The sequence below is a fragment of the Lepidochelys kempii genome, chromosome 1, assembly GCF_965140285.1.
Source record: "Lepidochelys kempii isolate rLepKem1 chromosome 1, rLepKem1.hap1, whole genome shotgun sequence".
Lineage (NCBI taxonomy): Eukaryota > Metazoa > Chordata > Testudines > Cheloniidae > Lepidochelys > Lepidochelys kempii.
The window spans coordinates 6,148,859-6,220,734 of NC_136380.1; the positions used below are offsets into that span (position 1 = coordinate 6,148,859).

Genomic DNA, 71,876 nt, shown 5'->3' on the forward strand with positions numbered 1-71,876 from the left:
GGAGGTTAAGTCTATTAATGGCTATTAGCCAGTATGGGTAAGGAATGGTGTCCCTAGCCTCTGTTTGTCAGAGGGTGGAGATGGATGGCAGGAGAGAGACAACTAGATCATTACCTGTTTGGTTCAGTCCCTCTGGGGCAGCTGGCATTGGCCACTGTTAGAAGACAGGTATTGGGCTACATGGACCTTTGGTCCGACCCAGTATGGCCATTCTTATGTTCTCCAATCAGTGCCCCAAATCGTCCTTATGAGAAATACAGAGTTGAAATCTCTCTAAGGCACTTAGCTGTGGCCCCAATTATTGCATCATCCCAGCGCCTCACAATCTCTAACATATTTAACAGTACAACACCCTGTGTGGTAGGGCAGTGCTACTAACACCACTGGGCATATCCGAAGGCACCATTGTGATCACCTAGTCTGACCCGCTGCATAGCACAGGCCAGAGACCTCCCCCACAATAAATCCTAGGGCAGAGCTGTTAGAAGTACATCCTGCTTCCATTTAACAATTGTTAGTGATGGAGAATCTACCATGGCCCTTGGTAAATTGTTCCAATGGTCAATTAACATCATAGTTAAAACATGACGCCCTAGTTTCAGTCTGAATTTGTCTAGCTTCAGCTTCCAGCCATTGGAGCGTGTTGTAACTTTCTCTACTAGATTGAAGGGCCCATTGTTAAACGTTGTTCCTCATGGAGGTTACTTACAGGTTGTGATCAAATCACCCCTTCACCTTCTCTTTTTTAAGATACATAGGTTGAGCTCCTTGAGTCTATCACTATAAGGCAGATTTTCTAATAATTTAGTCATTCTCTGGGCTCTTCTTTGAACCCCTCTCCAATTTTCAACATCATTCTTGAACTGTAGACACCAGAACTGGACAGAGGATCCGAGCAGTGGTTGCACTGAACCATACTTCCTCTCTGGGGCTAGTGACCGTGTGTGTGTGTGGGGGAGACAGCTGAACTAGACCCCAATGGCTCCGTCACCTTAAATTCTATGACTCTATGAATCATTATTTTGAGACAATCATTGTCTTGGATTCAAATCCTCTCGTTTTAGAGGAGAGGAAAGTGATCAGGAACAGTCAGCATGGATTCACCAAGGGCAAGTCATGCCTGACTAATCTAATTGCCTTCTATGACAAGATAACTGGTTCTGTGGATGAAGGCAAAGCAGTGGACGTGTTGTTCCTTGACTTTAGGAAAGCTTTTGACACTGTCTCCCACAGTATTCTTGCCAGCAACTTAAAGAAGTATGGGCTGGATGAATGGACTATAAGGTGGATAGAAAGTTGGCTAGATTGTTGGGCTCAATGGGTAGTGATCAATGGCTCCATGTCTACTTGGCAGCCGGTATCAAGTGGAGTGCCCAAGGGTTGGTCCTGGGGCCGGTTTTGTTCAATATCTTCATAAACGATCTGGAGGATGGTGTGGATTGCACTCTCAGCAAATTTGCAGATGACACTAAACTGGGAGGAGAGGTGATACACTGGAGGGTAGGGATAGGATACAGAGGGACCTAGACAAATTGGAGGATTGGGCCAAAAGAAATCTGATGAGGTTCACCAAGGACAAGTGCAGAGTCTTGCACTTAGGATGGAAGAATCCCATGCACCACTACAGACTAGGGACCGAATGGCTAGGCAGCAGTTCTGCAGAAAAGGACCTAGGGGTGACAGTGGACGAGAAGCTGGATATGAGTCAACAGTGTGTCCTTGTTGCCAAGAAGGCCAATGGCATTTTGGGATCTATAAGTAGGGGGACTGCCAGCAGATTGACGGACGTGATCATTCCCCTTTATTTGACATTGGTGAGGCCTCATCTGGAGTACTGTTGTCCAGTTTTGGGCCCCACACTGCAAGAAGGATGTGGACAAATTGGAAAGAGTCCAGCGGAGGGCAACAAAATGATTAGGGGACTGGAACACATGACTTATGAGGAGAGGCTGAGGGAACTGGGGATGTTTAGTCTGTGGAAGAGAAGAATGAGGGGGGATTTGATAGCTGCTTTCAACTACCTGAAAGGGGGTTCCAAAAAGGATGGATCTAGACTGTTCTCAGTGGTAGCAGATGACAGAACGAGGAGAAATGGTCTCAAGTTGCAGTGGGGGAGATTTAGGTTGGATATTAGGAAAAACTTTTTCACTAGGAGGGTGGTGAAACACTGGAATGCGTTACCTAGGGAGGTGGTGGAATCTCCTTCCTTAGAAGTTTTTAAGGTCAGGCTTGACAAAGCCCTGGCTGGGATGATTTAATTGGGGATTGGTCCTGCTTTGAGCAGGGGGTTGGACTAGATGACCTCCTGAGGTCCCTTGCAACCCTGATAGTCTATGATTCTATGATTCTATGAACATAAAGAAGTCACTACTCTGAATGCTGATAGGCACTAAACAATTATATATGCTGCCAAGAAGAATGGGGATTATCACAGTAAATCCAGGATATATGGTGTCTTCTGCCTCTAAACCAGGTTCTTTCTTGTCTTGGGGGGAATCTCACAGTTGTCCCACTCTTTGACCAGGGAACAACACCACATCTATTCTAAATGCTTATCAGCAAATAGGTCCAACTGGACACCTCACTCTCTTTCCTTTGGGTGCTTGTGACCAGGGCTGTATAGTCACCACCAGCCTCCTAAAAACTAGTAGGTTTATTGGCAATGCATTGTTTAAAAATAACAGGCAACTGTCACACGTCTATACTTCTCTATCTCACGTATCACTACAAGCTAAGTTAGACAGGCTTTACTGTGAAGATAGAGAAACAGAATTGGCCCAACATTCATTCTTTTGCGTAGCTAAGGATCTCTTGGGACCCAGCCTAGATTCCCTGTGTCTCTGAGAGCATCTTCCCATCTGTTTGCCCTTCTCTTTTGGAAGCAGCCTTTGCTGAAACCTGTGTGAGCCTGGGCCCAGTCACCATAATCTGTGTCTGAGTTAAAGCACCAAGGTGTGAAGCTGACCTTTGCCCACAGACTTCTCCCAGCCTGACGTCTAAGATGAGGCCCCTGTATCTGTTGCTCCCTTGTTTGACAGTTAGACCCACTCTACCTCAATGGCTTGCAAACACGGGTCCAGCGACTGTGCTGAGCCGCTCGGCATTCCCGTAATGGTCCAACACTCCTCTCGGGAATCCAATTCTTACCCTTCACTGTCACCCCCGAGCACTCCCACATCTGTCACAGACAGCAACGTGCTGGACTCATGGGGTTTTCCAGAAGCCAGCTGTCACAGGAGGCTGTGGTAAGAGGACTTTTATAGACAAATGTCAGAGGCGTTACTCTATGGAACCCTGACACCGCCCTGATCTTAGGGTCTCAGAGTATCTGAGCACCTTGAATGTATTTATCTTCTCACCATAACTGTGAGGCAGGGCAGGGCTATTGTCCACCTGTGCAGAGGCTCAGAGAGAGCCAAGGGCTTGCCCACAGTCACATGTTGGAAAGGAATCAAACCCAGATGTCTTGAGTCACAGAGCAGTGCCCAGGCCACAGGGCCAGCCTTCCAGCCATCTGAGCGGTGACAGGCCCAGCTGGATTCTCTGCTGTACCAGCATCGCTCCCCATTTTGCTGTAGAGAGCAGGCATAGCAAGGAGCCAGTTACAGGGGGTTTGTTTGCTGGCCTGTTCTCTCCATGCCTCAGTGGAGTTGAGAACAGCCTGGGGGCTGAGCTAAACTCCGCCCAGTGGTAATAGCTTTCGAGTGCACAGCTCACTCTGGCCAAGTCCTTGTGGACGGGGGTCACCCCAGTGTTCCCCCTTGTGGCCTGAGGTAGCCCTGAAGGTACCCTGCCCTTCCCTCTAAGGTCCTTGCGATGACTTTCTCTCGGCCTGGAGTACTTAAAACAAGAGCCCCCTTTGATGGTTCGTATTAATTGAGTCTTCTCTAAAACACAAGGTCTCCTCCCCGCCGCCCCATCCTTCTCCTTTCCTCAGGAGCCCCCGACCAAACTCCTTTTTGGGGTGAGTATTGGTGCAGTCTTGCCGCAACGCCTGTTCTTTTTCCCCAAAGCCCCGCCCTCTGTCCCATTTCTTCCCACTAGGCCCTTCCCCTACTCCTCCACTTCCCCTGAGGCTCCGCTACACCAGGACCCCAGGCTACTGTGGGGAGCCCCAGGCTTTCCACCTACCCTGAGGTGCATCCTGGGGGGCAGGGACACAGGCCGGGGGCTTCTTTTGAGCCCCCCAACCCTCTGTCCCAGGCAGGTGGAAGATGTGGGGCTCCTCACAGTGGCTCGAGCTCAGTGGGCACTTTTTACCATGGCCTGGCTTTAGCATCTGGCCTGGAGAGGGGGTGGAGGTTTGGGAGAAGAGGAGGAGCAGAGGGTGGGGCCTCATGGGGAAGAAGAGGGGCAGGGGCAGCATCACAGAGGGGGTGGGACTCCTGCCTCTGTCCCTCTTTTGATTTTGAAAACGCAGTCACACTACAGTGAATGGCCTGGGCTGGGATAGGAGACAGCTGTGTCTCTGTTGGGGAGATGAGGACCGTTTCCACTCCTTTTCATTGCTGGGACAACACAAATGGAGGGGAGGAAGCGTGAACCTGGTTCTGTGTCTCTTGCCAGGACTCCTGTGTATCAGGACCTCACTCACACATGCAGCTCTGTCCTGGCTCAGAGGTGTGCTGTGTGCAGAGCCATGAATAGGGGTAGGGGGTTTGCATGAATGGCTTCTCCTGGGGCTCCAGTGTTAATCATGTCTCTGACATGACCCAGTCAGAAACACCTGGTTGAGGGCATAGGGGAATGGTGGGTGTCCGTGCCCATGGAATAACCCATGTTCACAGCTGGTACAGCGGCCAGGGATCACACAGCACCCAGTGTGCTCAAGAAGGGCCAGGACTGAAACACCAGAAGAGCTCTGCACTGTTTTTCATGGCCTGTGAATGTTTAACCAGAGACGGGACAGTGACAGGCCAAGTGTAATGGGAAACAACCTCCACATCTCTTCTCTTTACTGTCTGTATCAAGAGGAATTCTGAGGTCGGAGCAGCCATAGATACGGCTCTTTGTGGGCCAACATCCCACCATTCTCCAGGCTCTCCACGAACAAAGTCACTTTTTAAATGCTGCTTCCTGTCTTGGTCTCCTTCCCCCAGTGCACTGTCCTCCCTCACCAGCCACTCTCCAATTGCTCCAGGCCTTAGACCCTGTCTGAACATGTCTCTACATAGTGGAGATCAGTAGCTCATTTCATTTTAGATTTAATGGTCCAAGATGAAGTAGGTGGCCCGTGTTTTTCATCTCCCATGTCACCAACGCTGGAGCCAGATGATGAACTGACACTTCACTTGACGAACACCATGATTATCCTCGCACGAAGGTGTTTGCTTTTCACGCTGTACACAATTGGGTTCATCAGGGGTGGGACAAGGAGGGAGATGTAGCCCAGGAGAACCTGAAGCAAGGGAGAAGAGCCCTCCCCGAATCTGTGTATCACAGACAGGCCAATCATTGGCGTGTAGAAGAGTAGGACGGCACAGAGGTGTGAGATGCAAGTGTTCAGGGCCCTAAGACATTCCGCGTGGGATGTGATGCTCAGCACTGTTGTGAGGATCATCACATAAGAGAGAAAGATGAGCAGCGAGTCCAGCCCCTCTGTCAAGAGTGCAACAGACAAGCCATAGATGCTGTTCACTCTGATATCCGAACAAGCAATCTTCATAACATCCTGGTTTATGCAGTAGCAATGGGAGAGGACATTGGGTCGACAATATTGGAACTGTTGAAGGAAAATAGGGAGTGGGAGCATTACAGCCATCCCTCTTAGCACACACACCAGTCCCATCTTGCCTATTCTTGGCAGGGTTAAGATGGAGACATATCTCAGCGGGTCACGGATAGCGATGAAGCGGTCAAAGGCCATCAACAGGAGCACGGAGGATTCAATGCATTCAAATAAGTGGATGAAGAACAGCTGGGCAAAACAGGCATCGAGGCTGATCTCTCTAGAGTTAAACAAGTACATACCCAGTGTTGTCGGCATGGTGGATATCGATAAGGCAAGGTCTGTGATGGCCAATATGGAAAGGAAAATGTACATGGGCTCGTGGAGGCTTGGATCTGTTTTTATAATGAACAGAATGAGTGAATTTCCTACTATGGAAATAACATACATTAAGCAGAAGGGGATAGAGATCCAGAGATGGATGGCTTCCTGCCCAGGTATCCCGCTGAGAAGGAACACTGCAGAGTTGAATTTGGTTTCATTGACAGCTGACATAATGTCCTGGGCAGGTCTGAGGAGTTCTGATCTTTCCTTCCTAAAAGGGAAAAGGACAGGAGACTAGATGATATTTAATGAGACATCTTTCTGCTCTGAGTGCAAGTTTAGAGACTCCAAGAACCTCAAGGAAGATCAGAAAAAACATAGTTTTGGATTTACAAATCAAATAGAAAGAAAGGCATTTCCAGAGTGGATCAGACCCACAGTCCATCTAGCGTAGTATCCAGTGGCCAATTCCAGATACTTCAGAGGAAGTGGAAGACGCCCTAAATAGGCAGCTTTGAAATAACCTGCACCCATTAATTAGACAAATTTTGCAGTGCAAATCAGGAAGGTTTAGAGTCCATCCAAGAGTTTTTGAAACAATTCTCACTACTCTAATTGGATTTTCTGAGTAACCATGTAAACATCCAGTCCCTCTTTGAATCCTGCAAAACTCTTGGCGCCATTGATATATTGTAGCTGGGAGTTCCGCGCCCTACTTGAGCGCTTTGTACTTTTACCATTGTGGCTTTCCCACAGACACTCTTTCTGGCCCTCCACTTTTGAGTGTGGCTCATTGTATCATGAGATGTGTGTAAACATATTGCAAGTGCATGGGAAAAACTGTCATTGTATTTATCTGTCCTGCACTGAAGCTATTTATAAACGTGTTTCACTGCCTCATTGTATATACTTTTTTTTATTTTATGCACTCCTGAGAGTCCAAATTAAGCCACAGCCTCTTTGCAGTACATGAGATCCATTCTTAGGCACAAGTTCTTAATTCAATAACATTGCCTTGAATGTCATCACTCCATATTTACAATTACAATCACCCCAGATTTCCCTGTATAAATTCAATCAGAACAAGGCTCTGTTAACTTTCCCTTACCAAATGCTCCTGATGATACACTCTTACCCCAAGAATCCCTCCAAGAGGAGCTGAAGTGCTTTGCCTGGCCTATGTTGACTGAATCCAGAGATTTCAATCATCCTAAGGCCTTCTCTTCATCCTCACAGGACCTGCATCCTCTCCCTGTGCAACGGTCTGTAGATATTTGGCAAGTTACAAGCTAACGCAGATAGTTACTTCAGTTGGACAGGTGTGGGGTTAGCATCATATGTCGATGACTAACGAAAACACTAGGTTTGTGCTAATATCCAGTTGAGTGTGCCAGTTACTTCAGCCATGCTCATGTAACAGGTGATGTGCATAAATTTAATAAATCACTATTACACTCCGCTTTCCTGCACCTCAGCTCTACTCTGCTGAAACACAGATCAGTGGTTCTGTTGTCTCATGACTTTTTGGAAAGTCTTGCACAGGTATTGCAGAGGGATTGTGTTCTTGTCCCAGAATGTAAGTGTTACAAGCAGCTACTGGTTAGTTACCAGGTGACGGAATCATACAACTGTTCAATGAACAAAAGGATTCTAGCACAAACCCACTGGAAACAGTATGTGGAGCACTTCTGAAATACTTTCTAAAGCAAAAGCCATTAAGCAGTAAAGTTACCACTGCTCCTTCCTGTAGAGAGATTCCAACAACTCTGCTGCTGGCTTTCGATACACATGCATGTCATGGAAGTTTGGTTTCTAATACTTGTATTACAATGAAAAGTTTTGGCATAACATTTACACCTCTGTACTTTGGTACACTCATGTCAACCCATTCTTTCCCCTCTCATCTTTTCTCAGAGATGATTTCTCAGGTTTTAGTGGGACTTAAATATAGCATCTCTCTTCCGGATTTCTTCACAACCTGAAAAGATTGCAGTGTCTCAGCCCTCATTCAGTCACTTGTCAGCAAACAAAAGCCTAGTAGCTGCTCTGTCCCTGGCTTAATAGCTGTTTGGTTGTCCCCAGGTTCTGTTCTGTCAGTCTGAAGGCTGTACCTGGAGTAATAACAAGCCCTGGCTGGGATGATTTAATTGGGGATCGGTCCTGCTTTGAGCAGGGGGTTGGACTAGATGACCTCCTGAGGTCCCTTCCAACCCTGATATTCTATGATTCGGATCCCTATACGCATATATATCACTCTCTAGTACACAGTAACTCCAGCACCTGTTATTTAGGCACGAGGAGGGTTTTCAGGAAATGTATTTCAGAGTCAAAAGCATGAGTATTCATGGAAATGGAACTTCATTTCCCACAGGAAAGTAGTCTATTGCTCTCTCTCTCTCTCTCTTACTGTCTCTGTCCGGTATTCATTAAAACCGTAGTGCCCAGGAACCGCATTGGGTCAGACATGGAGCAGAGCTGCCATAAAGAATGTGCATATTGAGGCCAATTCTGGGGATGTTTGCTGTATAACTATGTTGGGTTAACTATTGATATGTTTACATTATGGCTAGATTGGGTGAAACCAGTATAGCTCTTTCTAGTTTAATAGCACGCTACTTGAAAACAAGCAGGAGGCAAAGAAACAGCTCAAGAAAAGCCATCTCTCAGTCAGCACTTCAGGGAAGTTGAGACACAACAGTGGAGCTAAAAGCTGGGAAGAGCCTATTTCCAGGTTCCAGCCACATTACACTGTGTCTATTGCCAGCACTAGGAGCCTGTCCAGAGTTGAGGCAGCTGTTGCTGAGAGGCTGTTCAGACTGACAGGGACAGACACTGCTGGGGAAATATGAAGGCTCTCAGCCTGCCTGTGCCCCCATCAGAGTGGGAGGGCTTGGGGTCACAGAAACGTACTGACTGTTGTTTGAAAACCCTCTTATCCTCCCATGTTATGCTTTATTCCTACTGTTCAGATTAAACAGTATTTTGCTTCATGGCTGGCTGGTCACTCATCTCGCCACTGCTCACAGAGTCCCAGAGGGAAGAGCCACAGATGCCGAACCCACTCGGACCTGCTGGACAAGCACAGCTGACCTGCAGTGAGCTGTAGCCCAGAGCTCAGTCTGAGGGTGGGAGAATGGCGAGATTCCACCCCATAAAAGGCAGGGTACGAGGCCTGACATCTTTCACTCAGAGCTCAAAGAGGGGGCAGAGATGCAGGTAGGCCTGTAACTGTGAAGGGTATGTTCCGTGCAGAAGTGCTGGAGCCCTCAGCCAGTCAGGAAATAGAAATATGCCGCAATTGACCTCTTACCACAGAGCAATGCAGCTCTGAATTCCTGCCTTCACAATCAAGCCAGAGAATAAAACTTCTGAAAATTCATTTGCTGATTAAATTTCCAGGAGCAAATACACCTGAGGCAATTTGTGAACTAGTCACTGATATTCTGTGGCGTCTCCTCGTGCTTAGCCCCTGACAGGATTGGGCGCAGAGCACACGGCTCCTCTAGAAATGGGACCCCTAGAGAAATCCTGACTTGGGGCATCAGGGCTTTAACACTCTGAATTTGTTTGGAAACTCAGATTTCTGTGTAGCTTGAATAACCCTCAGAGGAACATGGGCAGATGTGGGGGAGGGGTTCCCAAGCTCCCTACTTCTGCTTGCCCTCTAGCCCCTGTCAGTGAGTCACCCCGACAGCCCCGCTGCCTCCTCTGCCACTGCACAGAACATGTCCAAAACGGAAACAGCTTCCAGCCTTTCCCCTCTCACATTTTAAAGATAGTGAAACCTGCCAACGTACCCAGTTCCTGCTAGAAGGGAGCCACTGACACCAGAGGTTTTCACCCTAAAGGACAAGGAGTCATCGGAGAGGTGACACGGGCAGCAGGCAGTCTCTGTTCAGATAGGGAGGCAGGTGTCTTTATGAAGCATGCCGGCACATTCCCTTGAGGGCCACTTGGCCATCAGGGAGCCTCAGCTCCTTGGCTTAGAGTGCACCAGCTGTAACCCCCATCACGGCCAAAGGCAAACTACAGGAGGTGAAATCACAGGGGACGTGTGGTGATCCTACCCAGCTGCATTGCAGCCCAAGCCCTGCTGCAGGCTCTGCTCCTGGAATCTCGGCTTGTCATCACTAAGGCTCCGTTTTTGTCGTGGATGACATGGAAGTCACAGATTCATAACTTTCTGTGACCTCTGTGACTTCTGAAGCAGCCCCATATGGCTGGCCCAGGAGCCACCTGAGCAGCTCGGGCAGCCCCCAGGTCTGTTGCACTAGCTGCTGCTGGGGCAGTCTCAGGCCCCCCTGTGCCCAAGCAGCAGGAGTTTGGGTGTAGGGGGGCTCAGGGATTGGGATGGATGCTGCTGCTTACCTGGGCCATCTCTTGTTCCTCAGCTCCCCTAGCTCCTCATGCTGCCTCTTCTGGCAGCTGGGCACCACCCTTTCAGCTGCCATTAGTTATCACTGGTCCTATGATTCTGATTAGTCACATGGCTACCTCGTGGGCAGCCAAGGGGTAATGATGATGCTGTCACAGCTGTGATCTTGCTGAAATAAAAGAAAATAGAACAGTAATAATATAGGCCCAGATTTCTCCCCGGCAGCCCCTTTCCTGCATTACAAACCCAGGGTGCACGCCAGGGAAGGGAGATTCTGCAAGGCTATATACCAGAAGGGGGGTTCCAAAGAGGATGGAGCTTGGCTGTTCTCCGTGGTGGCCGATGATAGAACAAGGAACAATGGTCTCAAGTTGCAGTGGGGGAGGTCTAGGTTGTATATTTGGAAACACTACTTCACTAGGAGGGTGGTGAAGCAGTGGAATGGGTTACCTAGGGATGTGGTGGAATCTCCTTATTCAGAGGTTTTTAAGGCCCGGTTGGGATGATTTAGTTGGTGTTGGTACTGCTTTGAAGCAGGGGGTTGGACTAGATGACCTCCTGAGGTCTATTCCTACCCTAATCTTCTATGATTCTATGATTATATATCATCTAGTCTCCTGTACATTTTCTTTTAGGAAGGAAAGTTCAAAACCCTGTGGACCTGCCCAGTACATTATGTCAGCTGTCAATGACACTAAACACAACTCTGCAGTGTTCCTTCTCAGCGGGATACCTGGGCAGGAAGCCATCCATCTCTGGATCTCTATCCCCTTCTGCTTAATGTGTGTTATTTCAATAGTAGGAAATTCAGTCATTCTGTTCATTATAAAAACAGATCCATGTTGGCCATCCCAGACCCTGGCTTATCGATAGTCATCATAGCCACAATATAGGGGGATGGATAGCTCGGTGGTTTGAGCATTGTTCTACTAAACACAGGATTGTGAGTTCAATCCTTGAGGGGGGCCATTCAGGGATCTAGGGCAAAAATATTGGATTGGTCCTGCTTTGAGCAGGGGGTTGGACTAGATGACCTCATGAAGTCCCTTCCAACCCTGATAGTCTATGACACTGGGCATATTCTGGTTCAACTCTAAGAAGATCAGCCTCAATACCTGATTTGCCCAGCTGTTCTTCATCCACTCACTTTCATTCATTGAATTCTCTGTCCTCCCGTCAATGGCCTTTGACCGCTTTGTTGTGATCCATGAACCACTGAGATATGCTTCTAACTTAACCCTGCTGAGAATAGCCAAGATGGGACTGGTGTCTGTGCTAAGAGGGGTGGCCTTAATATTCCCACTCCCCTTTCTCCTGAAATGGTTCTGATACTGTTGAGCCAAGGCCAATGGCATTTTGGGATGTATAAGTAGGGGCATAGTGAGCAGATCGAGGGACGTGATCCTTCCCCTCTATTCGACATTGGTGAGGCCTCATCTGGAGTACTGTGTCCAGTTTTGGGCCCCACACTACAAGAAGGAGGTGGAAAAATTGGAAAACGTCCAGCGGAGGGCAACAAAAATGATTAGGGGACTGGAACACATGACTTCTGAGGAGAGGCTGAGGGAACTGGGATTGTTTAGTCTGCGGAAGAGAAGAATGAGGCGGGGTTTGATAGCTGCTTTCAACTACCTGAAAGGGGGTTCCAAAGAGGATGGCTCTAGACTGTTCTCAATGGTAGCAGATGACAGAACGAGGAGTAATGGCCTCAAGTTGAAGTGGCGGAGGTTTAGGTTGGATATTAGGAAAAACGTTTTCACTAGGAGGATGGTGAAACACTGGAATGCGTTACCTAGGGAAGTGGTGGAATCTCCTTCCTTAGAAGTTTTAAAGGTCAGGTTTGACAAAGCCCTGGCTGGGATGATTTCATTGGGGATTGGTCCTGCTTTGAGCAGGGGTTGGACTAGATGACCCCCTGAGGTACCTTCCAACCCTGATAGTCTATGATTCCTACTGCCTGCAGCAAGAGGTCATGAAGATGGCTTGTTCAGACATCACAATCAACAGAATCTGTGGCTTGTTCAGAATAGTCTCCATGGTGGGGTTGGACTCGCTGCTGATCCTCCTCTCTTACGTGATGATCCTCAAAAGAGTGCTGAGCATTGCGTCTCACGTGGAGTGTGTCAGAGCCCTGAACACCCGTGTCTACCACCTCTGCACTGTCCTGCTCTTCTACGCACCAGAGATTGGTTTGTCTGTAATAGGCAGATTAGGGAATAGCTCTCCTCCCTTACTTCAGATTCTCCTGGGCTATGTCTGCCTGCTCATCATAGAATCATAGAATATCAGGGTTGGAAGGGACCCCAGAAGGTCATCTAGTCCAACCCCCTGCTCAAAGCAGGACCAATTCCCAGTTAAATCATCCCAGCCAGGGCTTTGTCAAGCCTGACCTTAAAAACCTCTAAGGAAGGAGATTCTACCACCTCCCTAGGTAACGCATTCCAGTGTTTCACCACCCTCTTAGTGAAAAAGTTTTTCCTAATATCCAATCTAAACCTCCCCCACTGCAACTTGAGACCATTACTCCTCGTTCTGTCATCTGCTACCATTGAGAACAGTCTAGAGCCATCCTCTTTGGAACCCCCTTTCAGGTAGTTGAAAGCAGCTATCAAATCCCCCCTCATTCTTCTCTTCTGCAGGCTAAACAATCCCAGCTCCCTCAGCCTCTCCTCATAAGTCATGTGTTCCAGACCCCTAATCATTTTTGTTGCCCTTCGCTGGACTCTCTCCAATTTATCCACATCCTTCTTGTAGTGTGGGGCCCAAAACTGGACACAGTACTCCAGATGAGGCCTCACCAATGTCGAATAGAGGGGGACGATCACGTCCCTCGATCTGCTCGCTATGCCCCTACTTATACATCCCAAAATGCCATTGTCCTTCTTGGCAACAAGGGCACACTGCTGACTCATATCCAGCTTCTCGTCCACTCTCACCCCTAGGTCCTTTTCCGCAGAACTGCTGCCTAGCCATTCGGTCCCTAGTCTGTAGCGGTGCATTGGGTTCTTCCGTCCTAAGTGCAGGACCCTGCACTTATCCTTATTGAACCTCATCAGATTTCTTTTGGCCCAATCCTCCAATTTGTCTAGGTCCTTCTGTATCCTATCCCTCCCCTCCAGCGTATCTACCACTCCTCCCAGTTTAGTATCATCCACAAATTTGCTGAGAGTGCAATCCACACCATCCTCCAGATCATTTATGAAGATATTGAACAAAACCGGCCCCAGGACCGACCCTTGGGGGACTCCACTTGATACCGGCTGCCAACTAGACATGGAGCCATTGATCACTACCCATTGAGCCCGACAATCTAGCCAGCTTTCTACCCACCTTATAGTGCATTCATCCAGCCCATACTTCCTTAACTTGCTGACAAGAATACTGTGGGAGACCGTGTCAAAAGCTTTGCTAAAGTCAAGAAACAATACATCCACTGCTTTCCCTTCATCCACAGAACCAGTAATCTCATCATAAAAGGCGATTAGATTAGTCAGGCATGACCTTCCCTTGGTGAATCCATGCTGGCTGTTCCTGATCACTTTCCTCTCATGTAAGTGCTTCAGGATTGATTCTTTGAGGACCTGCTCCATGATTTTTCCAGGGACTGAGGTGAGGCTGACTGGCCTGTAGTTCCCAGGATCCTCCTTCTTCCCTTTTTTAAAGATTGGCACTACATTAGCCTTTTTCCAGTCATCCGGGACTTCCCCCGTTCGCCACGAGTTTTCAAAGATAATGGCCAATGGCTCTGCAATCACAGCCGCCAATTCCTTCAGCACTCTCGGATGCAACTCATCCGGCCCCATGGACTTGTGCACGTCCAGCTTTTCTAAATAGTCCCTAACTACCTCTATCTCCACAGAGGCCTGGCCATCTCTTCCCCATTTTGTGATGCCCAGCGCAGCAGTCTGGGAGCTGACCTTGTTAGTGAAAACAGAGGCAAAAAAAGCATTGAGTACATTAGCTTTTTCCACATCCTCTGTCATCCTTCCCCAATCATGTACAGTGTGAAACACTAACACTTTTGCGCGAGGATAATCAGGGTGTTCATGAAGTGAAGGGTAACTACATCACCCGGCTCTAGAACTGTTGACACGGGAGATGAAACCACAGGCCACCTATTCCATCCCAGATGCTTACATCTGAGAAGACATGAGCTACTGATTTCCATTCTGTAGAAAGAGGTTCAGAAGGGTTCTAAAGCCTGGAGCAATGGGAAAGGGGCTGGTGAGTGAGGACAGTGCATTGGGGGAAGGAGACCAAGGCAGGCAGCATTTACAGATTGACTGTGTTCATGGAGAGCCAGGAGACCAGTGGGATTCTGGCCCATAATGATCTGTATTGGTGGCTGCTCCCTGTGCTCTTGGAAGCCGTTACCACTGGGCAGAGGTCAGCCCAGCCCCAAAGATGCTCCAAACTCTTCTGTGGCAGGGGGAGAACAGACCAGAGAATGAAACTACTGCAACACAGCACACGGTGAGGGAGAGCTATGCTGCCACTGCAGTGAATCCAGCCAGGCCTGTCACTGCTCAGATGACTGGAAGACTGGTCCTGTGGACTGGGCACTGCTCTGCGACCCAAGAGAGCTGGGTGTGATTCCATTGCTGTGTAAAACCATGGGCAAGCCATTGGCTGTCTCTAAGCCTCTGCACGGGTGTATAATCACCCTGCCCTGCCTCACAGAGGTGGGAAAAGAATAAATACAATGGCCATGGGGGCCTCATCTTGACCATCTGTCTGGGAGAAAGCAGTCTGAGGGCAAAGGTCAGCTTCACACCTTGATCCTGTAACACAGAAATAGCTGAGCACTACAGTGAGTGAGCCCAGGCTCACACAGGTTTCAACAAAGGCTGCTTCCACAAGAAAGGGGCAAACAGATGGGAAGATGGTCTCAGAGACACAGGGAAACTAGGCTGTGTCCCAAGAGGTCCTTGGCCTCCCAAAATAATGTAAGTTGGTCCAGTTCTGTTTCTCTATCTTCAGAGCAAAGCCTGTCGAACTTAGCTTGTAGTGATACTTGAAATAGATTAGTATAGACGTGTGACAGCTGCCTTTTTTTAAGCATTTAGCAGAGTTGGGGGTTTTGTTCCCAGCTCAAAGAGAGGGACAATTGTGAGATTCCCCCCCAAGACAGGAAAGGACCTGGTTTATAGGGTAAAGAGATCATATATCCCAGTTTTACTTGACGGCTAGAACCCTGTACTGCACAGCATGCAGAAGAATCAGAGAGGGCAGTGCAGAACGGGGAAGAAAATTGGTAGCATGTGACGTCCAGAAGAAAAAGGAGAACCCATGTACCCCCATTGCAGATAGAGGCAAGACACCATTTTCAGGGTCTTTGCACAGGTACTACATTGGAGAGTGGTTTGGAAGAGTCATTGGAAGGAAGAGAACAAAAGGAGACCCCATCAACCAGAAGGCATGGGTTATATTGTCCTAGGGATGGGGGTTCCATGACCACCACTCCCAAGAGGAGGAGATGGGTGGTGGTGGTCGGGGACTCCCTTCTAGTTGAGCAGCCGGTATCAAGTGGAGTGCCCCAAGGGTCGGTCCTGGGGCCGGTTTTATTCAATATCTTCATAAATGATCTGGAGGATGGTGTGGATTGCACTCTCAGCAAATTTGCAGATGATACTAAACTGGGAGGAGTGGTAGATACGCTGGAGGGGAGAGATAGGATACAGAAGGACCTAGACCAATTGGAAGATTGGGCCAAAAGGAATCTGATGAGGTTCAATAAGGATAAGTGCAGGGTCCTGCACTTAGGACGGAAGAACCCAATGCACAGCTACAGACTAGGGACCGAATGGCTAGGCAGCAGTTCTGCGGAAAAGGACCTAGGGGTGACAGTGGACGAGAAGCTGGATATGAGTCAGCAGTGTGCCCTTGTTGCCAAGAAGGCCAATGGCATTTTGGGATGTATAAGTAGGGGCATAGCAAGCAGATCGAGGGACGTGATCGTTCCCCTCTATTCGACATTGGTGAGGCCTCATCTGGAGTACTGTGTCCAGTTTTGGGCCCCACACTTCAAGAAGGATGTGGATAAATTGGAGAGAGTCCAGCGAAGGGCAACAAAAATGATTAGGGGACTGGAACACATGAGTTATGAGGAGAGGCTGAGGGAGCTGGGATTGTTTAGCCTGCAGAAGAGAAGAATGAGGGGGGATTTGATAGCTGCTTTCAACTACCTGAAAGGGGGTTCCAAAGAGGATGGCTCTAGACTGTTCTCAATGGTAGCAGATGACAGAACGAGGAGTAATGGTCTCAAGTTGCAGTGGGGGAGGTTTAGATTGGATATTAGGAAAAACTTTTTCACTAAGAGGGTGGTGAAACACTGGAATGCGTTACCTAGGGAGGTGGTAGAATCTCCTTCCTTAGAGGTTTTTAAGGTCAGGCTTGACAAAGCCCTGGCTGGGATGATTTAACTGGGAATTGGTCCTGCTTTGAGCAGGGGGTTGGACTAGATGACCTTCTGGGGTCCCTTCCAACCCTGATATTCTATGATTCTATGATTCTAGGGAGGACGTAGTCACCCATCTGCCATCCAGACCAGGAAACAAGAGTAGTGTGATGCTTTCCTGGATGTTGTTACAAATTACACCTGAGAGGACACTCACACAACTACTGCGAATTATACCTGGTAGGACACGCACACAAGTGCTACGAATTACACCTGGTAGGACACGCACACAAATGCTACGAATTACACCTGGTAGGACACGCACACCAATGCTGCGAATTATACCTGATAAGTCACGCACAGTTCGAATCTAGGCTGAGGCACATAAACAAAGTCCACAACTGCAGAGTTCCCAAAGACACTAAGTTTATTACGCTCGAGCGTGGTGCCCCCCTGCTAGCCAGGAGGGGACCCTGAATACAGATTATACAAAGGTTATATACTTTTTAGCAAAGCATGTTGCTCTTGTGCATCGGAAACCTTAGCCAATAAACAAACCCTTTTCTTATCTACCACCTATTCCTGCTTGGTGCATTCCTCGTGCTATACCAGTATGTTAATTACACAGCATGGTCCTAAAGCCATGCATCAGTAACCTTTATTATCAGGATGGGAGGCCTTACATCAAGGCCAAGAGACAAGGAATTAGAGTCTGACAAAAAACAGATACTGGGAGTCAAGGCAGGCTGGAGACAAGGAGGAGGATTTTCACAGGGATTCAGTATCTAAGGATCACTCCTCCTGCTGTATGATGCGCTGGCATTTAAACATTGGTGGGCCCCAAACCAAAATGGAGTCACATGTGCTAACTTTTCCTTAACAACGTAGAATTCAGGATGTGATGGAGTGTCTGCCAAGACTGATCAAGCCCTCAGATTGCTACCCCTTCCTACTTCTCCACGTGGGCACCAATGATACTGTCAAGAATGACCTTGAGCAGGTCACTCCAGAGTATATGGCTCTAGGAAGAAGGATAAAGGAGTTTGCGGTGCAAAGTGGTGTTTTCATCCATCCTCCCTATTGAAGGAAAAGGGCAGGTAGGGACTATTGAACTGTGGAAATAAATGTGTGGTCACACATGTGGTGCCAGAGAGAGGGCTTTGGATCCTTCGATTATGGGATGTTGTTCCAGGAAGAAGCATTGCCAGGAAGAGATGGGATCCACCTACCAGAGAGAGGGAAGGGTGGCTAACATAGTGAGGACAGCTTTAAATTAGGTTCACATGGGGATGGAGACCTAAGCCCTGAGGTAAGTGGGGAAGTGGGTTGTATTTTAAAGAAGCGTTAATGAGGGCGTAGAAATAAACCATCCTGATGTGCAGAAAGAATAGCAAAGATGGCAGGCGACCAGCTTGGCTTAATAGCACAATCTTTGGTGAGCTTAAACACAAAAAGGAAGCTTACAAGAAGTGGAAATTTGGACAGATGAATAAGGAGGAGTATAAAAATATTGCTCGAGCATGCAGAGGTGTAATCAGGAAGGCCAAAGCACAATTGGAGTTGCAGCTAGCAAGGGATGTGAAGGATAGTAAGAAGGGCTCTACAGGTATGTTAGCAACAAAAAGAAGATCAGGGAAAGTGTGGGACCCTTACTGAATGGGGGAGGCAATCTAATGACAAATGATGTGGAAAAAGCTAAAGTACTTAATGTTTTTTTTGCCTTCGTCTTCACAGACAAGGTCAGCTCCCAGACTGCTGCACTGGGCAGCAGAGTATGTGGAGGAGGTGAGCAGCCCTCACTGGTGAAAGAACAGGTTAAGGACTATTTAGAAAAGCTGGACATGCAGAAGTCCATGGGGCTGGATCTAATGCATCTGAGGGTGCTAAGACAGTTGGCTGATGTGATTGCAGAGCCATCGGTTATTATTAAGACATTTATGTCAGGGAGGTGCTAGAAGTCACGGAATCCATGACTTTCAGAGATCTCCATGACATTCTTCTCTTCAACCCCAGGGGCCAAGGCACTAGAGCTGGCAACCAGCAGGGCCCCAAGACGGCTCCAGCGACAGGCAAGAGCCTCCTCATGAGGCCCCCTGCAAGGTTACACCAACAGGTGACAGCCTCCTGAGAAGGCTCTCCTCAGGGTTCCAGTGATGGGTGACAGCCTCGTGCAGGGATGTGTGTGGGGGGTATTTAACCATTGGAAAAATTTACCAAGGGCCATGGCAGATTCTCCATCACTGACAATTGTCAAATCAAGGCAGGATGTTGTTGTAACAGGATTTATTGTGGGGGAGGTCTCTGGCCTGTGCTCTATAGGTCGTCAGACTTGGAGATCCCAGTTGTGCCTTCTAGCCTTTGGATCTGCCCAGTGGTGTTAGAAGCACTGTCCTATCGCACAGGGTGTTGTACTGATAAATATGTTAGAGATTGTGAGGCGCTTGGAAGCTACAATAATTGGGGACAGAGCTAAGTGCCTTAGAGAGATTTCAGCTCTGTGTGCCTCATACGGGCGATTTGGGGCATTGAGTGGAGAACCTGAACCCTTCCCAACACCCCTAGGTGATGAGGCCTGTCATTAGCACAGCCCCTTTGATGAGGGAGTTCTGTGCCCCTCATGAAGCTCAGCAGTAAGAGGGGGAATCAGGACGTGTTTTCAGAGAGTGAAGGATCTGGAGAGTGTTGCCTGGCTGAACAGAGCCCTTCTGGGCTGCCCCTCGATCTGATCCTGACCCCCACCTGCTCCATTATCAATGAGAGCCGCTCTAGGGCTAGAGGTAGACCTCACACCCTGCATCCAAATTTCCAAGATCATCAAGTTTGGGAGTACCTAGACTGGGGGAGGCGCTGTGTGGGTCCAATAGAGAGCTAGCAGCAGGATTGTGGAGCTTGGCTTGGGTCACTCCCAGGTCCATTAAGAATGTGAATGACCTTGCTTACCGAGTATGTGCATGTCTCATGCCTGACTAGGGGAGAAGACCCTCTGAGCTGTGCCTCAGGAACCCAATCACTCTGCGAGCCCGTCACTGTTATGTCCGGCTGTCTGTGGCATAACCCTGTTCCTTACAACAGGAGGCTCTGCAGCCAAGTGCAGAGGGAAACAATGTGTCTGCAACTGATGATCTGTGTGACCACTAACTAACCCTCAGTGCCTGTGTTTGTGGGTGATCCGCATGAGATCCTGCCAGATGCACCAGCTCTTGCAATTTCACTTGCACTATAAAGTCTTGCACTATTTCCAGTCTTTCTTAAAGCCCCATCATCTCGAATCAAGACACTGCACGGGAATCTCACCTTTCAGTATTGACAGGCCCGGCTGGATTATCTGCTGTGCCAGCAGAGCTCCCTCTGTGCTGCAGAGAGCAGGGATGGCCAGGAGCCAGTTACAGGGGTTTGAGTCTCTGGCTTGTTCTCCCTCTGCCTCAGTGGAGTTTAGAGCAGCCTGGGGGCTAAGCTGACTTCCGCCCATTGGTAACGGCTTCCAGGAGCACAGATCACTCTGGCCAAGTCTGAATTCCCTGCGGCGCTGCTCTGTGCCTACCTGAAACTCATGGGTGGCACCAGCCTCTTCTCAGTGGGGAGGGGGATGAGGAGGTTCTTAGCCCCCCTCACCACAAGGCCCTGCTCCTGCTCCTCTTTCCCCCGCTGGCAGCTGGAGGGTCCGGGGTTCCCCATAGTGGCCCTTTCTACCTGGGCAGCTCTTACCACGGCTTGGCTCTGGCTTCCGGCCTGTCTAGTGGATGGGATTTGGGGGGAAGAAGAGGGGGAAGGGCGTGGTCACAGAGTGGATGGGGCTCCTGCCTGTGTCCCGCTTTTACCTTTAGAAAAGGGGGCCATCCTACACAGAATGGGCTGGGCTGGGATAGGAGCGAGCTGTACCTCTGATGGGGAGCTGAGGCCTGTTTCCACTCCTTTGCATTGCTGGGTCAGCACCAACGGAGGGGACAGGGTGGGAATATGGGCCAGAGTCTCTTGCCAGGACTTGTGTGTCAGACCCTCTCCCACAGACACAGCTGTGGTCCACATCTGGGGCATTACGGTTAGATGGGGATGCACTCTGTAGGAGTGCGGCATGCAGAGCCATAAACGGGCATGGAGGGGGTGGGCTGTCTGAATGGCTTCTCCTGGGGTTCCTGTGTTAATCATGTCTCTGACATGACTCAGTCATAAGCACTTGCCTGAGAACAGAAGGGAATGTTGAGTGACCATGCCCCTTGAATAGCCCCTGAACACAGCTGGTGCAGCGGCCATGGATCAAGGCCAATGGCATTTTGGGATGTATATGTAGGGGCATTGCCAGCAGAGTGAGGGATGTGATCGTTCCCCTCCATTCGACATTGGTGAGGCCTCATCTGGAGTACTGTGTCCAGTTTTAGGCACAAGAAGGATGTGGAAAAATTGGAAAGAGTCCAGCGGAGGTCAACAAAAATGATTATGGGACTGGAAAACATAACTTATGAGGAGAGGCTGAGGGAACTGGGATTGTTTAGTCTGTGGAAGAGAAGAATGAGGGGGGATTTGATAGCTGCTTTCAACTACCTGAAAGAGGGTTCCAAAGAGGATGGCTCTAGACTGTTCTCAGTGGTAGCAGATGACAGAACAAGGAGTAATGGTCTCAAGTTGAAGTGTGGGAGGTTTAGGTTGGATATTAGGAAAAACTTTTTCACTAGGAGGGTGGTGAAACACTGGAATGCATTACCTTGGGAGGTGGTGGAATCTCCTTCCTTGGAAGTTTTTAAGGTCAGCCTTGACATAGCCCTGGCTGGGATGATTTAGTGAGGGATTGGTCCTGCTTTGAGCAGGGGGCTGGACTAGATGACCTCCTGAGGTCCCTTCCAACCCTGATATTCTATGATTCTATGATCAGGCAGCTCCCAGCGCTCTCAGGAAGGACAAGGACTGTGACAAAAGAACAGCTCTGCACCTTTTTTCATGGCCCATGGATGTTTAACCAGAGACGGGTCAGTGACAGGCCAGGTGTAATGGGAAATGGCATCCACATCCCTTCTCTTTATTGACTGTATCGAGAGGAATTCTGCTGTCGGAGCAGCCATCGATACGGCTCTTTATGGGCCAACATCCCACCAGTCCCCTGGCTGTCCACGAACACAGTCACTTTTTAAATGCTGCTGCCTGCCTTGGTCTCCTTCCCCTAGTGTGCTGTCCTCCCGCACCAGCCCCTCTCCCATTGCTCCAGGTATTAGACCCTGTCTGAACCTCTCTCTACAGAGTGGAGATCAGTAGTTCATGTCGTCTTGGATGTAAGGCTTCAGGCTGGAATAGGCGATCCGTGTTTATCATCTCCCTTATCAGCATCGCTGCAGCTGGTTCATGAACTGACCCTTCACTTGATGAATGCCCTGATTATCCCCGCACGCAAGTGTCTACTTTTCACGCTGTACACAATTGGATTAATCAGGGGTGGGACGAGCAGGGAGATATAGCCCAGGACCGTTTTAAGCAAGGGAGATGAGCCCTTTCTAAATCTGTGTATCACAGCAAGGCCGATCTCTGCTGAATAGAACATCAGGACAGCGCAGAGGTGGGACACACAGGTGTTCAGGGCCCTGAGGCACTCTGCATTGGACGTGATGCTCAGCACTGTTTTGAGGATCATCACATAAGAAAGGAAGATGAGCAGCGAGTCCAACCCCACTGTTAAGAGTGTAACAAACAAGCCATAGATGTTATTCACTGTGATATCTGAACACGCCGCCTTCATGACCTCTTGATGCAGGCAGTAGGAATGGGAGAGGACATTGGCTCGACAGTATCGGAACCTTTTCAGTAGAAATGGGAGTGGGAATATTACAGCCACACTTCTTAGCACAAACACCAGTCCCATATTGTCTATTGTCTGCAGGGTTAAGATGGAGGCATGTCTCAGTGGGTTACAGATCGCGATGAAGCGGTCAAAGGCCATCAGCAAGAGCATGGAGGATTCAATTAATTGAAGCAAGTGGATGAAGAACAGTTGGGCAAAACAGGCTTTGAAGCTGATCTCCCTAGAGTTAAACAAGTATATGCCCAGTATTGTCGGCAAGGTGGATATCGCTATGCCAAGGTCTGTGACGGCCAACATGGAAAGGAAAATGTACATGGGCTCATGGAGGCTTGGATCTGTTTTTATAACGAACAGGATGACTGAATTTCCTACTATGGAAATAACATACATTAAGCATAAGGGGATAGAGATCCAGAGATGGACGTCTTCCTGCCCAGGTATCCCGGTGAGAAGGAACACAGCAGGTGTGAATTTGGTGTCATTGACAGCTGACATACTATACTGTGCAGGTCCAAGAAATTTTTAACTTTACTTCCTGAGAAGAAAAAAGAACAGGAGATTAGATGATATTTAACAAGACATCTTTCTGCTCTCAGTGCAAGTCTAGAGACTCCCAGGAGCACAAGGCAGATCAGTAAAAAATATCGTCTTGGATTTACAGCACCGAGAGAAAGACAGGCACTGCCAGACTGAATCAGACCTGTAATCCATATAGCCCACTATCCAGTGGCCAGTACCAGATCCTGCAGAGGAAGGTGGAAGAAGTTACCCAATAGGCAGCTATGTGATAACCTGCTCCCAGGGAAAATTCCCCTCCCCCTGCCCCGACACCCAATAGTTAGACATATATTGTGCTGTAAATCAGGAAGATTATGAGCCCTTCCAAGACTTTTTTTAAAAAAATCTTCACTACTGTAATTAAATATTCTGGTAACCCATATACGCATCCAGTCCCGCTTTGAATCCTGCTAAGCTCTTGTCCCCATTGACACCTTGTGGCTTTAAATTCCGCAGCCTACTTGAGCGCTGTTTGATTTTAAAGTTGTGACCTTCACAGAGACACCCTTTCTGGCCCTCCACTTCTGAAGTGTGGCCCATTTTATCTTGACATGTGTGTAAACATATGGCGAGAGCATGGTGAAAGCTGTCATTATATTTATCTGTCCTGCACTGAAGCTATTTATAAACATATACAATGCCTCATTTTAAATATATATAATTTTCTCCACTCCTGAGAGTTTAAATTATGCCACTGCCTCTTTGCAGTACCTGGGATAATATTTTAGGGCCAGGTTCTTAATTCAGTGACACTGGCATCAAAAGTATTGCTCCAGATTTACATGTGTAACGTCAATCAGAACCGAGCTCTATTAAATTTCCCTTACCAAATGCTCCCAGTTATACGCTCTGACCCAAAAAAAACCCTTCCAAGAGAAGCTGAAGTGCTTTGAATGGCCAGTGTTGACTGAACCCAGAGAGTTCAACCATCCCACAGGCTTCTCTTCATCCTCACAGAACCTGCATCCTCTCACCATGCAGTGGTCTGTAGATATCTCAAAAGTTACAAGCTAAAACAGAGTTACTTCAGCTGGGAAGGGGAGGGGTTGCCATCACAAATGGGTATTCAAATGGGTGAATACTGCAAACACCGGTGTTGCACTAATATACAGTTAAGTGTGCAAGTCCCTTCAGCCATGCTCATGAAAGAGGTGACGGGCATAAATGACTTACAACCACGGTAACACTCCCCTTTCCTGCACCTCAGCTCTACTCTTTGCTGAAACATTGGCCAGCGGTTCTGGTCTCTCAGGACTATTTGGAAAGTCTTGCACAAATATTGCAGAGTTATTGTGTACATGACCCTTAATGAAACTGTTAGAAAATAGCACAAACCCATTGCAAACAGTATGTAGAGTATTTCTGAAATAATTTCTCAAGCAAAAGTCATTAAGCAGTAAAGTTACCACTGCTCCTTCCTGTAGATATTCCAACAACTCTGCTGCTAGCTTTTGATATACATGCATGTCATGAAAGTTTGGTCTGTAATATATAAATTACCATGAAAAGTTTTGGCATAGCTTTTACAAATCTATTGTCTAGTATACACATGTCAACCCATTCTTTCTCCTCTGATCTTCTTTCAGAGATTTCTCAGGTTAGAGTGGGTAGCACCTCTCATCTGGATTTCTTCAGAACCTAAAAAGATCTCAGTGTCTCAGTCCTCAGTCAATCGTTTGTCAGCAAACAAAAGTCTAGCATGCAAAAGGTGTCCAGTTCTCCACAGGTTCTGTTCTGTAGGATGGTAGTCTATATCCGGAATAGTAACAAGCATTGGTGTCAGTATATAAAATATTCATTCCCTGAGCTCTCACTCTCTAGTACATAGTAACCCCAGCACCTGTTATTCAGGCACCATGAGGGTTTGCAGGAAATGGATTTCAAAGTCAAATGCATGAGTATTCATGGAAATGGAACTTCATTTCACATGTGAAAGTAGTCTATTGCTCTCTCTCTCTCTCTCTCTCTCTCTGTCTGCCTATGTCCTGTATTCGTAAAATATGTAGCACCTGGGAGTGGCATTGGGTCAGACATGGAGCAGAGCTGCCATAATTAATGTGTATGTTAAACCCTGTTCTTTGGATGTTTCTTGTACAGCTATATTGGTTAACTATTGGGATGTTTATGCTATGGCTATATTGGTTTAACCCAGTCTGTTTCTTCTTAGTTTAATCATAGGCTGCTTGAAAACGAGCAGGAAAAGAAGCAACAGCTCAAGAAAAGCCACCGCTCAGTCAGCACTTCAGGGAGGTGGAGAGAAAATACCGGAGCTACAAGCTGGGAAGAACCTATTTCTGGGCTCCAGCCACGTTATGCAACTTGTTTTTTCAGGGCTGGGAGTCTGTCCAGAGGTGGAGCAACTATTGCTGAGAAGCTCTTTTGATTGACAGACACAGACACCTCTGGGGAAGTCTGTCGGCCTTGGGCCTGCCTGGGTTCTCATCAGAGTGGGAGGGCTTGGGGTCAGAGATGTGCACAGACGTTGGCTGAAAACGCTCTTATTCTCTCATGTTAGTCTTTTTTCCTGCTGTTCAGATTAAACAGTATTTTGGTTCAAGAAGTCTGACTGGTCACTCGTCTCACCACTGCTCACAGACTCCCAGAGACAAGGAGTACGCGTGTCAAACCCTCTCAGACCTGCTGTACTAACAGTTGACACATAGTGTGCTGTAGCAAAGGGTGGGAGGATGGGAGGCTCCTGGGATTCCACCCCATGAGAGGGCAGGGTACAGGACCTGACATCTGAAATTCGGAGACCAGAGAGGAGGCAGAGATGCGGGTAGCCCTGTAACTCTGAGGGGGTCTCTACACGGAAGAAATTCTGGATCCTACAGCCAGTCAGGAAACAGAAATATGCCCTATCATACCTATTACCACAGAGCAACATAGCTATGAATTCCTGCCTTCACAATCATGTCAGAGAACAAAACCTGTGAAAATTTATTTGATGATTAAATTTCCAGCAGCAAATAAACCTGAGGCGATTTGGGACCTAGTCGCTGATATTCTGTGGGCTCTCCTATCGCTAAGACTCTGGCAGGATTGGGACCAGAGCAGACTACATCTCTAGAAATGGGAGCCCTTGAGAAATCCTGACTTGGGGCATCAGGGTTTTAGCACTCTGGCCTTGCTTTGAATCTCAGATTTCTGTGTAGCTTGAATAATCGACCATTGACCCTGGGCAGATGTAGAGGAGTTTCCCAAGCTACCTAGCACTGCCTGCCCTCCAGCCCCATCACTGAGTGACCCTGAGATCCTCTGCCGCTGCACAGAACATCTGCAACTGGAAACAGCTTCCAGCCTTTCCCCTTCACTTCACATTTTAAAGACAGTGAAACCTGCCAACGTACCCAATTCCTGCTAGGCGTGGAGATGCTGACACCAGAGGCAGCTTCACCAGAGGTCTTCACCCTAAAGGACAAGGAGTCACTGGAGAGGTTGCAGGGGCAGCAGACAGTATCTGTTGAGATAGGGAGGCAAGTGCCTTTAAGAAGCATGTTTACACATTTCCTTGGGGGTCACTTGGCCATCAGGGAACCTCAGCTGCTTGGCTTCGTTTGCACCAGTTTTAACCCCATCATTTCCAATGCAAATTTTAGGAGGCCAATTAACAGGGTACGTGTGGTCATCCTACCCAAGTGGATGGCAGTGCAAACCCTGATGCAGGCTCTAGTCCTGGAATCCGGGCTAGTTATCACTGTTCCTGTGGTTCTGATTAGTCACATGGCTACCTCGAGGGCCGCCGAGTGCTAACGGTCACTATGCCACAGCTGTGATCTTGCTGAAATAAAATAGAATAGTAATCATAATTATTAATAATAATAGTAATAATAATAATTAATAATAATATGGGACCAGATTTTTCTCGGCAGCCTCTTTTCTGCATTACAAACCCAGAGTGCAGCCAGGGAAGGGAGATTCCACAAGGCTCCATAGAAGGAACTTTCTCTGAGATCATTCCAGGAGGGGAGGTCCCTTCCCTTCTCCCTGAGAAATGAAAAGGGGGACTCAGGATCCAGGGATCCTCAAAGTTATGCACAGATCTCAGTAATCCACTGGTAGCTAGGCCCCACTCCCATAATCTCTGGGCCTCCACACCTGCTCTAGGACCCTCTCCAGCTCCCTGCTAGCACAGGTTCATCAGAGATGTGCTACCTGGTCCTGTCACAGTAGCCACTGCCCACAGGATCTGGTGAAGGGATGTTTTACAAGATGGAGGGGGCTGTACAGAGATGGGAAGGCTGGTTAGAGGATCTGATGTGCACAATATCTTAGTGGGAGGTTTCTACCTTCCCATATTCAGAGTGAAGCCATAAACTCAGTTGGTGCAACCTTCATTTATGTTGCAAGGGAGAGGATGATGAAAAGCCTCCAATTTCTCTTGGGGATTCAAAATGTCAGCTCTGTAAACAAACACTCTTTGCCTATCTATCCAACACTGGGGTAGATTGCACCCTCAGCAAGTTTGCAGATGACATTAAGCTGTGGGGAGAGGTAGATATGCTGGAGGGTAAGGATAGGGTCCAGAGTGACCTAGACAAATTTGGAGGATTGGGCCAAAAGAAATCTGATGAGGTTCAACAAGGACAAGTGCAGAGTCCTGCACTTAGGACAGAAGAATCCCATGCACTGCTACACACTAGGGACCAACTAGCTAAGCGACAGTTCTGCAGAAATAACCTGGGTCTTACAGTGGACCAGAAGCTGGATATGAGTCAGCAGCGTGCCCTTCTTGACAAGAAGGTTAACGGTATATTGGGCTCCATTAGTAGGAGCATTGCCAGCAGATCAAGGGAAGTGATTATTCCCCTCTATTCATCACTGGTGAGGCCACATCTGAAGTATTGCATCCAGTTTTGGGCCCCACACTACAGAAAGGACATGGACAAATTGGAGAGAGTCTAGCACAGGGCAAAGAAAATGATTAGGGGGCTGGGGCACATGACTTATGAGGAGAGGCTGAGGGAACTGGGGTTGTTTAGTCTGCAGAAGAAAAGAGTGAGGGGGGGATTTGATAGCAGCCTTCAACTACCTGAAGGGGGGTTCCAAAGAGGACGGAGCTCGGCTGTCCTCAGTGGTGGCAGATGACAGAACAAGGAACAATGGTCTCAAGTTGCAGTGGGGAAGGTCTAGGTTGGCTATTAGAAAAACTATTTCACTAGGAGGGTGGTGAAGCACTGGAATGGGTTACTCAGGAAGGTGGTGCAATCTCCATCCTTAGAGGTTTTTAAGGCCCATTTTGACAAAGCCCTGTCGGGGATGTTTTTGTTGGTGTTGGTCCTGCCTTGAGCAGGGGGTTGGACTAGATGACCTCCTGAGGTCTCCTCCAACTCTAATCTTCTATTTTTCTATCTTCTTCATTTATGTTACTCCGGAAAGGCAGATGAGACACCTCCAATTTCTCTTGGGGATCCAAAATGTCAGCTCTGTAAACAAAGGCTGTTGCATATCTCTCCCACTTTGAGGGGAAAGTGACCTCTATTAATGAGTTTGCATTGTACAGATCCCTGATGGTAAAGATAAAGCATAAAACAAGTTTATTAGCTACAAAAAGATGGATTTTAAGTGAATATAAGTCAGTGGTTCTCAAACTTTTTTTTCAAGGACCCCTTGAAAATTACTGAGGGTCTTGTTGGACCACTTAATGATCTTTCCAGATGTTATTTGTACTGTTAGCTAAGTATTGTAAAACGCTTTGTATAAAAGTACTATATAAAAATAATTAACATGTTTTTGTTCTACAAATAAAAGCCAACTCTCCCCAACATCCACAGCTCTGGAGCTGGGGAAATTTGCCTCTTTCTCTGGCTGTCGCAGCCTTGAACATCTCAAATTCCCCCACCCCTCTTCTCATCCCACTGCCCCCTCCATCTACCCCCTATTCCCCACAAGGCCACCGCCTCACCTTACATGTTCATCTTCTCCAGGGTCCAGGCACGTAATTAGTGGAGCCAAGTCTGCACAGCTCCACTAATTAGGCAGGTGGCCCTTCATTTTCTTGTGTGCAGCCGCCCAGGCATGGACCTTAGAGGGAACTATCCGCAGTCCACCTGAATGGAGCTCATGGACCACTGGTGATCCACAGGCCATACTTTGAGAACCTCTGTTATAAGTGATAGCAAACAGATCACCTAGCAAATAAACTAAAATGCAAACTAAGCCTAACATTCTAGATAGATTGGATATGAATTACCAATTTCTCTCCCTGACTGATGATACAAGCAGTCCACCAAGTTTCCATACTCAGGCTAGAAATTCCTTTATTATGGGACCCAGCACTTCCCCCAGTTCAGTCTTTGTTCCTCAGGTGTTTCCAGGAGGTCTCCTGTGTGGGAAGTGAGGGCAAGAGATTGTGTCACTCCACACCTTATATAGTTTTTCCATAGGGCGGGAACCCTTTGTTTCAAGCCAACTCCCCAGCCCACTTTGTGGAAAAATACTGGTAACAAAATGGAGTACAGTGTCATGTGGTGTGGTCCCCTGCCCTTGCATACCCTGCTGAGTCATAACAGCCATTACTCATAGGCTGGCTTAAATGTTCACAGGAAGGCGAAGCTCTTCCATGGTCCATTTTCTTTGCTGATGAATGAGGAGCACAGTCTAGCTTCTTCATTGTTGTACCTGAAGGGCTAGTTGTGGGTGTTACCCAGAGTAAGCACATATGAAATACAGATACATAGTCAATATTCATAACTTCGGGTTACAACAATGATACATGCACAGAAATAAGATAACCATATTCAACAAATCATAACTTATCCAATGCCATCTCACAAGACACATCTTGTACCACATGCATCAGAATTGTGTCATAAACATACAACCATGATGAACATGAGGTGAAGTATCACACCTCCCCTTTTAGTTTACTGCTGGAGGGTTAGTCACTGACTACTGTGGAGGCAGTGTGTCTAACATTCTCCTTAGGTTTTGTCTGCACTATTTCCAAGTGTTACCAAAGACTGCAGTGTATGTCACTCTATGGCATGTTTTCTAACCCTTTAATCATTCTCATGGCTCTTCACTGGTTCCTCTCCAATTTATCAATTTATCAGCATACAATTTCAACACAAGAACAGGACACAGGATCCCAGCAGTGGTCACACCAGTTCCAAATACAGAGGTAAAATAAGCTCTTTACTCCTACTCAAGATTCCCCTAGTTGTGCATCACGAATTGCACTAACTTTCTGGGCTGTAGCCTTGCACTGGGAGATCATGTTCAGCTGATTATCCACAATGAGCCCGAAGTCTTTTTCAGAGTCACTGCTTCCAAGGATAGAGTCCGGCATCTGGTAAGGATGGCCTGTGTCCCTTGTTCCTAGATGTAAACATTTACATGGAGCCATATTAAAACACATATTGCTGAGGCACAAAGGGACTAAGTGAGTTGTCCAAGGTCACAGCAGAAGTCTGTGGAAGAGCCTGGAACTGAAGCCAGTTCTTGTGAGTCTAAGGCTAGCACTTTAACCATCCTTCCTCTCTTGGGTTAGTGGCTGGGGACAGGGCAGCTGGCAGCTCAGCATGCTCAGATTACCTGAAACTAAAGAAATTAAACTACTGTGACATCACTGAACTGGAAACAAAGAACAATTCCTTTTCCAAATAATAACACAGAGTCAATGAGGAGTATTTGTGGCACATTAGAGACTAACAAATTTATTTGAGCATAAGCTTCATCAGATGCATGCAGTGGAAAATACAGTAGGTAGATAGATAGATAGATAGATAGATAGATAGATAGATAGATAGATAGATAGATAGATAGATAGATAGATAGATAGATAGATAGATAGATAGATAACATGAGAAAATGGGAGTCACCATACCAACTCTTTATGAGACCAATTGATTAAGGTGTGCTCCATTGTCTACAGCCAAGCTCTAAGATACAACCGCATTTGCTCCAACCCCTCAGACAGAGACAAACACCTACAAGATCTCAATCAAGCATTCTTATAACTACAGTCCCCACCTGCTGAAGTGAAGAAACAGATTGACAGAGCCAGAAGAGTACCCAGAAGTCATCTACTACTCGACAGGCCCAACATAAAAAGTAACAAAACTCTACTACCCATCACCTTCAGCCCCATGTGACAGCAATGCCCCTCCGCCATGTACATGGGCCAAACCACACAGTCTCTATGCAAAAGAATAAAGGGACACAAATCAGATGTCAAGAATTATAACATTCAAAAACCAGTCAGAGAACACTTCAGCCACCCTGGACACTCAATTTACAGACCTAAAAGTCGCAATTATTCAACAAAAAAACTTCAAAAACAGACTCCAACAAGAAACAGCAGAACAGCAGAACTGCAAATTGGACAGCATTAAATTAGGCTTGAATAAAGATTGGGAGTGATTGAGTCATTACACTAACTGAAAACTATTTCCCCATGCTAATTTCCCCCATAATGTTACTCACACCTTCTTGTCAACTGTTTGAAATGGTCTATCCTGATTACCACTACAATTTTTTTTTCTCCTGCTGATAATAGCCCACCTTAATTGATTGGTCTAGTTGAGTTGGTATGGCAACCCCTATATTTTCATGTTCTCTGTATTTATATATCTTCCTACTGTATTTTCCACTGCATGCATCTGATGAAGTGGGCTTTAGCCCACCAAAACTTGTGCTGAAATAAATTTGTTAGTCTCTAAGGTGCCAAAAGTACTCCTTGTTCTTTCTGCTGATACAGACTAACATGGCTACCACTCTCAAACACACAGTCATGCATTCTCCTGAATCTATTGACGGACAAATCCATTGGCCCGGGTACGGAGCAGGGTCACAATGGACAAGCAGCTCCACATGAGCTCCCAGTGTGATGCAAAATGGGCAAATGTGACCCATAGAGACATAAGAATGGGAGGGACCTCCTGGGTGAATGAGCCCAGTCCCCTGTTATGGCAGGAGACCCTGGCATATTGTCTGGTACATAAACTTGCCAAACTCCATCTTAAAATCAGCTGGGTGGTTTGCCCCACACTGGTCCTGTTGGGAGGCTGTTTCAGAACTTCCCTCCTCTGATGGTCAGAAATCTTTTCTTTTCCAGCCTCAGTTTACTCCTGGCCAGTTTGTCCCCATTTGTTCTTGTGCCAACACTGTCCTTTAGTTTCAGAAACTCATCTGCCTCTCTGGTTTGTACCCCCAATTTATTTATAGAGCAAACAGATTCCTGCTCAACCTGCCTTCTGAAATGCTAAACCAGACAAGCTTTTTAGTATCCTCATAAGACCGGCCCTTCATTGCCCTGATCACCGAAGGAGACCTTCTTTGCCCCTTTTCCAGCCTGAATTCTTCTTTCTGGAATATGAGTGACCAGAATTTCACAGAGTTTATCAGAGGAGGTCTCACCAATGCCTGGTATAAGGATATTAATATTTCCCTATCTCGCCTGACACATTCTAGGATCTCATTTGCCTTTTTCACAGCTGCATAACATCAGTGGCTCACAGTCATCCTGGGACTGACTAATACACAAAGGTCTTTCTCCTCCTCTGTCATTTCCATCTTCACTTGGCTGTATAAACAGGGGTGTAGTGAGCAGAAGTAGGGAAGACTGAGAGCTGACTTGATAATAGTGCACAAACACAGGCATAGGACAAAACATTGAGTACAACCTGGCTCTTTAATCTAGCAGAAAAAGGTATAACAGGAACGAATGGCTGGAACCTGAAGCCAGACAAATTAAATCTGGAAATGAGGCACACATTTTTAACGGTGAGGGTGCTTAACCAGTCGAACAAACTCCCAAGGGAAGTGGCAGATTCTTCTGATAACTCAAAATCAAGACTGGATGCCTTCCTAGAAGATACAGTTTAGATGAAGAAAGTTATGCATGAGTGAAACACAAGTCATTGGGCTCAATACAAGTGTTGCCAGCACAGAGTGCCCGAGGCAAGCAACAGCTGGGTTCGTTGCCCGGTATGTGTCGCACCAATGACAACAATGGGGGGAGAAGCAGACAGATTTATTTGGAGCTCCAAATAGGGCACAGGGAGACTGAGCTGTCTCAAATCCTGCCCCAGTGCAGCAGATTCCAGTATACATTTTATACCTTTTCCTACTTCACTACACAAGCTTATGCAACCAATTACCTGTTGCCCCGTACAATACCGTAGCCAATCAGCTAAAGTAGCCAGTTGTGTTTTTTCTCAGTAGCATTGTCCGAGCCTTGCCTTATTTGGTCCTATTTGTTACTAGTTTTTGCTAAACATTTCTGCCTTATCTATCTGTTTCCCAGGCCGAAGCTGGCCTTGGCTGGTGAGCCGTGTGCAAACCTGTCTGTTTGTATGCTAGCTTCCTCAGAGTTATGCAGGATCACAGAGGGTTCAAGAAGCAATGGGGCCTTCGTTTATCTGGGCCTAGAGCAGAAGGGCTTCCTCGACACTCCTGGTCTTCCACCCTCCCAAGTTACCTAGTGCAGTGCCCAGTGTCCCCAACACAAGTGTAACTAGGTGAAATTCTGCAGGCAGTCAGACTAGATGATTTAATATTCTATTCTGGCCTTAAATTCTATGACTTTATGAATCATTGTCTTGAGTGGCTCACTACCTTGGATGCAACTTGAGCAAGTTGCTACTCTGAATGCTGATAGGCACTCAACAAAGATATACGCTGGCCAAGAAGAAACAGGATTGTCACAACAAAACCAGGATATATGGTCTCGTTACTCTCTAAATCTGGTACTTTACTGTGTTGGGAGGAATGTCACAGTTTAATCATGATAGGTGTGGAAAAAGTAAATAAGGAAGTGTTATTTACTCATTCGCATAATAAAGGCAATAGGGGGCACCAAGTGAAATTAATAGGCAGAAGGTCTAAAACAAATAAAAGGAAGTATTTCTTCACACAACGCAGAGTCAACCTGTGGAACTCCTTGCCAGAGGATGTTGTGAAGTCCAAGACCATAACACGGTTCAAAAAAGAACTAGATAAATTCATGGAGGATAGGTCCATCAATGACTATTAGCCAGGATGGGCAGGGATGGTGTCCCTAGCCTCTGTTTGCCAAAAGCTGGGAATAGGTGACAGCACATGGAGGACCTGATAATTGCCTTTCTGTTTATTTCCTGTGGGGCACCTGGCATTGGCCACTGTTAGAAGACAAGATACTGGGCTAGATGGAACATTGGTCTGACCCAGTAAGCCCATTCTTATGTTCTTAATTGTCCCACTCTTCAAGCTGGAAACAACACACCATCTACGCTAAGTGCTTGTCACCAAGCAGGTCCCAGTGGACACCTTAGTTTCTTCCCTTTGGGTGCTAGTGACCAGAGCTATACAGTCACCCCCAGCCTCCTTAAAACAAGTAGGTTTATTAGAAAAGAGCACAAAACATTAGAGAAAATGGTTTTAAAATAACAGGGAGCTGTCACACATTTACACTTATCTATCTCAGCTATCACTACAAGCTTTGCTCTGGAGATAGAGGAACAGAACTGGCCCAGCTTACATTCTTTGAGAAGCCAAGGAGTTCTTGGGACCAGTGGCGTAGCTAGAACTGGAAAACTGAGTGGGCCACCTTTCAGGGGTGGGGTTACAGAGGGTACGGGAATCCTGCATGTGTCCCACTTTTGCCTTTTGAAAAACAGTCACCCTACACTGAATGGGCTGGGATGGAAAAGGAGCTAGCTGTGCCTCTGTGGGGGAGTTGAGGACCATCTCCACCCTTTTTTCAAGCATCTGGGGCACTACAAATGAAGGAGAGGAGAAGAGAATTTTGCCTTGAGTCTCTTGCCAGGTCTTCTGTGTGTCAGACCCTCACTCACACATGCAGATCTGCTCTGCTTTGGTGCGGAGTGTGCTCAGCAGGTATGTGATGTGTACAGACATCAACGGGGCTCCCTGAATGGCTTCTCCTAGGGCTCCTGCATTAATCATGTCTCTGACATGACTCTGTCACAAGGATGTGGCTGAGGGCATAGGGGAAGGGTGGGTGTCTGTGCCCCTTGAATATCCCTGTCCACAGTTGATGCAGTTCTCATAGATCACACAGCACCCAGAATGCTCAGGAAGGGCTAGGGGTGTGACTGCAGAACAGCTGTTCTCAGGGCCCGTGGATGTTTAGCCAGAGATGGGACAGTGACAAGCCAGGTGTAATGGGAAACATCATCCAACCCCCTTCACTTTATTGAATGTATCAACAGGAGTTCCAAGATCGGAGCAGACTCCGATATGGCTCTTTATGGTCCAGCATCCCACGAGTCACCAGGCTCTCTATGAACACAGTCACTTTGTAATGCTGTTGCCTGCCTTGATCTCCTTCCCCCAGTGCACTGTCATCTCTCACCAGCCTCTCTCCCATTGCCCCAGGCCTTAGACTCCACCTGAACATCTAGCTACACAGTGCAGATCAGTAGCTCATGTCGTCTTGGATGTAAGGGTCCAGGATGGAATAGATGGTTCATGTTTTCTGGCTACCATGTCACCAGTGTTGGAGCTGGATGATGAACTGACCCTTCACTTCACGAACACACTGATTATCCTCGCACAGAGGTGTTTGCTTTTCACGCTGTACACAACTGGGTTCATCGGGGTGGAACCAGCAGGTAGATGTAGCCCAGGAGAATCTGAATCAAGGGAGGAGAGCCCTTTCCGAATCTGTGTAACACAGACAAGCCGATCATTGGCATGTAGAAGAGCAGAACAACGCAGAGGTGGGAGACACAGGTGTTAAGGGCCCTGAGGCACACCACGGTGGATGCGATGCTCAGCACTGTTTTGAGGATCATCACATAAGAGAGGCATATGAGCAGTGAGTCTAACCCCACCGTTAAGAGCGTAGTAAACAAGCCATGGATGCTGTTGATTGAGATATCCAAACAAGCCATCTTCATGACGTCCTGGTGCAGGCAGTAGGAATGGGAGAGGACATTGGCTCGACAGTATTGGAACTGTTTCAGGAGAAAGGGGAGTGGGGTATTATGGCCACCCTTCTTAGCACAAACACCAGTCCCATCTTGGCTGTTCTCGGCAGGGTTAAGATGGAGACATATCTCAGCGGATCACGGATTGCAACAAAGCGGTCAAAGGCCATCAACAAGAGCATGGAGGATTCAATGCATTGAAGTGAGTGGATGAAGAACAGCTGGACTAAACAGGCATTGAGGCTGATCTCCATAGAGTTAAATAAGAATATACACAGTGTTGTTGGCATGGTGGTTATTGATATGCCAAGGTCTGTGATGGCCAACATGGAAAGGGAAATGTACATGGGCTCATGGAGGCTTGGATCTGTTTTTATAATGAACAGAATGAGTGAATTTCCTACTATGGAAATAACATACATTAAGCAGAAGGGGATAGAGATCCAGAGATGGATATCTTCCTCCCCAGTATCCCTGTGAGATGGAACTCTGCAGAGTTGAATTTGGTGTCACTGACAGCTGACATAATATACTGCGCAGGTCCGAGGAGTGCTGAACTTTACTTCCTGAAATGAAAAAGAACAGGAGACTATATGATATTTAACAAGACATCTTTCTGCTCTCAGTGCAAGTCTAGAGACTCCAAGGATATCAAGGAATATCAGCAAAAACATAATCTTGGATTTACACCACAAATAGGAAGATAGACACTGCCAGATTGGAGCAGACCTGTAGTCCATCTAGCCCAGTATGCAATGGCCAGTTCCAGATGCTTCAGAGAAAAGGGGAAGAAGCCCTACAATAGACAGGTATGAGATAACCTGCTCCCAGGGAAAGTTTCCCCCTTACACCCATTAATCAGACACATTTTGTGATGGAAATCTGGAAGGTTTAGAGCCCTTCCAAGAGTTTTGAAAACTATCCTCACTACTGTAATGGAATGTTATCATTACCCATAAAAATATCCAGTCCGTCTTTGAATTCTTCCAAGCTCTTGGCCCCATTGATACCTTGTGGCTGGGAGTTCTATAGCCCATTTGAACACTTTGTGATTTTACCATTGTGACTTTACCAAAGACACCCTTTCTTGCTCTCCACTTCTGAGTGTGGCCCATTGTACCATGATGTGTATAAAAACTAGGAAAGTGCATTGTACTTATCTGTTCTAGTACTATCTGTTAATTCAGTAACACTGACTTGAACTGCATCACTCTAGATTTACATGTATCGGAGGGGTGGCCGTGTTAGTCTGTATCCACAAAAACAATGAGGAGTGCTGTGGCACCTTAAAGACTTACAGATTTATTTGGGCATGAGTTTTCATGGGTTAAAAAAAAACACTCTTCAAAGGCAAATGAATCTGATGCATCTGAAGAAGTGGGGTTTTTACCAACGAAAGCTGATGCCCAAATAAATCTGTTAGTCTTTAAGGTGCCGCCAGATTTATATGGTAAATTCAATCAGAACTGGGATCTGTTAACTTTCCCTTACCAAATGCTCCCCCGATACACTCTGACCCCCAAGAATCCCACCAAGAGGAGCTGAAGTGCTTTGCCTGGCCAATGTTGACTGAATCCAGAGAGTTTGATTGTTGTACAGACTTCTCTTCATCCTCACAGGACCTGCATCTTGTCACCATGCAAGGGTCTGTAGATATCTGGCAAGTTACAAGGCAGTTAATTCAGCTGGTTGGGTGAAGGGCTGACATCACAAATGGGTGAAAAGTGCAAACACTAGGTTTCCACTACTATCCACTTGAGTTTGCATGTTACTTCAGCCATGCTCGTGTAACAGGTGATGGGCGTAAATTACATACAACCACGATTACATTCCCCTTCCCTGCAACTCAGCTCTACTCTGCTGAAAGGGAGACCAGGGATTCTGTGCTCTCATGACTTTTTGGAAGTCTTGCACAGGTATTTCAGAGGGGTTGTGTTTATGGCCCCGAATGTCAGTTTTAGACACAGCTTCTTGTCAGTTTCCAGGGGACAGAATCATCCAACTGTTCACTGAATGAAGAGTTCATAGCACAAACCCATTGCTAAGAGTCTGTGGTGCACTTCTGGAATAATTACTAAAGTAAAAGCCATTAAGCAGTAACTTTACCACTGCTCCTTCCTGTAGAACAACTCTGCTGCTGGTTTTTGATACACATGCATGTCATGAAAGATTGATGTGCAATATTTGTATTACAATGAAAAGTTTTGGCATAATTTTTACACATCTGTACTTTAGTACACACTTGTCAACCCATTCTTTAGCTTTTGATCTTCTTTCAGAGATGATTTCTCAGGTTAGAGTGGGACTACATTTGTTATCTGTATTTCTTCAGAACCTGAAAAGATTGCAGCGTCACAGCTCTCATTCAGGTGCTTGTCAGTAAACAAAAGTCCAGTAGCTCCCCTGTCCCTCAGTTAATAGCTTCCTGGATCTCCTCAGGTTCTGTTCTGTCTGTCTGTAGCCTGTATCCAGTGTGTTAATAGGCATTGGGATCAGTATAGAAAATATTCCTTCTCTGAGCTCTCACTCTTTAGTACATAAAAATAACAGGAATATTTGTGGCACCTTAGAGATTAACAAATTTATTAGAGCATAAACTTTCATGGACTACAGCCCACTTCATTGGATGCATACAATGGAACATATAGTAAGAAGATATACAGAGAAGATATACAGAGAAGATGGAAGTTGCCATACAAACTGTAAGAGGCTAATTAATTAAGATGAGCTATTATCAGCAGGAGAAAAAGACTTTTGTGGTGATAATCAAGATGGCCCATTTAGACAGGTGACAAGAAGGTGTGAGGATACTTAATGTGGGGAAATAGATTCAATATGTGTAATGACCCAGCCACTCCCAGTCTCTATTCAAACCCAAGTTAATGGTATCTAGTTTGCATATTAATTCAAGCTCAGCAGTTTCTCGTTGGGGTCTGTTTTTCAAGCTTTTGTGTTGCAGAATTGCCACCCTTAAGTCTTTTACTGAGTGGCCAGAGAGGTTGAAGTGTTTTCCTACCGGTTTTTGAATGTTACGATTCCTGATGTCAGATTTGTGTCCATTTATTCTTTTGTGTAGAGACTGTCTGGTTTGGCCAATGTACATGGCAGAGGGGCATTGCTGGCACATGATGGCATATATCACATTGGTAGATGTGCAGGTGAACGAGCCCCTGATGGAATGGCTAATGTGATTAGGTCCTATGATGGTGTCACCTGAATAAATATGTGGACAGAGTTGGCCTCAGGCTTTGTTGCAAGGATAGGTTCCTGAGTTAGTGTTTTCATTGTGTGGTGTGTGGTTGCTGGAGAGTTTTTGCTTCAGGTTCAGGGGCTGTCTGTAAGTGAGGACTGGTCTGTCTCCCAAGATCTGTGAGGGATCATTTTTCAGGATAGATTGTAGATATTTGATGATGTGCTGGAGGGGTTTTAGTTGGGGGCTGAAGGTGACAGCTAGTGGCATTCTGTTATTTTCTTTGTTTGGCCTGTCCTGTAGTAGGTGACTTCTGGGTACTCTTCTGGCTCTGTCAATCTGTTTTTGCACTTCAGCAGGTGGGTATTGTAGTTTTAAGGATACTTGATAGAGATCTTGTATGTCTATGTCTGCGTCTGAGGGATTAGAGCAAAGGCGGTTGTATCTTAGAGCTTGGCTGTAGACGATGGATCGTGTGGTGTGTCCGGGATGGAAGCTGGTAAGTAAGTATAGTGGTCAGTAGGTTTCTGGTATGGCGTGCTGTTTATGTGACCATCACTTATTAGCACTGTAGTGTCCAGGAAATGGACCGCTTGAGTGGATTGGTCTAGGCTGAGGTTGATGGTGGGATGGAAATTGTTGAAATCATGGTGGAATCTCTCAAGGGATTCTTTTCCGTGGGTCAAGATGATGAAGATGTCATCAATGTAGCACAAGTAGAGTAGGGGCGTTAGGGGACAAGATCTAAGGAAGTGTTGTTCTTAGTCAGCCATAAAAATGTTGGCATACTGTGGGGCCATGCGGGTACCCATAGCAGTGCCACTGACTTGAACGTATATATTGTCCCCGAATGTGAAATAGTTGTGGGTGAGGACAAAGTCACAAAGTTTTCTGAGCCTTTGGGGTGCACCTATTTCAGAGTTTCTAGCTTTTCTGAAACTGAATTTTTCAGAAAACGGAAAGCTGAAGTTCCTGCACTGTCTCTTGATCCCAGAAATTGGGGATTTAAAACAGACAGGAAATAGTGAGAGTCTCCCAATAAAATCGCAGGAGCTGGCATTGCTGGCTATCTTTGAAGAGGATCACCCACAAATGAAGGCACTGAGAGTTACTTAGTGGACATTTCTGGTCACATAGTCCATCGGTGGCAGAGACACTGTGTCCCTCTGCATTGGACTACAGAGCCCCCAGTGGTAGGGACCTAGGTTACCCCACAGACCACTAGACATAACAGTGATAGGCTCGCAAAGTCACTGGGTACCTGGTGCACAGCTCAGAGGATCTGCTCCAGTTTCTCAGATATGAGATATATACACATCGCCTAAGCATGGACATGCACATTCCAAATAGAGAGGGGGCATGACCGAAGCCCAGGTCCAAATGCCTGCTGCTCACTCTCACTTGCACACAAACAACCCCCTCCCATGGACTCAGCTGTCCCCAAACTTGCTGATGATGGAAATTTGGACGCAGGGTGTGAGGTCTATCTCCAGCGCTAGAGCAGCTCTCAGTGCTCATGGAGCAGGTGCGGGGTCAGGATCAGACCAAGGGGGAGCCCAGCAGGGCTCTGTACAGCCAGGTAATGCTTTCCGGGTCCTTTGCTCTCTGAAAGAACATCCTGATTCCCCTCTTGCTGCTGAGTTGTAGGAGAGGCCCAGAAGTCCCTTGTCAAAGGGAGCTGGGCTAGTGACAGGCCTCATCACAAAGGGGTGTTGGGAAGAGTTCAGGTTCTCCACCTAGTGCCCCAGATCATACTTTTGAGGCATAGAGAGCTAAAATCTCTCTAAGCCCTGGTCTGCACTAGGAGTTGAGGTCGAATTTAGTAGCATTAAATCGATTTAACCCTGCACCCGTCCACACGACAAAGCCCTTTTTTTTTACTTAAAGGGCTCTTAAAATCGATTTCCTTACTCCATCCCTGACAAGAGGATTAGCGCTGAAATCGGCCTTGCCGGGTCGAATTTGGGGTACTGTGGACGCAATTAGACAGTATTGGCCTCTGGGAGCTATGGACAACGCTCTCCACTCAGATGCACTGGCCAGGTAGACAGGAAAAGGCCCGCAAACTTTTAAATTTCAATTTCCTGTTTGGCCAGCATGGCAAGCTGCAGCGACCATGCAGAGCTCATCAACAGAGGTGACCATGATGGAGTCCCAGAATCACAAAAGGGATCGAGCATGGACCGAACGGGAGGTACGGGATCTGATCACTGTACGGGGAGAGGAATCCGTGCTTATCAGAACTCCGTTCCAGTTTTCGAAATGCCAAAACATTTGTAAAAATCTCCCAGGGCATGAAGGACAGATGCCATAACAGGGACCCAAAGCAGAGCCGTGTGAAACTTAAGGAGCTGAGGCAAGCCTACCAGAAAACCAGAGAGGCGAACGGCTGCTCCGGGTCAGAGCCCAAAACATGCCGCTTCTATGATGAGCTGCATGCCATTTTAGGGGGTTCAGCCACCACTACCATGTTGTTTGACTCCTTCAATGGAGATGGAGGCAACACAGAAGCAGGTTTTGTGGATGAGGAAGATGATGATGATGGGGTTGTAGATAGCTCACAGCAAGCAAGTGGAGAAACCAGTTTTCCCAACAGCCAGGAACGGTTTCTCACCCTGGACCTGGAGCCAGTACCCCCCAAACCCACCCAAGGCTGCCTCCTGGACCCGCCAGGAGGAGAAGGGCCCTCTGGTGAGTGTACCTTTTAAAATACTATACATGGTTTAAAAGGAAGCATGTTAATAATTAATTTGCCTTAGCATTCGTGGCTCTCCTGGATATACTCCCAAAGCCTTTGCAAAAGGTTTCTGGGGAGGGCAGCCTTATTCCATCCACCATGGTAGGACAGTTTACCACTCCAGGTCAGTAGCACGTACTCGGAAATCATTGTAGAACAAAGCATTGCAGTATATGTTTGCTGGCGTTCAAACAACATCTGTTCTTTATCTTGCTGTGTTATCCTCTGGAGAGTGATATCATTCATGGTCACCTGGTGGAAATAGGGTGATTTTCTTAAGGGGACTGTCAAGGTTCCTTCCCCACTCTGAACTCTAGGGTACACATGTGGGGACCTGCATGAAAACCTCCTAAGCTTACTTTTACCAGCTTAGGTTAAAACTTCCCCAAGGTACAAATTATTTTACCCCTTGGATTTCCATTGCCACCACCAAACTTTATCTGGGTTCCTGAAAAAACGGAGTTTGGACACGTCTTTCCCCCCAAAATCCTCCCACCCCTTGCACCCCACTTCCTAGGGAAGGTTTGGTAAAAATCCTCACCAATTTGCATATGTGACCACAGACCCAAACTCTTGGATCTTAGAACAATGAAAAAGCATTCAGTTTTCTTACAAGAAGACTTTTAATAGAAGTAAAGGAATCACCTCTGTCAAATCAGGATGGTAGATATCTTACAGGGTAATTAGATTCAAAACATAGAGAATCCCTCTAGGCAAAACCTTAAGTTACAAAAAAGACACACAAACAGGAATATTCATTCTATTCAGCACAGCTATTTTCTCAGTCATGTAAAGAAATCATAATGTAACACATACCTAGCTAGATTACTTACTAAGTTCTAAGACTCCATTCCTGTTCTATCCCTGGCAAAAGCAGCATACAGACAGACCCAGACTCTTTGTTTTTCTCCCTCCTCCCAGCTTTTGAAAGTATCTTGTCTCCTCATTGGTCATTTTGGTCAGGTGCCAGCGAGATTACCTTTAGCTTCTTAACCCTTTACAGGTGAGAGGATTTTTCCTCTGGCCAGGAGGGATTTTAAAGGGATTTTACCCTTCCCTTTATTTTTATGACAGGACATTCAGAGGTTCCTGCTGGGCTGTTTGCCTGTGGCTGAACAGAAATGTTCCTCGCTGTTAGCCACGGAGAGGGTGGAGGGGCTAGCCACACGCTGGGGGGAGGCAAAATGCGACCTTGGAACGAAAGCACATGTGCTATGTATGTAATGTTAACAGCAAGGTTTACCGTGAAAGAGTGTACCCATTGTTCTATAAAATGTGTCTTTTTAAATACCACTGTCCCTTTTTTTTTCTCCACCAGCTGCATGTGTTTCAAGGATCACAGGATCTTCTACTTCCCAGAGGCTACTGAAGATTAGACGGCGAAAAAAACGCACTCGAGATGAAATGTTCTCTGAGCTCATGCTGTCCTCCCACACTGACAGAGCACAGACGAATGTGTGGAGGCAGGCGATGTCAGAGTGCAGAAAAGCACAATATGACCGGGAGGAGAGGTGGCAGGCTGAAGAGAGTAAGTGGCGGGCTGAAGAGAGGGCTGAAGCTAAAAGGTGGTGGCAGCATGATGAGAGGAGGCAGGATTCAATGCTGAGGCTGCTGGAGGATCAAACTAATATGCTCCAGGGTACGGTTGAGCTGCAGGAAAGGCAGCAGGAGCACAGACCTCCTGTGAAACCAACTGCCCTCCTCCCCAAGTTCCATAGCCTCCTCACCCAGATGCCCAAGAACTCAGTGCGGGGGCCTCCGGCTACCCAGCCCCTCCACCTCAGAGGATTGCCCAAGCAACAGAAGGCTGGCATTCAATAAGTTTTAAACTTTTAAACTTTTAAAGTGCTGTGTGACTTTGTCCTTCCCTCCTCCACCACCCCTCCTGGGCTACCTTGGTAGTTATCCCCCTATTTGTGTGATGAATAAATAAAGAATGCATGAATGTGAAACAACAATGACTTTATTGCCTCTGCAAGAGGTGATCAAAGGGAGGTGGGGAGGGTGGCTAGCTTACAGGGAAGTAGAGTGAACCAAGGGGCGGGGGTTTTCATCAAGGAGAAACAAACAGAACTTTTACACCGTAGCTTAGCCAGTCATGAAACTGGTTTTCAAAGCTTCTCTGATGCGCACCGTGCCCTCCTGTGCTCTTCTAACTGCCCTGGTGTCTGGCTGTGCGAAACCAGCTGCCAGGTGATTTGCCTCAACCTCCCACCCTGCCATAAACCTCTCCCCCTTACTCTCACAGATATTGTGGAGCGCACAGCAAGCAGTAATAACAGTGGGAATATTGGTTTCACTGAGGTCTAACCGAGGCAGTAAACTGCGCCAGCGTGCCTTTAAACGTCCAAATGCACATTCTACCACCATTCTGCACTTGCTCAGCCTGTCGTTGAACAGCTCCTGACTACTGTCCAGGCTGCCTGTGTACGGCTTCATGAGCCATGGCATTAAGGGGTAGGCTGGGTCCCAAAGGATAACTATAAGCATTTCAACATCCCGAACAGTTATTTTCTGGTCTGGGAAGAAAGTCCCTTCCTGAAGCTTTTGAAACAGACCAGAGTTCCTGAAGATGAGAGTGTCATGTACCTTTCCCGGCCATCCCACGTTTATGTTGGTGAAACATCCCTTGTGATCCACCAGAGCTTGCAGCACCACTGAAAAGTACCCTTTGTGGTTTATGTACTCGCCGGCTTGGTGCTCCGGTGCCAAGATAGGGATATGGGTTCTGTCCATGGCCCCACCACAGTTAGGGAATCCCATTGCAGCAAAGCCATCCACTATGACCTGCACATTTCCCAGGGTCACTACCCTTGATATCAGCAGATCTTTGATTGCGTTGGCTACTTGCATCACAGCAGCCCCACAGTAGATTTGCCCACTCCAAATTGATTCCTGACAGACCGGTAGCTGTCTGGCATTGCAAGCTTCCACAGGGCTCTTGCCACTCGCTTCTCCACTGTGAGGGCTGCTCTCATCTTGGTATTCTTGCGCCTCAGGGCAGGGGAAAGCAAGTCAAAAAGTTCCATGAAAGTGCCCTTACGCATGCGAAGTTTCGCAGCCACTGGGGATCGTCCCAGACCTGCAACACTATGCGGTCCCACCAGCCTGTGCTTGTTTCCTGGGCCCAGAATTGGCGTTCCACCGCATGAGCCTGCCCCATTAATCATAGAATCATAGAATATCAGGGTTGGAAGGGACCCCAGAAGGTCATCTAGTCCAACCCCCTGCTCAAAGCAGGACCAATTCCCAGTTAAATCATCCCAGCCAGGGCTTTGTCAAGCCTGACCTTAAAAACCTCTAAGGAAGGAGATTCTACCACCTCCCTAGGTAACGCATTCCAGTGTTTCACCACCCTCTTAGTGAAAAAGTTTTTCCTAATATCCAATCTAAACCTCCCCCACTGCAACTTGAGACCATTACTCCTCGTTCTGTCATCTGCTACCATTGAGAACAGTCTAGAGCCATCCTCTTTGGAACCCCCTTTCAGGTAGTTGAAAGCAGCTATCAAATCCCCCCTCATTCTTCTCTTCTGCAGGCTAAACAATCCCAGCTCCCTCAGCCTCTCCTCATAAGTCATGTGTTCTAGACCCCTAATCATTTTTGTTGCCCTTCGCTGGACTCTCTCCAATTTATCCACATCCTTCTTGTAGTGTGGGGCCCAAAACTGGACACAGTACTCCAGATGAGGCCTCACCAATGTCGAATAGAGGGGGACGATCACGTCCCTCGATCTGCTCGCTATGCCCCTACTTATACATCCCAAAATGCCATTGGCCTTCTTGGCAACAAGGGCACACTGCTGACTCATATCCAGCTTCTCGTCCACTGTCACCCCGAGGTCCTTTTCCGCAGAACTGCTGCCTAGCCATTCGGTCCCTAGTCTGTAGCGGTGCACTGGATTCTTCCATCCTAAATGCAGGACCCTGCACTTATCCTTATTGAACCTCATCAGATTGAACCATGCATTAGCACCATGATGCCCACATTTCCAGGGCCCACGCTTTCAGAGAAATCTGTGTCCATGTCCTCATCACTCTCATCACCGCACTGACGTCACCTACTGCCCCGGTTTCACTTTGCCAGGTCTGGTGCTACATATATTGCTGGATAATGCGTGTTGTGTTTAATGTGCTCCTAATTGCCAAAGTGATCTGAGTGATCTCCATGCTTGCCGTGGTATGGCGTCTGCACAGAAAAAAGGCGCGTAACGATTGTCTGCCGTTGCCCTGACGGCGGGAGGGGCAACTGACGACATGGCTTACAGGGTTGGCTTACAGGGAATTAAAATCTACAAAGGGGGTGGCTTTGCGAGAAACTGAATGGCCCCCTCAAGGATAGAACTCAAAACCTCAAGGATAGAACTCAAAACTGCGTTTAGCAGGCTGTTGATTTCACAGAGGGAGGGAGGGAGGAGAAAATGAATACAAAACAAATCTGGTCTGTTTTTTGTTTTGAGCCACTTCATCTATCTTTATACATCTTGCTGGCAGCAGACTGTGCAGTACGACCGCTAGCCATCGTCATCTCCTGGGTGCTCGGCAGAAGACAGTGCAGTATGAGGACTAGCCATCGTCTTCTGCTAGCTGCAGATTAAAAGACAGTGCACTGCTGGTCGGACTCAATCGCCATGAGATGAAATAAGGGAAATGACCTGGCTGAGTCACTCCCATGTTTGCCCAGGCGCCTGGTTAAAAGAGCACCCAGGACTACGTCGACGACGGCTACCAGTCATACTGCACTGTCTGCTGCCAAAAGGTGATAAGCTGCTGCTGTGTAGCAATGCAGTACCATGTCTGCCAGCACCCAGGAGACATATGGTGATGGTGAGCTGAGCGGGCTCCATGCTTGCCGTGGTATGGCGTCTGCACAGGTAACTCAAGAAAAAAGGCGCAAAACGATTGTCTGCCCTTGCTTTCACGGAGGGAGGGAGGGAACAGGGGCCTGACGATATGTATCCAGAACCACCCGCAACAATGTTTTAGTCCCATCAGGCACTGGGATTTCCACCCAGAATTCAAAATGGCGGCAGAGACTGCGGGAACTCTGGGAGAGCTACCCACAGTGCAACGCTCCGAAAGTCGACGGTTGCCTCGGTACTGTGGACACACCCCGCCGACTACATGCACTTAGAGCATTTGTGTGGGGACACACACAATCAACTGTGTAAAAATGCTTTCTACAAAACCGACTTATATACATTCAACCTAATTTCGTAGTGTAGATATACCCTAAGGCACTTAGCTCTGACTCCAAGAGCTATTGTAGCATCCAAGAGCCTCGCAATCTGTAACATGTTTATCAGCACCACACCCCATGTGGTAGGGCGGTGCTGTTAATACCACGGGGAAGATCCCAAGGCCAGAAGGCACCATCGTGATCACCGAGTCTGAACGCCCGCCTAGCACAGGCCAGAGACCTGCCCCACAATAACTCCTATAAGAGAGCTGTTAGAATAACATCCTGCCTTGATTTAACAATTGTCAGTGATGGAGAATCTACCACGGCCCTTGGTAAATTGTTCCAATGGTTAATTTCCTCATTGTTAAAAAAATTGCACCTTAGTTTCAGCCTCAGTGTGTCTAGCTTCAGCTTCCAGCCATTACATCCTGTTATAACTTTCTCTGCTAGACTGAAGAGCCCATGGTTAAATGTTTGTTCCTCATGCAGGTACTTACAGTCTGTGATCAAGTCACCCCTTAACCTTTTCTTCATTAACCTACATAGATTTTGCTCCTTCAGTATCTATTACAATACGGCAGGTTTTCTAATCCTTTGAGCTCCTGTTCAGCTGATTATCCACTATGGTCCCCCAATTCTTTTTCAGAGTCACTGTGTGATGGGGTGGATCACAGAAAACCTTTTGGGAACTGCCAAGTGATGTGCTGAGACTACTTGTAACCCATTTTCCCTGCCAGCTTGGGACTCCAGAACCTTGCCAGTTTGAGTCAGATATGCTAGCCTGGTACAAAGCCAGACCCAGGTCTGAACCACATCCACCAAAAACTGCAGGCTTAACTGAAAACAGCTTAAGAAGTGTCTCTAACACTCAGATGCCCAGCTCCCAATGGGGTCCAAAACCCAAATAAATCCATTTTACCCTGTATAAAGGTTAAACAGGGTAAACTCATAATTTGTTTGCCCTCTATAATACTGAAAGAGATGCATAGCTGTTTGCCCCTCCCCCGGTATTAATACATACTCTGGATTAATTAATAAGTAAAAAGTAAAGGAGTACTTGTGGCACCTTAGAGACTAACCAATTTATCTAAGGTGCCACAAGTACTCCTTTTCTTTTTGCAAATACAGACTAACATGGCTGTTACTCTGAAATAAGTAAAAAGTGATTTTATTAACTGCAAAAAGTAGGATTTAAGTAGTTCCAAGTAATAAAAGACAGAACAAAGTGAATTATCAAACAAAATAAAACAAAACACACAAGTCTAAACCTAACACTCACACCCCCTTGAATATTGTCCTTTGTTCCAGTTTCTTTCAGGCATCCTTTCGGGGTGGAGAGGCTATCCCTTGAGCCAGCTGAAGACAAAATAGAGGGGTGTCCCAGAGGCTTAAATAGACTTTCTCTTGTAGGTGAAGACTTGCTCCTCTCTCCTATGCAAAATCCAGCTCCAAGATGGAGTTTTGTTGCCACATGGGCAAGTCACATGGCTGTGCATGATTCAGTTTTTACAGGAAGCAGCCATTGCCCACATGCTATCTTGAATGTCTCCAGGAAGACTTCTTATGTGGATTGCAGTCTTCCAAGATCCATTGTCAGTTAAGTGTTTCTTGACTGGGCACTTAATATGCACATTCCTTTCTCAAGAAGCTGACCAAATGCTTTACTAAGGCTACTTAAACTCAAAGAAGTACACAGCCAATATTCATAACTTCTAATACAAAAATGATACATGTATACAAATGGGATGAATATATTAAGTCAATCATAACCTTTGCAGAGATATGGTACATGGCATATGTAGCATAAAACACATCCCAGTTATGTCATATTTACATTCATATGCATATTTCCATAAAACATTATGGGGTGCATCACACACTGCTTCCCTGATATTGGGTGCCCCATCTGGTAAGGGTGGCCTGCATACCTTGTTCCTAAATGTACACCTTTACATTGAGCTGTTTTAAAACACATATTGCTTAGGGACACAGGGACTAAGTGAGTTGCCCAAGGTCACAGAAGAAGTCAGTGGAAGAACCTGGAATGTAAGCTAGTTCTTCTGAGTCCCAGGCTAGCACATTAACCACTGAACCCTCCTTCCTCTCTAGGGCTAGTCCTGTAGATGGGACAGCTGGTGGCTCAGCATGCTGAGATTACCAGAAACTCAGGGAACTACACTCCTGTAACATCGCTACACAGGAACCCAAGAACAATTCCTTTTCCAGATGATAACGCTGAGTCATGTATTCTCCTGAATCTACTGAGGGACAAATCCATCGGCAAGGGCCCAGAGCAGGGTCATAGTGCACAAGCTCCCGGTGTGACGCAAAATGGGCGAATGTGACCCACAGGGACATAGGACTGGAAGGGACCTCCTGGGTCAATGAGTCCAGTCCCCTTCTATGGCAGGCAACCCCGGGATAACATCCATTGCATGGACCTGTCAAGCTACGTCTCAAAAACCAGCTGGGTTGTTTTCCCCCCAGAACTCCTGTTGGGTGGCTGTTCCAGAGCTTTCCTCCTCAGATGGTCAGAAACCTTCTTCTCCTTTCCAGCCTGAGTTTAGTCCTGGCCAGTTTCTCCCAATTTCTTCTTTTGTCCACACTGTCCTTTAGTTTCAGGAATTTGTGTCCTGCCCTGGTGCTTACCCCTTCCCCCCTGATGTATTTATAGGGCAATCCAATTCCTGCTCAACCTGTGTTGTGCTAGGCTAAACCAATCACGCTCATTATGTCTCCACCTAAGACAGGCTCTCCATTGTCCTGACCATCCTAAGAGACCTTCTCTGCATCTCTTCCAGTTTAAATTAATCTTTCTGGAATAGAAGTGACCAGAATTTTACATAGTTTGCCTGAGGAGGTCTCATCAGTGTGTTGTATAAGGATATTAACACTTCCCTATCTCACTTGACACATTCTAGGACCTCGTCTTCAGGACCAGCCTTTGGGTTGGGAGGTATTGGCGGCTGCCCATGGCGGCCTGCCAAAGAGGGCGCAAGGAGCAGAGTTTGTCTCGGTAATGGGTTAATAGTGGTGCCGGTGGTGCCATGACTCTGTCTCCATGCTCAAAAGGGGCCCTGGCCTGCTGGCCCGGCCTGGCACTCCACTTGCATGCTGTGGCCAAGCGGCCATGCTACTGGTTCCACTCCCCACCCCGCCCCTCCTGCCCCGCTCCTCTTGGCCAGCTGGCCCAGGGATTCTCCCTGCCCCCTCCCTCCCACGCCCAATTGCTCCTCTCCATCAGCAGGCCAGCTGAGGGCTCCTGCCAGGGACTGGTGTGGAGAGGAGCCCCCAGGTGCTGCAACTCCTCTGTGGCCCCACCTCCACCCCCCAGAAGCTCTTACCACTTCGCAGAGCAAGTGCTGGAGGGTGGGGGGAGGAGGCTTGGCAAGCCCAGGTCAGGGGTTTTTGGCTGCTGTATGCCACGTACAGCTGGGCTCCCTGGTTGCAGCCGCGTGAAACCCCTGCCTCCCCCCTGGGCTCTTGGTCCCCTGCCTGGCCTGGGGCAGTGCTGGTGGGAGGGTGATGTGGACACAGCTCCCCTGCCCTGGCCCTCCCACTATTCGAATGCGGAGGCCCAGAGGTGTGGGGATCCTGGACCATGCTGGACAGGAGGCGACACTGGCAGCCAGATGATGGGCACCCCAACTAGTGAGTGCTCCTTGCTACCATTAACCCCCTTGACCCGGGCCCTGCGGTACAACTGGAGTTCCTTTGCCCCATCCCCCCACCACGGCCCCTACGGGAGATTTGAGCCCTCTGCCTTCCTGAGATGCTCTGGACCACCCGTGCTCCAGGCCAACTGGGGAGCTGCACACGGCAAGCTGCAGCCAGGTGTGGCTCAGCCTGATTCAGGTTGGTTTGGAGGAGAATGGAACAAATCAACAGCAGGGGGTGGCTCTGGCATGTGTGTGTCTGTGGAGGGGGGCGAGAGTGGTCTGGCTGGGGACTCAGGGGTTCTGGCTTGGGAATAGAAGTTTGGGATCAGCCCTGTTCTGGTAGGCAGGGGGCCAACAATGGAGGTGGGAGGGTGCACAAATGGCTTCTCCTGGGGCTCCTGTGTTAATCACGTCTCTGTCACGACTCAGTCACAAGCACGTGGCTGAGGCTATGGGGGAAGGGCAGATGTCTGTGCCCCTTGAATGGCCCCTGTCCACAGATGGTGCAGCCCTCATGGATCACGTAGCACCCGGAGCGCTCAGGAAGGGCCAGGTCTGCGACTACAGAACAACCTTCCCAGCTTTCTTCATGGCTCCTGGGTGTTTAACCAGAGACGGGACAGGGACAGGCCAGGGGTAATGGGAAACAACCTCCACGTCCCTTCTCTTTACGGATTGTATCAACAGGAATTCTGAGGTTGGAGCAGCCATAGATACAGCTCATTATGGGCCAACGCCAGTCCCCTGGCTCTCCACAAACAAAAGACCTTTTTGGAACGTCTCTCTACAGAGTGGAGATCAGTAGCTCATGTCATCTCGGATGTAAGTGTTCAGGATGGAATAGGTGGCCCAGGCTTTTCATGGCCTATATCACCAGCACTGAAGTCAGGGGATGAATTGACCCTTCACTTGATGAACACCCTCATTATACGTGCACGGAGGTGTTTGCTTTTCAAGCTGTACACGATTGGGTTCATCAGGGGTGGGACCAGCAGGTAGACATAGCCCAGGAGAATCTGAAGGAAGGGAGGAGAGCTGTTCCCAAATCTGTGTATCACAGACAAGCCGATCTCTGGTATGTAGAAGAGCAGGACGGCGCAGAGATGGGAGACGCAGGTGTTCAGGGCCCTGAGGCACTCCATGTGAGATGCGACACTCAGCACAGTTTTGAGGATCATCACATAAGAGAGAAAGATGAGCAGCGAGTCCAGCCCCTCCGACAAGAGTTTAATAGACAAGCCATAGATGCTGTTGACTGTGATATCGGAACAAGCCAGCTTCATGACCTCCTGGTGCAGGCAGTAGGAATGGGAGAGGACATTGGCTCGACAGTACCGGAACCGTTTCAGGAGAAAGGGAAGTGGGATGTTAAGGGCCACCGATCTTAGCACAAAGAAAAGTCCCATCCTGGCTATTCTCAGTGGGGTTAAGATGGAAGCATATCTCAGTGGGTTACAGATCGCGATGAAGCGGTCAAAGGCCATCAACAAGAGCACAGAGGATTCAATGTATGAAAGTGAGTGGATGAAGAACAGCTGGGCAAAACAGGCATCAAGGCTGATCTCCCTGGAGTTAAATAATAATATCCCCAGTATCGTCGGTATGGTGGATATCGATAAGCCAAGGTCTGTGACAGCCAACATGGAAAGGAAAATGTACATGGGCTCATGGAGGCTTGGATCTGTTTTTATAATAAACAGAATGACTGAATTTCCTACAATGGAAATGACATACACTAAGCAGAAGGGGAAAGAGATCCAGAGATGCATGTCTTCCTGCCCAGGTAACCCAATGAGAAGGAACACTGCAGATTTGAATTTGGTGTCATTGACAGCTGACATAATGTACTGGGCTGGTCCAAGGAGTTTTGAGCTCTACTTCCTGAAAAGAAAAGGAACAGGAAACTACATGATATTAAGCGAGACATCACTCTGTTCTCAGTGCAAGTCTAGAGACTCCCAGGAGCTCAAGGAAGATCAGCAAAACCAAAGTCTTAGATTTACACCACCGGCATTGCCAGACTGGATAAGACCTGTAGTCCATCCAGCCCAGTATCCAGTGGCCAGTTGCAAATGCTGGAGAGGAAGGTGGAAGAAACCCTGAAATAGGCAGTTATGAGATAAACTGCTTCCAGGGAAAGCTTCCCCCTGACACCCACTAGTTAGATTTTGTGGTGTAAATCAGGAAGGAGCCCTTCCAAGACTTTTTAAAACAATCCTTGTTAGGATATAGATATTCATATATTTTAATGATAAAATATATTTATCATTTAGCTAGTAATAGAGGTACACAAGAAAGAACCTGTGTAAGGGCCTTCTCTCGCTGTGACAGTCTGAGGCCAAGGCCTTTGGCTAAGCAGCAGAGGCAGCCATAGGCTGGGAAGAGTACGGTCACATCCTCACATCCCAGACTAGTCAGTATGGGGCTGTTAGGAAGGGGATCTGATCTATCACCTCCAGAGAAAGGGAAGAGCCTAGAAGATGTAAAAGGAAATTTAGTTTGATAGTTCTGTTTGGTAAGAACTCACTTATCAATAGACACAGCTGGGAAACCCTTATGTCTTTATAGATGTCATTGTGAAATCCTCACTTCTGTATTGTTTTGTCATTAGAGTTCCCACTTTGCTGTTGTTTATTGGCATGGTCTCTGTCTGGTTCTGTGATTGTTTCCGTCTGCTGTATAATTAATTTTGCTGGGTGTAAACTAATTAAGGTGGTGGGATATAATTGGTTAGCTAATCATGTTACAATATGTTAGGATTGGTTAGGTAAATTTCAGTAGAATGATTGGTTAAGGTAGAGCTAAGAATATTACTATATAAATTAGGGGCAAACAGGAAGTAAGTTGGGATTCAAAAATAAGGAAAAAGGAACTTGGATTTAAGCTTGCTGGAAGTTCACCCCAATAAACATTGAATTGTTTGCACCTTTGGACTTCAGGTATTGTTGCTCTCTGTTCATGCGAGAAGGACCAGGGAAATGGGAGAGTGAAGGAATAAGATCTCCAACAATTCTCACTACTGTAATTGGATTTTCTGGTTAGCCATATAAACATCTGATCACTCTTTGAATACTGCTAGACTTTTGGCCCCCTGGATATCTTGTGGCTGGGTGTTCCACAGCCTACTTGAACACTGTGTGCCTTTGCAATTGTGACTTTCCCACAGACCCCTTTTCTGGTCCTCCATGACTTATTGTGGCCCATTGTACCATGATATGAGTCTAAACACGTGGCCAGTTCATGCTGAAAACGGTATTTGTATCTATGTGTCCTGGACTGAAGTTATTTATAAATGTGTTTCATTGCCTCATTATATATATAATTTTCTCCACTCCTGAGAGTTCAAACTATGCCATTGCCTCTTTGAGGTATAAGAGAGAAATTCTTATTGCCATTTTCTTAATTCAATAATATTGACTTCAACTGAGTCACTCCAGATCTACATGTGTAAATTCAATCAGAACTGGACTCTATTTACTTTCCCTTACCAGAACGCTCCTGGTGATATGCTCTGACCACCAAGGATCCCTCAAAGAGAAGCTGAAGTGTTTCCCTGGCCAATGTTGACTAAATCCAGAGAGTCTGGTCATCCTACAGGCTTCTTTTCTTAGTTACAGGACCTGCATCCTCTCCCCATGCAGGAGTATGTAGATATTTGGCAAATTACAAGCTAACACATAGAGTTACTTCAGCTAGAGGGGAGAGCATCCGAAATGGGTGAATAGTGCAAACACTAGGTTTCCAATAATATCCAGTTCAGTGTGCAAATTACTTGAGCAATGCTCCTGTAAGAGGTGAATGTAAGTGTTAGAAACAGCTTCTGGTCTGTTATGAAGAGGCAGAATCATACAGCTATTCACTGAAAACAATTTCATAGCATAAACCATTTGCAAACAGTGTGTGGAGTACTTCTGATATACTTTTGCAAGCAAAAGTCATTAAGCAGTAAAGTGACCACTGCTCCTTCGTGTAGACATTCCAGCAACTCTGCTGCTGGCTTTCAATATACATGTCATGAAAGTTTGGTTTGTAATGTTTGTATTACAATGAAAAGTTTGGGCATAACGTTTCCACATCTGTACTTTAGTACGCACATGTCAACCCTTTCTTTCCCCTCTGATCTTCTTTCAAATGCAGCATCTCTCTTGTGGATTTCTTTAGAACCTGAGAAGATCACAGTGTCTCAGCCCTCATTCAGTCTCTTGTCAGCAAACAAAAGTCTAGTAGCTCCCCTGTCCCTGGGTTAATAGCTGTCTGGGTCTCCTCAGGTTCTGTTCTGTCAGTCTGTAGCCTGTACCCAGAGTGGTAACAACCACTGGGATCAGTGTATGAAATATTCATTCCCTGAACTCTCACTCTCTAGTACATAGTAACCCCAGCACCTGTTATTCAGGCACCATGAGGGTTTGCAGGAAGTCGATTTCAAAGTCAAAAGCATGAGTATTCATGGAAATGGAACCTCATTTCACATGTGAAAGTAGTCTATTGCTCTCTCTCTCACTCTCTTTCTTTGACTGTCTCTGTCCTGTATTCATAAAATCCGTAGCCCCTGGGACCGGCACTGGGACAGACATGATACTGAGTTGCCATAACAAATGTGTGTGTTAAACCCAGTTGTTAGGATGTTAGCTGTATAACTACATTGGGTTAACTTTTGGGATGTTTATGTTATGGCTCTATGGCTGAAACCAGTATAGCTCATGTTAGTTTAGCAGCATGCTGCTGGAAAACAAGCAGGAAGAGAAGCAACAGCTCAAGAAAAGCCATCTCTCAGTGAGCACTTCAGGGAAGTTGAGAGACAACACGGGAGCTACAAGCTGGGAAGAGCCTATTTCTGGGCTGCAGCCACATCACAGAGCTTGTTTTGCCAGGGCTAGGAGACTTTTCAGAGGTGGGACAGCTATTGCTGAGAAGCTCTTCAGACTGACAGGCACATACAGCACTAGGGAAGTCTGAAGGCCCTCAATCCACCTGAGTCCCCATCAGAGTGAGTGGGTTTGTGGGTCAGAGATGTGTACAGACTGTTCTTTGAAAACCCTCTTATTTTCCCATGTTACACCTTATTTCTCCTGTTCAAATTAAACAGTGTTTTGGCTCAAGAAGGCTGCTGATCACTCATCTCACCACTACTCACAGACTCCTAGAGGGAAGAGTGACAGGTGCCGAAGCCCCTCACTGGCACCTATTGGGAAAGCACAGTGGACGTGCATTGTGGTGTAACCCAGGTCCCAGTCTGAGGGTGGAAGGATCGTGGGATTCCACCCCGAGAGAGGGCAGGCTATGAGGCCTGACATCTGGCATTGAGAGATCAGAGAGCGGACAGAGATGCCAGTAGCCCAGTAGCTCTGAGAGCTATAGCTTTCAGGAGATTTTAGAGCCCTCAGCCAGTCAGGAAATAAAAATATTCCCTATCGGACCTGTTACCACAGATCAACACTGCTCTGAATTCCTGCCTTCATAATCAAGCCAGAGAATAAAATAATTGAAAATGCATTTGCTGATTAAATTTCCAGGATTAAATAAACCTGAGGCAATTTGTGAACTAGTCACTGATATTCCGTGGTGTCTCCTCTCACTCAGCCCCTGGCCGGATAGGGCCCAGAGCACACAGCAACTTTAGAAATGGGACCCCTTGAAAAATCTTGACTTGGGGCATTGGGGTTTTAACACTCCAAGCTCGCTTTGAATGCCAGATTTCTGTGTAGCTTGAACACCCCACTGTGGAGCATGGACAGATGTGGGGAGGGGTTCCCAAGCTACCTAGTGCTGCCTGCCCTCCAGCCCCGACACTGAGTCACCCTGACAGCCCAGCTGAGTCCTCGGCCACTGCACAGAACATCTGCAAATGGAAACAGTTTCCAGCCTTTCCCCTTCACTTCACATTTTAAAGACAGTGAAACCTGCCAACGTACCCAGTTCCTGCTAGAAGGGGAGTTGCTGACACCAGAGATCTTCACCCTAAAGGACAAGGAGTCATCGGTGATGTTACACGGGCAGCAGGCAGTATCTGTTCAGATAGGGAGGCATCTGTCTTTATGAAGCATGTTTGCACATTCCCTTGGGGGCTCTTGACCATCAGGGAACCTCAGCTGCTCGGCTTAGTGTACACCGGATTTAACCCCTGTCACTGCCAATCGCAAAGTGCAGGAGGCCAAATCACAGAGGATGTGTGGTGATGCTGCCCAACTACACTGCAGCAAATGCCCGGCTTCAGGATCTATTCCTGGAATCTGGGCTTGTTGTCACTGTTCATATGGTTCTGATTAGTCACATGGCTTCCTCAAGGGCGACCAAGTGGTAACAATGATGCTGTCACACCTGTGATTGTTCCAAAATAGTAATAGTAATAATAATAAATAATAATAATAATAATAATAATAATAATAATAATAATAATAATAATAATATAGGAGCAGATTTCTCCCCAGCAGCCCCCTTTCCTGCATTACAAACCCAGGGTTCAGGCCAGGGAAGGGAGATTCCATGTGGCTCCATAAATAGACATTTCCCTTGGATTGTTCCAGGAGGGGAGGTCCCTTCCCTTCTCTCTGAGGAATGAAAAGTGGGACCCAGGATCCAGGGATCCCCATAGTTAGGCACAGATCTCAGTGATCCATTGCTAGCTAGGCCCCCACAATCTCTTGGCCTCCACAGATGCTCTAGGACCCTCTCCAGCTCCCTGCTAGCACAGGTTCATCAGAGATGTGCTGCCAGGGCCTGTCACAGTAGCCACTGCCTGCAGGATCTGCTGAAGGGGTATTGTACATGGTTGGAGGGGGTTGCACAGAGATGGGAAGCTAGTTAGAGAAGCTGAAGGGCACAAAACCACAGCCTAGACTGGTCAGGAGATTTTGACCTTTCCATATATAGAGTGCAGCCAGAGACTCCATCAGTGAAAACTTCATTAATGTTATGAGGAAGGAGGAGATGAAAAGCCTCCAATTGCTCTTGGGGATCCAGGCATCTGCAGGTGGGCAGCATCATGGCAGCTGAGCTTTCAGAGAAACACGATCCGTTTTCTATGAAAAATCACCCCAAAAAGTAGATGAAAAGGAAACATTTTAGTTTGCTCAAAATTTTTCATAGAAGGAAAAACTCTCTGTTTTTCAACTTAGCTCTACCTCAAACCATGAACCTCTGTCCCTCATACTACTGGACCACAGGCCTAGGTGCCAGCACAAGCCACCCATAAGTCTCCGACACTGAGCAGCCCCTGGACATCTGCTAGGGTGTATATGCCAGTTCTATTCTAATAGATTGGTAAGGTTTGATTTCCCTTTTCAAAAGCCATGTTAACTCTTCCCCAACAAATCATGTTCACGTATGTGTCTGATAATTCTGTCCTTTACTATAGTTTCAACCAATTTCCCTTGTACTGAAGTTAGGATTACTGGCCTGTAGTTTCTGGGATTACCTCTGGAGCATTTTAAAAAAATCAGAATCACATATGCTATTTGCAAGTATTCTAGTGCAGAGGATGATTTAAGTGATAGGTTATATACCACAGTTTATATGTTCTTCAACATGAGTTCCTTCAGAACTCTTGGGTGAATATCATCTTGTCCTTGTGACTTTTACTGTTTAATTTATCAGTTTGTTCTAAAACCTCTGTGATGGGTTACCCACAGGGTGCAGTTTGGGAGCCGTCGAATCGCTGAGACACCTACCCAATCAGCTGGGCTGGCCTCTCTCACACTGCTCTGCTGGTGACCCAGCCAGCCTCTCCAGGCTCTGTCACCCAGCATGACAACAGGTGGATTCACACAACCAGCTGAGCTACCTGAGTGACTACCTCAGCCACTCAAGGACAAACAGGCGACAACAGCCGATTTCCCAGATCCCCAGCCTTGCACAGTTGTTGGAGTATAAACCCAGAATTATAACATCTTCCACTGCACAGGCGTTAATGCAAACTCTTTAATATAGGTTGCTTTCTCCTTGAAGTGGGAAAGATATGCAACAGCCTTTGTTTACAGAGCTGAGATTTTCCCAGACACTTCACCCAAAACACACTGGTTATGGTAAAATATAAAACAAATTTATTAACTACAGAAAGATAGGTGTTGCATGGTTATAGGTGATATGAACAGATCAAAGCAGGTTAACTAGCAAATAAACAAAACTTCAAATTAAGCCTAATATATTAATTAGATAGAATTTGAAGTAGCAATTTTTCACCAAGTTTACATATGAGGCTAGAAATCCTTTAGCTTGGGACCAGCTTCACTCAGTTCAGTCTTTGTTCCTCAGCTGTTTCCAGGAGTTCTGTTGTGTGGCGAGTGAGGCCAAGAGATGATGTCACTCATCACCTTCTAAAGTTTTTCCATATGGCAAGAAGGCTTTCTATTAAACTAAGGTCCTGGCCCAGTTGGAGGAGAAATACAGGTATCAAAATGGAGTTCCGTGTCATGTGGTCTGATTACGTGCCCATGCATGCCCTTCTAAGTCATAGCAGCCATTACTCATAGGCTCACTGAAATGTTCACTGGAAGGCTAATCTCTTCCATGGTCAATTATTTTTGTTGATGAGGCATCAGCACCATCTACCTTCTTCATTTTTGTACCTGAAACGCTTGTTGTGGGTGTGACGTTGCACTCCATATGTTTTATGGAAATATGCTTATGGATGTGAATATGATGTAACTGGAATATGCTTTATGCAAAAGGTCTCTTGTGAAGTATTATAACAAATGTAATAACCTACTGAATATATTCCTCCTATTTGTATGCATGTATCATTCTTGTATCTAAATCTAGAAATATGAAGTATAACTCTGAGGTCCTATTGTAATTATGCACAGTGTGGGCCATTAATGATGGTTTAGAATCTTGATGGCTTCCATTGAGTAGGACAGTTGGTTGTAAATGGTTTATTTACCTGCATGCCTTCCTGCCTTCCTGGGCCAACCCAGGAAGAATGAAGACTAGGGGTCTTACAGTGACTTGTGACCATGTCACATGATACTGGAATCCATCTTAATCCTTGTACTTTTGCATTGATACAGCGGGGGTGGGGACAAGCACAGACAAAAGATTCCCGCCTTGTGCCAAAGCTATAAAACGGGGTGGAGCAGTAGAAAAAGGGCTACCAGTCATGAAAAAAAATCCTGCTTACCACCTGAGATGTTGGCTGGAATTAACAAGAACTGCATCAGGGGTAAGGATTGGGCCCAGACTAGGAAGGAGTCTAGTCTGTGAAAGAAGCTTATTGGAATATCTTTGAGGGTGAGACATTACCTGTAATCAGTTTCTTAAAGTATTAGGCTTAGACTTGCGTGTTTTGTTTTACTTTGCTTTGTGACCTACATTTTTCTGTCTGCTATTACTTGAAACCACTTAAATCCTACTTTTTATACTTAATAAGATCACTTTTGTTCATTAATAAACCCAGAATAAACGATTAATACCTGGGGGCACAAACAGCTGGCATATCTCTCTATCAGTGTTATAGAGAGTGGACAATTTATAAATTTACCCTGTATAAGCTTTAGACAGAGTAAAACAGATTTATTTGAGGTTCAGGCTCCCAGAAAGGCAGTATGCTGGATGTTGGGAAAGTCCCTTTTAAGTGAGAAGCCCCTGGACTGAGTGAATCTCAGTTTCAGTGAACTGCAGAAAGGCTTGGCCCAGCCTCTTGGTCTGTGCTGGAGCTGACTGGAGTGTCTAACTCAACAAGACAGCAGTGGAGGGGTGCCTGTTCTGTCAGGAGGGTTGTTCTCAGTGGTATCCCAGCAATGGATTTATTTGGGGTTTGGATCTCATTGGGAATTGGGTGTCTGGGTGTTGGAAACAGGTAACCTACTGAGCCGTTTTCAGTTAACTCTGTAGCTTTCGGGGTGTGGACCAGACTCTGGGTCTGTGCTGCAGGAGACCAGTGTTTCAGGCACAACAAGACAGGGTTCTGGAGTCCCAAGCTGACAAGGAAAACGGTCTCAGAGGTAATTTCCGCACATCATGTGGCAGTCCCAAGGGGATCTCTGTGACTGAACACCTCACAGTGGGCGTTACACAGATTAAGCACACTTGAAATATAGATATGTAGTCAATATTCATAACTTCAGGTACAAAAGTGATACATGCACACAAATAGGATAATCATATTCAGGAAACCATAACCTTTCCAATGACACCTCATAAGACATATCTTGTATCAGAGGTATCATAATTATGTTATAATCATACCACTGTGTTGAATGTTGAGATTCCCGGACAGTGTCTTGATCCCAGCAGTTGGGGCCTTCAGAAAGAGAGGAAATAGTATGAGACTCCCAATAAAATCCCAAGAGGACGCTGCTGGCTGTATCTCAAGCGGAGCACCCACAAATGAAGGCACTGATGGTTAGTTAATGGATGTTTCTGGTCACACAGCCCAAGAATGGCAGAGATGCTGTTGACCTGTGCCCTGGGCTACAGATCTCCCGGTTCTTAGGAAGATGATAAGGCCCCAGACCACCGGCTATAAAAGTAACTGGCTCACAGAGTCAGTGAGCACCTGAGGCACAGCTCAGAGTGTGTCCTCCTCGTGTTCAGGCATAAGACATGCACATGCCAGGTAAGCAAGGCCATGCACTTTATTAATAGAAAGGGGTGTGACCCAAGCCCAGCTCCAAATGCCTGCTGCTAGCTCACTATTGGACCCAAACAACCCCCTTCCCTAGATTAAGCTACCCCCAAACTCGGTGATGATGGAAATTTGGATGCAGCGTGTGAGGTCTATCTCCAGCACTAGAAGGGCTCACACTGCTCTTGGCATAGGTGGAGGGTCAGGATCAGACTGAAGGGCAGCCCAGCAGGGCTCTGTTAGGCCAGGCAATGCTCTCCAGATCTTTCACTCTCTGAAAGCGTGTCCTGATTCCTCCTCTTACTGCCAAGAGGCAGGAGGAGCCCATAACTCGCTCATCAAAGGGGGGTGTGCTAATGACAGGCTTCATCACCAACGGGTGTTGGGAAGAGTTCAGGTTCTCCACCCAATGCCCAAAATCGCCCTTATGAGGCATACAGAGCTGAAATCGTTCTAAGGCACTTAGCTCAACCTCCAATTATTGTAGCGTCCAAGCACCTGGCAATCTGTAACTTATTTATCAGTACAACACTGCTTGTGATGGGGCACTCCTACTGACACCACTGGGCAGATTGCAAGGCCAGATGGCACCACTGCTATCTCATAGTCTGACCGCCTTTACAGCACAGAGCAGAGACCTGCAACAAAATGAGACCTAGAGCAGAGCTGTTAGAACTACATCCTGCCTTGATTTAACAATCGTCAGTGATGGAAAACCTACCACGGCCCTCGGTAAATTGTTCCAATGGTTAGTTACCCTGATTGTTAAAAAAAATTGCACCTTCTTTTGAGTCTGAATGTGTCTAGCTTCAGCTTCCAGACATTGCATCCAGTTATAACTTTCTCTGCTAGACTAAAGAGCCCATGGTTAAATGTTTGTTCCTCATGCAGGTACTTGCAGTCTGTGATCAAGTCACCCGTTAACATTAAGCTACATAGATTGAGCTCCCTCAGTCTAGCACTATAAGGCATGTCTCCTATCCTTTAATCATTCTTGTGGCTCTTCTCTGACCCCTAACCAATTCATCAACTTTCTTTTTGAACTCTAGCACCAGAACTGGACACAGGATTCCAGCAGTGGTCGCACCAGTCTCAAATACAGAGGGAAAATAACCTCTCTTCTCCTATTCAAGATTCCCATGGTTGTACCTCCTGAATTGCCCTCACTTTTTTGGCCGTAGCCTCACACTGGGAGCTCCTGTTCAGCTGATTATCCACTATGGTCCCCCAATTCTTTTTCAGAGTCATTGCTTCCCCGGGATTGGGTCTCCAATCTAGAAAGAATGGCCTGCATCCTTTGTTCCTAGATGTACACCTTTACATTGAGCCATATTAAAACAAGTATTACTTAGGCACACAGGGACAATGTGAGTTGATCAAGGTCACAGAAGAAGTCAGTGGAAGAACCTGGAATGGAAGCCAGTTCTTCTGAGTCCCAGGCTACCACTTTATCCATTTAACCATTCTTCCTCTCTGGGGCTAATCCTGGGGAGGGGGCAGCTGACAGCTCAGCATGCTGAGATTACCAGAAACTCAGGGAATTACACTCCTGTGACATCGCTACACAGGAACCCAAGAACAATTCCTTTTCCAGATGATAACGCTGAGTCATGTGTTCTCCTGAATCTACCGAGGGACAAATCCATCGGCCAGGGCCCAGAGCAGGGTCATAGTGTACAAGCAACTCCACGTGAGCTCCCGGTGTGACGCAAAATGGGCGAATGTGACCCATAGGGACATAGGACTGGGAGGGACCTCCTGGGTCAATGAGTCCAGTCCCCTTCTATGGCAGGCGACCCTGGGATAACGTCCATTGCATGGACCTGTCAAGCTACGTCTCAAAAACCAGCTGGGTTGTTTTCCCCCCAGAACTCCTGTTGGGTGGCTGTTCCAGAGCTTTCCTCCTCAGATGGTCAGAAACCTTCTTCTCCTTTCCAGCCTGAGTTTAGTCCTGGCCAGTTTCTCCCAATTTCTTCTTTTGTCCACACTGTCCTTTAGTTTCAGGAGTTCATCTCCCTCCCTGTTGTTTACCCCTCTGCCCCATATATTTATAGAGCAATCCGATATCTGCTCAACCTGTGTTGTGTTAGGCTAAACCAGACAAACTCATTGAGTCTACATGTAAGACAGGCCCTCCATTGCCATGATCATACTAGGAGCCCTTCTCTGTACCTCTTCCAGTTTAAATTATTTTTTTTTTTGGAACAGGAATGACCAGACTTTTACACAGTTTGCCAGAGGAGGTCTCATCTATGCATTATATAAGGATATTAAGACCTCCCTATTTCACCTGACACATTCTAGGATCTCATCTTCAGGGCTGGCCTTTGGGGTGGGTGGAATGGATAACTGCCCAGGTCATCCCGCCAAAGAGGGCACCATGAGCAGGGTTTGTCTCCTCCCCCCAGAAGCTTTCACTACTTTGCAGAGTGAGTGTGATGGGGAGGCTCGGCAGGTATGGCTGCTGCATGCCACAAACTGCTAGGCTTCCCGGTTTCACCTGCGTACAACCTCTACCTCCTCCCTTGGATCTTGGTCCCCTGCCTGGCCTGGGGCCATGCTGGTGGGATGGTGTTGTGCATGAAGCTCCCCCAGCCCTGTTTGCCTGCCCTGGCCCCACCACTATTAGAATGTGGAGGCCTGGGAGCGTGGGGGTCCTCGACCATGCTGGGAAGGAGGCAGCACTGGCAATCAGTGAATAGGCACCCCCACCAGTGGATGCTCCTTTCTACAGGTAACCCCCCTCGGCCCATGCCAAGCAGAGCAACGTGAATCCCTTTGCCCCATGTCCCCACCAGGGCCCCTGTGCGACACCTGAGCCCCTGCCCTCCTGAGATGCTCTGGACCACCTGTGCTCCAGGCCCAGTGCAGAGCTGCACACACCAAGCTGCAGCAAGGTGTGGAACAGACTGATTCAGTTTGGTTTGGAGGAGAACAGGGGATGATCAACAGCAGGGGATGGCTCTGGAGTGCGGGGGGCTGAGAGTGGGCTAGCTGGGGATTCAGGGGTTCTGGTTTGGGAATAGAGGTTTGGGAGGAGCCCTGTTTTGGTAGGCAGAGAGCAATCAACGGGGGTGGGGGGAAATACACGAATTGCTTCTCCTGGGGCTCTGGTGTTAATCATGTCTCTGACACGACTCATTCAGAAACACCTGGCTGAGGGCGTGGGGGAAGGGTGGGTGTCCGTGCCCCTTGAATAGCCCCTGTCCACAGCTGGTGCAGCCCCCATGGACCACGCAGCACCCAGAGTGCTCAGGAAGGCCCAGGACTGTGACTACAGAACAGTTCTGCAGCTTTTTTCATGGCCCTCGGATCTTTAAGCAGAGACGGGACAGGGACAAGCCAGGTGAAATGGGAAACAAAATCCATACCCCTTCTCTTTACGGACTCTATAGGCAGGAATTCTGAGGTTAGAACGGCCACCGATACAGCTCTTTATGAGCCAACATCCTACCAGTGCCGTGGCTCTGCACAAAAACTGTCACATTCTGTATACTGTTGCCTGCCTTCATCTCCCTTCCACAGTTCACTGTCCTTCCTCACCAGCATGGGCGGGGGAGTCCCTCTCACATGGCTCCAGGCCTTAGATCCCTTCACAACCTCTCTCTACCCAGCGGAGATCTGTAACTCATGTCATCTCAGATGTAAGTGTCCAGGATGGAATAGGTGGCCCATGTTTTTCATGGCCTGTGTCACCATCACTGGAGCCAGGTGATGAACTGACCCTTTGTGATGTTCCCCTCTCGTGTTGTCTGGACCAGTGACCTGCTAGGTCACTCCAATCCTCGACTCAGTGACCCAGCCTTACCGTGCTCTGCTGTGAGAACCCCCACTCCTGGGCTGTTCATGCACAGCCTCTGGCATGTAAGCTGCTCCCAGCTACTTGCAACCGAATGACACTAGCCAACGATTCCAGACGCAACACTAGGAACCTCCATCTTGCAGTGACCAGTTATGCCCTCTGGACGCTGAAAGCTTATATGAGTTTGTCAATTTAACAAAGAAATTGATATGTACCAGGCTTGTTATCCCAAAGGGAGTCTCTGACACACTTCAAACCACACACAGAGCTTCAGGTAGAATAAACAAACAGCTTTATGGACTGCAAATTTTAAGTGATTATAAGTCAAAGCATAACAAGTCAGATTTGGTCAAATGAAATAAAAGCAAAATGCATTCTAAGCTGATCTTAACACTTTCAATGCCCTTACAAACTTAGATGCTTCTCACTACGGAGTGGCTGGTTTCTCTTCAGCCAGGCTCTCCCCTTTGATCAGAGCTTCAGTTGATTGGTGGTGGTGCTGTCTATAGATGTAGATGGAAGAGAGAGGAACAGTGTGGCAAACATCTCTCCCTTTTATCATGTTCTTTCTTCCCTCTTGACTTTGCCCCCTGCCCTTCAGAGTCAGGTGAGCATTAGCTCATCACAGTCCCAAACTGACCAAAGGAAGGGGGGTGACTCACTCGAGAGTCCAACAGATCCTTTGTTGTTGCCTAGGCCAGTGTCATTTGTTTCTGTGAGGCAGGGCTTGGTTTCTCCCATACATGCCCTGATGAGATGTGAACTGCCCCTCTGCTCTTGGGGAGTTTTTGTTTGGGCTTGTTTTAAGCATTAAGATACATTTTCAGCCTCATAACCATATACATGAAATTATAACATATAACATTATTATGACATTACTGTAACAACAATTACTATAACATCAATATAACAACAATGCTCAGTGCATCATGGGCCTTCCGAAGACACCCGACATGACAAATTTTGCATTGGATACCACACAATCATATTATAAGGATGAACATGGAGGTGCAGGGGGTTCCCCTGAGGCACAGAGTGTCATACCCTTTACTTGATGAACTGCTCTGGTTATCCGTGCACAAAGGTGTTTGCTTTTCACGCTGTACACTATTGGGTTCATCAGGGATGGGACCAGCAGGTAGACATAGCTCAGGAGAATCTGAAGGAAGGGAGAAGAGCTATTCCTGAATCTGTGTATCACAGACAAGCCTATCTCTGGTATGTAGAAGAACAGGATGGTGCAGAAGTGGGAGATACAGGCGTTCAGGGCTCTGAGTCTCTCCATGTGGGATGCAACACTCAGCAGAGTTTTGAGGATCATCACATAAGAGAGAAAGATGAGGAACAAGTCCAACCCCACAATTTAAGAGTTCAATAGACAATCCATAGATGCTGTTGACTGTGATATCAGAACAAGCCATCTTCATGACGTCCTGGTGCAGACAGTAGGAATGGGAGAGGACATTGGTTCAACTGTACCAGAACCATTTCAGGAGAATGGGCAGAGGGAATATTAGGGACACCCATCTTAGCTCAAAGAAAAGTCCCATCCTGGCTATTCTCGGTGGGGTTAAGATGGAAGCATATCTCAATGGGTTACAGATCGTGATGAAGTGGTCAAAGGCCATCAACAAGAGCACAGAGGATTCAATGCATGAAAACGAGTGGATGAAGAGCTGCTGGGCAAAACAGGCATTGAGGCTGATCTCCCTAGAGTTAAATAATAATATCTCCAATGTTATCGGTATGGTTGATATTGATAAGTCAAGGTCTGCGACAGCCAACATGGAAAGGAAAATGTACATGGGCTCATGGAGGCTTGGATCTGTTTTTATAATGAACAGAATGACTGAATTCCCTACTATGGAAATGAAATATATTAAACAGAAGGGGCTAGAGATCCGGAGATGTAAGTCTTCCTGCCCAAGTATACTGGTAAGAATGAACACTACAGAGTTGAATTTGGTGTCATTGACAGCTGACATAATGTACTGTGCAGGGAGTTTTGAGCTTTTCTTTCCGAAATGAAAAAGAACAGGAGACTACATGATACTCAGCGAAACATCATTCTGCGCTTAGTGCAAGTCTAGAGACTCCCAGGAGCTCAAGGAATATCAGCAAAACCAAAGTCTTGCATTTACACCACCATTAGGAATATAGGCACTGCCAGACAGAATCAAACCTGTAGTCCATCAAGCCCAGTATCCAGTGGCAAGTTCCAGATGCTTCAGTGGAAGGTGGAAGAAACCCTGCAATAGGCAGCTATGAGATAACCTGCTCTCAGGGAAAATTTCTCCCTGAAACCCATAAATTAGACATATTTTGTGGTGTAAATCAGGAAGGTTTAGAGCCCTTCTAAGACTTTTTAAAACAATCCTCACTACTGTAATTAGATTTTCTGGTTAGCCATATAAGCATCCACTCCCTCTTTGAATCCTGCTACACTCTTGCCCCCCTTGATATCTTGTGGCTGGGAGTTTCACAGCCTACTTGAGCACTGTGTGATTTTACAATTGTGACCTTCCCACAGACATCCTTTTTGGCCCTCCACTTCTGGCTATGCCCCATTGTATAGAGACATGAGTCTAAACACAGGGCCAGTTTATGGTGAAAACATTCTTTGATCTATGTGTCCTGGATTGAAGATCTATATTATATATATAATTTTCTCCAGTCCTGACAGTTCAAATTATGCCACTGCCTTTTTGCAGTACATGAGAAAAAATTTTATTGCCATTTTCTTAATTCAATAATATTGACTTTAACTGCATCACTCCAGATCTACATATATAAATTCAATCAGAACTGGGCTCTATTTACTTTCCCTTATCAGATGCTACCAGTGATACACTCTGACCTGCAAGAATCCCTCCAATGGAACCTGAAGTGTTTTCCTGGCCAATGTTAACTGAATCCAGAGAGTCTGATCATGCTACAGGCTTCTCTTCATCCTCACAGGACCTGCATCCTCTCCCCTGCAGGAGTTTGTAGATATTTGTCAAGTTACAAGCTAACACCTAGTGTTACTTCAAACTGGGCAGGGAAGGGGACGACATCACAAATGGGTGAATAGTGCAAACACTAGGTTTGCATTAATATCCAGTTGAGTGTGCAAATTACTTGAGCAATGCTCCTGTAAGGGGTGATGGGCGTAAGTTAACACAACCACTAATACACACTCCTTTCCTATATCTGAGGTCTACTCTTTGCTGAAACACAGACCAGTGATTTTGTTTTGTCAGGAATTTTTGGAAAGACTTACACAAACCTTCAAGAGTGATTGAATGCATGACCTGAAATGGAAGTGTTAGAAACAGCCTCTGGTCTGCTACTAAGAGATGGTATCATACAACTATTCACTAAACATGATTTCATAGCATAAACCCTTTGCAAACAGTATGTGAAGTACTTCTGATATACTTTTGAAAGCCAAACCATTAAGCAGTGAAGATACCACTGCTCCTTCCTGTAGAGATTTCAACAACTCTACTGCTGGCTTTCAACATACAATCATGTCATGAAAGTTTGGTTTGGTAATATTTTTGTTACAATGGAAAGTTTTGGCTCAGGGCATCAGGGGATCAGGGTTTTAACATTCCAAGCTCACTTTAAAAGTTAGATTTCTGTGTAGCTTGAACACCCCACTGTGGAGCATGTGCAGATGTGGGGGAGGGGTTCCCAAGCTACCTAGCGCTGCCTGTCCTCCAGCCCCGTCATTGAGTCACCCCGACAGCCCAGCTGAGTCCTTGGCCGCTGCACAGAATATCTGCCAATGGAAACAGCTTCCAGCCTTTCCCCTTCACTTCACATTTTAAAGATATTGAAACCTGCCAACGCACCCAATTCCTGCTAGAAGAGGAGCCTCTGACACCAGAGGTCTTCATCCTAAAGGACAAGGAGTCATCAAAGCGATTGCATGGGAAGCAGTCAGTATCCTGTTCAGATAAGGAGGCAATTGTCTTTATGCAGCATGCCTGCACATTCCCTTGGGGGCCACTTGGCCATCAGAGAACCTCAGCTGCTCGGCTTAGTGTGCAAAGGCTTTAACCCCGTCATTGCAAAGTGCAGGAGGCCAAATCAAAGGGGATGTGTGTTTATGCTACACAACTGGACTGCAGTGTCCACCCTGCAGGCTCTACTCCTGGAATCCGTGCTTGTTGCTACTGTTCAAATGGTTCTGATTAGTCACATGGCTACCTTGGGGATGGCCGAGGGGTAACGGTGATGCTGTCTCAGCTGTGATCTTGCTGAAATACAAGAAAATAGAATAATAATAATAATATAGGAGCAGATTTCTCCCTGGCAGCCCCCTTTCCTGCATTACCAACCCAGGGTGCAGGCCAGGGAAGGGAGATTCCACAAGGCTCCATACAGGGAACTTTCCCTCGGATCATTCCAGGAGGGAGGTCCTTTCCCTTTTGCCTGAGGAATCCAGGGATCCCCATAGTTAGTCACAGATCTCAGTGATCCATTGATAGCTAGACCCACCCATCCACAATTTCTGGGCCTCCACACCTCCTCTAGGACCCTCTCCAGCTCCCTGCTAGCACAGGTTCATCAGAAATGTGCTACCAGGGCCTGTCACAGTAGCCACTGCCCACAGGATCTGCTGATGGGGCATTGGACAGGGTGGATGGGGCTACACAGAGATGGGAAGGCTGGTTAGAGTAGCTGATGGGCACAGTACCCCTGCCACGGATTGGTCAGGAGGTTTTGACCTCTCCATACCCAGAGTGCAGCCAGAGACTCCGTCAGTGCAACCTTCGTTTATGTTTCGAGGAAGAGGCAGATGAAAAGCCTCCAATTTCTCTTGGGAATCCAGGCACCTGCAGCTGGGAAGCATCATGACAGCTGAAATTTCAGAGAAAAATGACCCATTTTCTATGAGAACTCACCTCAAAAAAATGGATGAAAAGGAAACATTTTAGTTTGGGTCAATATTTTTGGTGGGGAAAATAAACTCTCTGTTTTCCAGCCCAGTTCTAGCTCAAACCATGAGCCTCTGTCCCTCGTGCTACAGAACAATGCCACTAGGTGGCAGCACAAGGTCTCCCCCGTTTGAGGCTATTGCCTGTCACTGGAACCCTGTAGAGGCCCCCTTAGGTGTCAGGAGTCTGTCACCTCTGGCTGGAAACCTGCCTCCCCACCCCCAGCTCTGCCTCACCCAGTGTGCGGGGGGCTGGCACCTCCACTCGACCCCCCCCCCCGAACATTCTGCCGCATCCCACTTCCCCACTTTTACGACAGAAGTGCACATTTGTCCCGTTTGCTGTTGCCAACTGATCAAGTCAGCAAGAGCGAGATTAAAAGGGAAAAATGTCTCCTTTTGAGAGAAAAAAAGTCAGCTTGGCTGGGACAGGGCTTAAAAGAGCGACTGTCTCGGCCAGATTGGGAGGTATGGTCACGCTACCATGGACGTCTGCTGGGGTGGCTACACCACCTCTGTAACAGAGAGATCACCTGGAAAAGGTTTGTCTGCTGCAGCCCTTCAATCAGTGGAATAATTTAAGACATAAGAACGGCCATATTGTGTCAGACCAATAGTCCTTCTAACCCAGTGTCCTGTCTTCTGACAGTGGCCCGTTCAGATGCTTCAGAGGGGATGAACAAAACAGGGTAATTATCAAGTTATCCATCCTCCATCTCTGCTCCCATATTCTGGCAGTCAGAGATTTAGAGACACCCAGAGCATGGGGCTCTTTCCCTGACCATCTTGGCTGATAGCTATTGATGGACCTATCCTCCAAGAACTTATCTAATTCTTTTTGGACCAGGTATAGTTTTGGCCTTCTCAGTATTTGCTGATGATCCATAAGCACTGTCTAGCTTCTTCATTGCTGTGCCTGAGAGGCTTGTTGTGTTACCCAAAGCACATTTGAAATACAGATACAAAGTACATATTCATAACTTCAGGTACAAAAATGATACATGCACACAAAATAGATAATCATAATCAGCAAATCATAACTTTTCCAATGACACCTCACAAAACGTATCTTGTACCAGATATATCATAATTATGTCATAATCATGTCATAATAATATCACTATGATGAATATAGGGTGAAACATCACAACCTTCTCTATTCACACCTCTATGTGTGACTGTTCCTCAGATTTGTCACCTAAAAAGAATGGCTCAGTTGTGGGAATCTCCCTCACATCCTCTGCAGTGAAGACCAATGCAAAGAATTCATTTAGCGTCTCTGTAACAGCCTCATCTTCCTTGAGTGCTCATTTAGCACCTCAATCATTCAGTGGCCCCACTGATTTTTTGGCTGGCTTCCTGCTTCTGATGTACTTTAAAAAAAATGATGTTATTTTTTTTTCTTCTGCTGCTTGCTCTTCATATCTTTTCATCTAGGTATGCGGTATCACCAAGCCCCATTAAAAAATATAAGTCAATGTTATACCAATAAAATAAAAACCAGCAGGATCTTATTAAAGGGGAAAAGGCAAAATACCACATTTATTGTGAATACAGAAAGAATCATAGTAAGCAGTTAGTTATAGCTATAACATTCCTTTCAATTTCATATTTATTCACACATTCATTCATACACACACACACACACAGGTACTGCAAGGTTGTTATCATAGTTACCAGCCTTAGAGTTGCTCATGCCAAGCCACTGGCCAGGTGGCCTGGACATGAGGAGGGAGCAGGGCCTCGTCAGATGCTCATCTGATGCTCCTGGAAGTTGGTTTGCAGAATCAGACCCCAAAGTTCTCACTTTCTAGAGTCCATTTTTATAGGAATTTCT

At 46.9% G+C, this 71,876-nt stretch overlaps 3 protein-coding genes and 3 pseudogenes across 3 annotated transcripts; 1 reads left to right on the forward strand and 5 right to left on the reverse strand.

Annotated features, from left to right (window-relative positions):
- Positions 1-5,287: 5,287 nt before the first annotated feature.
- On the reverse strand, positions 5,288-6,223 carry LOC140918348 (olfactory receptor 51G2-like). The gene has a single exon (XM_073362528.2). The coding sequence runs from the start codon at positions 6,221-6,223 to the stop codon at positions 5,288-5,290; it is 936 nt and encodes a 311-aa protein (XP_073218629.2).
- A 4,983-nt stretch (positions 6,224-11,206) lies between these two features.
- LOC140905591 (olfactory receptor 51G2-like) lies at positions 11,207-12,648 on the forward strand (annotated as a pseudogene).
- A 9,460-nt stretch (positions 12,649-22,108) lies between these two features.
- LOC140918380 (olfactory receptor 51G2) lies at positions 22,109-23,044 on the reverse strand. Its single transcript, XM_073362673.2, has one exon. The coding sequence runs from the start codon at positions 23,042-23,044 to the stop codon at positions 22,109-22,111; it is 936 nt and encodes a 311-aa protein (XP_073218774.1).
- Positions 23,045-35,575: 12,531 nt separating this feature from the next.
- LOC140905592 (olfactory receptor 51G2-like) lies at positions 35,576-36,152 on the reverse strand (annotated as a pseudogene).
- Positions 36,153-51,654: 15,502 nt separating this feature from the next.
- LOC140918417 (olfactory receptor 51G2-like) lies at positions 51,655-52,590 on the reverse strand. The gene has a single exon (XM_073362809.2). The coding sequence runs from the start codon at positions 52,588-52,590 to the stop codon at positions 51,655-51,657; it is 936 nt and encodes a 311-aa protein (XP_073218910.1).
- Positions 52,591-66,100: 13,510 nt separating this feature from the next.
- LOC140905593 (olfactory receptor 51G2-like) lies at positions 66,101-67,097 on the reverse strand (annotated as a pseudogene).
- Between the last annotated feature and the right edge of the window lie 4,779 nt (positions 67,098-71,876).

Coding starts and splice junctions, on each gene's coding strand:
- LOC140918348 (XM_073362528.2), bottom strand. CDS start 6,223: ATGTCAGCTGTCAATGAAACCAAATTCAACTCTGCAGTGTTCCTTCTC.
- LOC140918380 (XM_073362673.2), bottom strand. CDS start 23,044: ATGTCAGCTGTCAATGACACCAAATTCACACCTGCTGTGTTCCTTCTC.
- LOC140918417 (XM_073362809.2), bottom strand. CDS start 52,590: ATGTCAGCTGTCAATGACACCAAATTCAAATCTGCAGTGTTCCTTCTC.